This window comes from Macaca thibetana, chromosome 6, assembly GCF_024542745.1.
Source record: "Macaca thibetana thibetana isolate TM-01 chromosome 6, ASM2454274v1, whole genome shotgun sequence".
NCBI lineage: Eukaryota > Metazoa > Chordata > Mammalia > Primates > Cercopithecidae > Macaca > Macaca thibetana.
The window spans coordinates 130,050,320-130,122,408 of NC_065583.1; positions in this window are offsets into that span (position 1 = coordinate 130,050,320).

Consider the following 72,089-nt stretch of genomic DNA (forward strand, 5'->3'; position numbering starts at 1 on the left):
TGCACTCCAAAATATTCTAAGGCAGATTCCACGCAAAAGTGTTATCACACTGCTCAAAGGAAAGAATGGTGTAACTCTGTGAGATGAATTCACACATCACAAAGCAGTTTCTCAGAAAGGTTCTTTTTGGTTTTCCTATGAGGATATTTCCTTTTTTACTATATACCTCAATGTGTTCCCAAATATCCCTTTGCTGATTCCATGAGAAGTATGTTAGCAAACTCCCCCATGAAAAGAAAGGTGTAACTGTGTGAGATGAATTCACACACCACAAAGAACTTTCTCAGATACCTTATTTCTAGTTTTTATCTGAGGATATGTCCTTAGTCACCACAGGCTTCAATGTGATCCAAAATATCCCTTCTTAGATTCCCCAATAACAGTGTTACCAAACTGATCCATGAAAACAATCATGTAACTCTGCCAGATGAATTAACACAACACAAAGTCATTTCTCAGAAAGCTTCTTTCTAGTTTTTATGTGAGGGTATTTCAATTGTCACCATAAGCTTCAATGCTCTACAAAATATCCCATTGCAGATTGCAAGAAAACAGTGTTAGCAAACTGCTCAATGAAAAGAACAGTGTAATTCCATAACATAAATTCACACATGTCAAAACAGTTTCTCTGATAGTTTCTTTCTAGTTTTTGTCTAAGGATATTTCCTTTTTCACAATAAGCTTCAATGTGCTGTGAAATATGCCATTGTAGATTTCAAGAAAACAGTGTTAGAACACTGCTCCGTGAAAACAACAGTGAAACTCTGTGCATTGAATTCAAAGATCACAGAGCTCATTCTCAGAAAGCTTGTTTCTAGTTTTTCTATGAGAATATTTCATTATTTATTATAGGCTTCAATTTGCTCCCAAATGTCCATTTGCAGATTCTACAAAAACAGTGTTAGCAAACTTCCCCATGAAAAGAAAGCTGTAAAATGGTGAGATGAATTCAAACATCACAAAGAACTTTCTCAGAAAATTTCTTTATAGTTTTTATCTGAGGATATTGCTCCTGTCACCATAGGCTTCATTGCAATCCAAAATATCCCTTCTCAGATTCCCACAAAAGAGTGCTATCAAACTGATCCATCAGAAGAATTGTGTAACACTGTGTGATGAATTCAAAATAAGAAAGCCAATTCTCCGAATGTTTCTTTCTAGTTTTTGTCTGAGGATATTTACTTTTTCACCATAAGCATCAATGCGCTCCAAATTATCCCTTTGCCAATTCCAAGAAAACGGTTTTAGCAGACTTATAAATAAAAAGAACAGTGTAACTCTGTGAGATGAATTCACACACTTCAAAGCATTTTCTCAGAAAGCTTCGTTCTAGTTTGTATCTGAGGATATTTCTTTTTTCACTATAGACCTCAATATGATCCCAAGTATCACTTTGTAGTTTCCATGAAAAAAGTATTAGCAAACTGTTCAATGTAAACAATGGTGCAACTCTGTGAGATGAATTCACACATCACAAAATGGTATCACAGAAAGTTTCTTTGTAGTTTTTATCTGAGGATATTTCCTTATTTATTATATTCCACAATGTGATGCCAAATATAACTTTGCAGATTCCACAAAAACAGTGTTATCACACTGCTCAATGAAAAGAATGGCATATCTCTGTGAGACAAATTCTAACATCACAAAGCAGTTTCTTAGAAAGCTTCTCTCTAGTTTATATCTGAGGATTTTTCCTTTTTCACTATAGGCCTAAACGCACTCCCAAATATCCCATTGTAGGGCAAACGAAAACTGGGAAAGCCAACTGCTACATGAAAGAAAAGGTGTAACTCTGTTAGATGAATTCACACATCAGAAAGGCCTTTCTCAGAAAGCTTCTTTCTGGTTTTATCTGAGGATATTTCCTTTTTCAATATAGGCTTCAATGCACTCCCAAATATCCCTTTGCTGATTCCATGAAAACAGTGTTAGCAAACTACTCAATGAACAGAAAGGTGTAACTCTGTGAAATAAATTCATACATCACAAAGAAGTTTCTCAGAAAGCTTCTTTCTAGTTTTTATCTGAGGATATTTCCTTAGTCACCATAGGCTTCAATGAGATCCAAAATATCCCTTCTCAGATTCACCAAAAATAGTACTACCAAACTGATCCATGAAAAGAATCGTGTAACTCTGTGATAAGAATTAACATGTCACAGAGCAGTTTCTCAGAAAGATTCTTTCTGGTTTTATTATGAGGATATTTATTTGTAGCCATAAGCTTCAAAGCACTCTGAAATATCCCATTGCAGATTCCAGGAAAACAGTGTGAGCAAACTGCTCAATGAAAAGAACAGTGTAGCTCTGTGAGATGAATTCACACATCACAAAGCAGTTTCTCAGGAAGCTTCTTTCTAGTTTTTGTCTGAAAATGTTTCCTTTGTCAGCATAGGTTTCAAAGCGATCCAAAATATCCCTTCTCAGATTCACCAAAAATAGTACTACCAAACTGATCCATGAAAAGAATTGTGTAACTCGGTGAGATGAATTAGCACATCACAAAGCGGTTTCTCAGAAAGTTTCTTTCTACTTTTGATAGGAGGATATTTCCTTTGTCACCGTAAGCTTCAATGCGCTCCAAAATATCCCATTGCCAATTCCAAGAAAACACTGTAGGAAACTGGTAAATGAAAAAACATTGTAACACTCTGTGAGATGAATTGACACATCACAAAGCAGTTTCTCAGAAAGCTTCTTTTTAGTGTTTGTCTGAGGATATATCGTCTTTTACAATGGGCTTCAATGCACTCTCAAATATGCCAATGCAGATTCCAAGAAAACAGTGTTAGCAACTGCTCAATGAGAAGAACAATGTAAGTTTGTGACTTGATTTCACACATCATGAAGCAGTTTCCCGGGAATCTTTCTAGTTTTTCTATGAGGATATTTCCTTTGTCGCCATAGGCCTCAATGCTTGCCAAACATCCCTTTGCAGATTCCACAAAAACAGCATTAGCAAACTGCTCCATGAAAATCAAGTTGTATCTCTCTGAGATGAATTCACACATCACAAAGAAGTTTCTCTGAAAGCTTCTTTCTAGTTTTAATTTGAGGATATGTCCTTTGTCACTATAGGCTTCAATGCAATCCAAAATATCCCTTCTCAACTTTCCCAAAAACAGTACTATCAAACTAATCCATGAAAAGAATCCTGTAACTCTGTGAGATGAATTTACAAATCACCAAGCAGTTTCTCAGAAAGTTTCTTTCTGGGCTTTGTCTGAAGGTGCCTCCTTTTTCACAATAAGCTTCAATGCGCTCCGAAATACCCAATGTAGACTCCAAGAAAACAGTGTTAGTATTCTGCTCAATGAAAAGAACAGTGTAACCCCGTGAGTTGAATTCATGCATCAAATAGTAGTTTCTCAGAAAGCTTCTTTTTAGGTTTTCTATGAGGATATTTCCTTTTTCACTATAGGCCTCAATGCGCTCCCAAATATTCTGTTGCAGATTCCACAATAATTGTGTTTACAAAGTGCTCCATGAAAATAAAGTTGTAACTCTTTTTGATGAATTCACACATCACAACGAACTTTCTCAGATAGCTTCTTTCTAACATTTATCTGAGGATATTTCCTTATGCACAATAGGCTTCAATGTGATCCAAAATGTCCCCTTTCAGATTCCTCAAAAAGAGTGCTAAAAACTCATCCATGAAAAGAATTGTGTAACTCTGTGTGCTGAATTCACAAATCACAAAGCAGTTTCTCAGAAAGCTTCTTTCTAATTTATGTCTGAGGACATTTCCTTTGTCATCATAAGCTTCAATGTGCTCTGAAATATTCCATTGCAGTTTCCAAGAAAACAGTATAAGAAAACTGCTCAATGAAAAGAACAATGTAATTCTCTGTGTTGATTTCAAATATCACTAAGTAGTTTATCAGAAAACTTCTTTTTGGTTTTTCTATGAGGATATTTCCATTGTCACCCTAGAGCTCAATGCACTCCCAAATAGCCCTTTGATGATCCCACGAAAACAGTGTTATAAATCTACTCCATGAAAAGAAAGGTGTAACTCTGTGAGATAAATTCACACATCACAGCGAACTTTCTCAGAAAGCCTCGTTCTAGTTTTTATATGAGGTTGTTTCCTTAGTCAACATAGAAATCGATGTGATCCAAAATATCCCTTCTTAGATTCCCAAAAAACAGTGCTATCAAACTGATCCATGTAAATAATTGTGTAACGCTGTGAGATGAATTAACATATCACAAAGCAGTTTATCAGAAAGCATGTTTCTAGTTTTTATATTAATATATTTCCTTTGTCACCTTCAGTTTCAATCCGATCCAAAATATCCCTAGGGAGATTTCTCTAAAACTGTGCTACCAAACTGCTCCATGAAAAGAATTGTGTAACTCTGTGAGAAGAATTCATAAATTACAAAGAAGTTTCTCTGAAAGCTTCTTTTTAGTTTTTGTCTGAGGATATTTCCTTTGTCACCATAAGCTTCAATGTGTTCTGAAATATCCCACTGCAGATTACAAGAAAGCAGTGTTAGCAAACTTCTCAATGAAAAGAACAGTGTAACATTGTGAGGTGAATTCACTCGTCACAAAGTAGTTTCTCAGAAAGTTCTTTCTAGTTTTTATGTGAGGATATTTCTTTTTTCACAATAGGTCTCAATGCCCTCTCAAATATCCCTTTGCATGTTCCATGAAAAGAGTGATACTAAACTGCTCCATGAAAAGAATGGTGTAAATCTGTTAGGTGAATTCACACATCACAAAGAACTTTCTCAGAAAGCTTCTTTCCAGTTTTTATCTGAGGATAATTCCTTTGTCACCATAGGCTTCAATGCAATGCAAATTATCCCTTCTCAGATTCCCCAAAAACAGTGCTCCCAAACAGCTACATGAAAAAAATCGTGTAACTCAGAGATGAATTCACAAATCACAAAGCAGTTTATCAGAAAGATTCTTTCTTGTTTTTGTCTGAGGATATTTCCTTTGTCACTATAAGCTTCAATGCACTCCGAAATATACCATTGCAGATTCCAAGAAAACAGTGTTTGCAAACTGCTCAATGAAAAGAGCAGTGTAAATCTGTGAGATGAATTGACACAACACAAAACAGTTTCTCAATAGACTTCTTTTTGGTTTTCGTCGGATTATATTCCCTTTGTCACCGTAGTCTTCAAAGCACGCTGAAATATCCCATTACATATTCCAAGAAAACAGTGTGAACAAACTGCTCAATGAAAACAACTGTGTAACTCTAAGAGATGAATTCACACATCACAGGACAGTTTCTCAGAAAGCTTCTTTCTAGTTTTTAACTGAGAATATGCTGTTTTTCAACATAAGCCTCAATGCACTCCCAAATATCCCTTTGAAAATTCCACGAAAACAGTGTTAGCCAACTGCTCCATGAAAAGAAAGCTGTAAATCTGTGATATGATTTCTCACATCAGGAAGAACTTTCTCAGAAAGCTTCTTTTTAGTTTTAATCAGAGGATATTTCCCTGGACACCATAATTTTCAATGCGATCCAAAATATCCCTTCTCAGTTGACCCAAAACAAGTGCTACCAAACTGATCCACAAAAACAGTCGTGTAACGCCATGAGATGAATTAACGCATCACAAAGTGGTTTCTCAAAAAGTTTCTTTCTACTTTTCACATGAGGATATTTCCTTTGTCACCATAAGTTTCAATGCACTCCGAAATATCACATTGCACATTCCAAGAAAGCAGTATTAGCAATCTGTTCAATGAAAAAAAACAGTGTAACTCTCTGACATGATATTACACATCACAAAGAAGACTCAGACAGCTTCTTTCTAGGTTTGTCTGAGGATATTTCCTTTTTTACAATAAGCGTCAGTGTTCTCGGAAATATGCCAGTTCAGATTCCAAGAAAACAGTGTTAGCAAACTGCTCAATGAAAAGAACAGTGTAACTCTATGACTTGAATTCACACAACACAAAGCCGTTTCTCAGAAAGCTTCTGTTTGGTTTTTCGATGAGGATATTTCCTTTGTCAGCATAGGCTACAATGCGATTCTAAATATCCTGTTGTAGATTCCATGAAAACAGTGTTATCAACCTGCACAATGAAAAGAATGGTGCAACTCTGTGAGTGAATTCACGCATCACAAAGCAGTTTCTCAGAAAGCATCTTTATTGTTTTATCTGAGAATATTTCCTTTTTCACTGTAGGCCTCAAAGTGCTCACAAATATCCCTTTGCAGATTCCATGAAAACTCTGTTAGCAAACTTTCCCATGAAAGGAAAGGTTTAACTCTGTGAGATAATTTCACACATCACTAATGACTGTCTCAGAAAGATTCTTTGTAGTTTTTATCTGAGGATATTTCTTTAGTCACCATAGGCTTCAATGTGATCAAAAGTATCCCCTCTCAGATTGCCCAAAAACAGTACAACCAAGCTGATCCATGAAAAGAATCATGTAACTCTGTGAGAAGAATTAACACATCACAAAGTGGTTTGTCAAAACCTTCTTTGTAGTTTTTATATGAGGATATTTCCTTTGTCACCGTAAGCTTCAATGTGCTCTGAATTATCCCATTGAAGATTCCTAGAAAACAGTGTTAGCAAACTGCTCACTGAAAAGAACAGTGTAACTCTCTGATATGAATTCACACATCACAAAGTAGTTTCTCAGAAATCTTTGTTCCAATTTTTTGTCTGAGGATATTTTCTTTTTCACAATAGACTTCAATGTGGTCTAAATTATGCCATGTAGATTCTGAGAAAACAGCGTTAGCAAACTGGTCAATGAAAAGGAGAGTGTAACCAAGTGAGATGAATTCACACATCTCAAAGCAGTTTCTCAAAAAGCTTCTTTTTGGTTTTAATCTGAAGATAATTCCTTTGTCACCATAGGCTTCAATGTGCTCCAAAATATCCTTTTGCTTATTCTACGATAACAGTCTTATCAAACTGGTCAATGAACAGAATGGTGTAATTCTGTGGGATGAATTCACAAATCACAAAACAGTTTCACAGAAAGCTTTTTTCTTGTTTTTATCTGAGGATATTTCTTTTTTCACTGTAGGCCTCAATGTGCTCCCAAATATCCCTTTGCAGATTCCATGAAAATTCTGTTAGCAAACTGCCTCATGAAAAGAAAGGTGTAACTCTGTGAGATGAATTCATACAGCACACACAACTTTCTCAGAAAGCTTCTTTTTAATTTTTATCTGAGGATATTATCCTTTTCACCATGGACTTCTATACAATCCAAAATATTCTTTCTCAGATTCCATGAAAACAGTGCTAACACACTTATCCATGAAAAGTCTCATGTAACGCCGTGAGTTGAATTAACACATGTCAAAGCAGTTTCTCAGAAAGCTTCTTTCTCCTTTTTATATGAGGATATTTCATTTGTCATCGTAGGCTGCAATGCAGTCCCAAATATCCCTTCTCACATTCCCCAAAACAGTGCTATCAAATGGCTCCATGAAAAGAATCGTGTAACTCTGAAATGAATTCACAAATCACAAAGCAGTTTCTCAGAAACACTCTTTCTAGTTTTTGTCTGAGGATATTTCCTTTGTCACCATAAGCTTTGATGTGCTCCGAAGTATCCCATTGCAGATTCCAACAAAACATTGTTAGCAAACTGCTCAATGAAAAGAACAGTGTAACTCTGTGAGATGAATTGGCACAACACACAGCAGTTTCTCAGAAAGTTTCTTTTTGGTTTTCATCTGATGATATTTCTTTTGTCACCATAGGCTTCAATGCACTCCCAAATATCCTATTGCAGATTCTACGAAAAAAGTGTAACCAAATGGCTCAATGAAAAGAACAGCATAGCTCTGTGAGATGAATTCACACACCACAAAACAGTTTCTCAGAAAGCTTCTTTCTAATTTTTATATGAGGATATTGCCTTTTCCACTATCGTCCACAATGCACTCCCAAATATCACTTTGCAGATTCCATGAAAACAGTGTTAGCAAACAGATCTCTGAAAAAAAAAGTGGAATAATGTGAGATGAATTCCCATATCCAAGGAAGTCTCTCAGAAAGCTTATTTATAGTTATTACTTCAGCATATGTCCTTTGTCACCCTAGGCTTCAATGGGATTAAAAATATCCCTTCCCAGATTCCCCAAAAACAGTGCTGCCAAACTGATCCATGAAAATAATCGTGTAACGCTGTGAGCTGAATTAACACATGACAAAGCGGTTTCTCATAAGGCTTCCTTCTAGATTTTATATGAAGATATTTCCTTTGTCACCATAAGCTTCAATGCGCTCCAAAATATCCCATTGCAGATTCCACGAAAACAGTGTTAGCAAACTGCTACATTAAAACAAAGGTGTAACTCAGTGACATGAATAAACACATCACAAATCAGTTTCTCAGAAACCTTGTTTCCAGTTTTTATATGTGGATAATTTCTTTGTCACCATAGGCTTCAATGTGATCCAAAATATCCCTTCTCAGATTCCCCCAAAACAGTGCTACCAAACTGCACCATGAAAAGAATCATGTAACTCTGTGAGATGAATTCAGAAACCACAAAGCTGTTTCTCCAAAAGCTTCCTTCTAGTTTTTGTCTGAGGATATTTCCTTTGTCACTACAGACTTCTTGGTGATTCAAAATATCCCTTCTCAGATTCCCCAAAAACAGTGCTACCAAACTATTCCATGAAAAGCATCGTGTAACTCTGAGATGAAATCGCAAGTCACAAAGTAGTTTTTCAGATAACTTCTTTCTAGTTTTTGTCAGAGGTTATTTCCTTTTTCATCATAAGCTTCAATGCCCTCCAAAATGTTCCATTGCGAATTCCAAGAAAGTAGTGTTAGCAAACTGCTCAATGAAAAGAGCAGTGTAACTCTGTGAATTAAATTCACAGATCACAAAGCATTTTCTCTGAAAGCTTCTTTTTGGTTTTTCTCTGATGATATTTTCGTTGTCACCATATGCTTTAAGGAGCTCCCAAATATCCTATTGCAGATTCTGTGAAAACAGTGTTATCAAACTGCACAATAATAAGAATGGTGTAACTCTGTGAGATGAATTCAAACATCACAAAACAGTTTCTCAGAAAGATTATTTCTAGTTTTTGTCTGAAGATATTTCCTTTTTCACTATAAGCCTCAATGGACTCCCAAATATCCCTTTCCAGATTAAATGAAAACTGTGTTAGCAATCTGCTCCATGAAAAGAAAGGTGTAGCTCTGTTAGATGAACTCACACATCAAAAAGAACTTTCTCAGATAGCTTCTTTCTCGATTTTATCTGAGGGTATTTCCTTAGTCACCATAGGCTTCAATAGGATCCAAAATATCCCTTCTCAGATCCCCCATAAACGGTGCTACCAAACTGATCCATGAAAAGAATCGTGTAACCTTGTGAGATGAATTAACACCACACAAAGCAATTCCTCAGAAAACTTATCTGTAGTTTTTGTCTGAGGATATTTAATTTTTCAAAATACGCTCAATACACTGTGAAATATGCCATTGTAGATTCCAAGTAAACAGTGTTAGCAAACTGCTGAATGAAAAGAACAGTGTAACTCTGTGCGTTGAATTCACGTATCACAAAGCAGTTTCTCAGAAAGCTTCTTTCTAGTTTTTCTATGAGGATAGTTCAATTTTCACTACAGGAATCAATGCGCTCCCAAATATCCCTCTGCCAATTCCACAAAAACTGTGTTAGCAAACTTCTCCATGAAAAGAAAGGTGTAACTCTGTGAGATGAACTCCCACATCATGGAGAACTTTCTCACAAAGCTTCTTTCTAGTTTTTATCTGAGGATATTTCCGTCGTCAACGTAGGCTTCAATGCGATCCATGAAAAGATACGTATAACACAGTGAGATGAATTAGCACATCCCAAAGAAGTTTCTCAGAAAGCTTCTTTATGGTTTTCATCTGAGGATAATTCCTTTGTCACCATAGGCTTCAATTCATGCCCAAATATCCTATTGCAGATTCCACAAAAAAAGTTATCAAACTGATCATTGAAAGAATGGTGTAGCTCTGTGAGATGAGTTCACACATCACAAAGCAGTTTCTCAGAAAGCTTCTTTCTAGTTTTTATCTGAGCATATTTCCCTTTTCAACATAGGTCTCAATTCACTCCCAGATATCCTTTTGCAGACTCCACAAAAGCTGTGTTAGCAAACTGCTGCATGAAAAGAAAGGTGTAACTCTGTGAGATGAATTCCCACATCATAAGGAAGTTTCTCAGAAAGTTTTTTTATAGCTATTATTTCAGGATATTTCCTTTATCACCACACGCTTAAATGCCATCAAAAATATCCCTCCTCAGATTCTCCAAAACAGGACTACCAAACTGATCCATGAGAAGAATCATGTAACTCTGTGAGCTGAACTAATGCATCACAAAGCAGTTTCTCAGAAAGCTTCCTTCAAGTTTTTTTTATGAGGATATTTACTTTGTCACCATAAGCTTCAATGCACTCCATAATATCCCATTGCAGATTCCACAAAAACAGTGTTAGCAACTGCTCCATGAAAAGAAAGGTGTAACTCTGAGAGATGAATTCACACATCAAAAGCAGTTTCTCAGAAGGATTCTTCATACTTTTTATCTGAAGATATTTCCTTTGTCACCATAATCTTCAATGTGATCCTAAATATCCCTTCTCAGATTCCCCAAAAACAGTGATAAAAAACTGCTCCATGAAAAGAATCGTGCAATGCTGTGAGATAAATTAACACATCTCAAAGCTTTTTCTCAGAAAGATTCTTTCTAGTTTTTACATGAGGATACTTTCTTTGTCACCAAAGGCCAAAATGTGATCCAAAATATCTCTTCTCAGATTCCCCAATAACAGTGTTAACAAACTGCTACACGAAAAGGATCGTGTAACTCTGTGACATGAATTCACACATCACAAAGCAGTTTCTCCAAAAGCTTCTTTCTAGCTTTTGTCTGAGGATATTTCCTTTGTCACCATTAGCTCCAATGCATTCCAAAATATCCCATTGCAGATTCCAAGAGAACAGTGTTAGCAAACTGCTTAATGAAAAGAACAGTGTAACTCTGTGTGATGAATTCTCACATCTCCAAACAGTTTCTTAGAAGGTTTCAGTCTCCTTTTCATCTGAGGATATTTCTTTTTTCACTATAGGCCTCAATGTACTCCCAAATATGGCTTTGGAGATTCCATGAAAACTCTCAATGAAAAGAACAGTGTAAAGCTCTGATGTGAATTCACACATCATGAAGTAGTTTCTCAGAAATCTTCCTTCTAGTCTTTGTCTGAGGATATTTCTTTTTCACAATAGGCTTCAATGCGCTCTGAAATATGCCATTGTAGATTCCGACAAAACAGGGTTAGCAAAATGCTCAATGAAAAGGAGAGTGTAACTCAGTGAGATGAATTCACACATCTCAAAGCAGTTTCTCAAAAAGCTTCTTTTTGGTTTTAACCTGAGGATATTTCCTTCATCACCATAGGCTTCAATGTGCTCCCAAATATCCTTTTGCTTATTCTACGATAACAGTCTTATCAAACTGGTCAATGAAAAGAATGGTGTAACTCTGTGGGATGAATTCACAAATCACGAAGTAGTTTCTCAGAAGGCTTTTTTCTTGTTTTTATCTGAGGATATTTCTTTTTTCACTGTAGGCCTCAATGTGCTCCCAAATATCCCTTTGCAGATTCCACGAAAACACTGTTAGCAAACTTCTCTAGGAAAAGAAAGGTGTAACACTGTGAGATGAATTCACACATCAGTGCAATCCAAAATATCCCTTCTCACTTTACCCAAAACAGTGCTACAAAATTGATCCATGAAAAGAATCGTGTAATTCAGTGATATGAATTAACACATCTCAAAGCAGTTTCTCAGAATGCTTCTTACTAGTTTTTTATACGAAGATATTTTCTTTGTCACCATAGGCTTCAATGCACTCTAAAATATCCCATTGCAGATTCCAAGAAAACAGTGTTAGCAGGCTGCTAAATGAAAAGAACAGTGTAACTCTGTGAGATGAATTGACACATCACAAAGTAGTTTCTTAGAATGCTGGCTTCTAGTTATTATCTGAGGATATTTCCTTTTTCACCATAAGCCTCAATGAACTCCCAAATATACCTTTGCACATTCCACGAAAACAGCATTAGCAAACTGTTCCATGAAAAGAAAGGTGTAACTCTCTGAGATGAATTCAGCATCACAAAGATCTTTCTCAGAAAACTTTTCTTGTTTTTATATGAGGATATTTCCTTTGTGACCATAGGCTTCATTGGGATCCAAAATATCACTTCTCAGTTTCCACAGACACAAAGATATAAAACAGATCCATGAAAATAATTGTGTAACTCTGTGAGATGAATTCACAAATCCTGAATCAATTTCTCAGAAACTTTCTTTTTTTGTCTGAGGATATTTCCTTTTTTACCATAATAATTAATGCACTCTGAAATATCCCATTGCAGATTACAATAAAACAGTATTAGCAAACCTCTCAGTGAAAATAACAGTGGAACTCTGTGAGATGAATTCACATCACAAAACAGTTTCTCAGAAAGCTTCTTTCCAGTTTTTATCTGAGGATATTTTCTTTGTTACCATAGGCCTCAATGCGCTCCCAAATATCCCTTTGCAGATTCCACGAAAACAGGGTTAGCAAACTACTTCATGGAGAGAAAGGTGTAACTCTGTGAGATGAATTCACACATCACAAAGCAGTTTCTCAGAAAGCTTCTTTTTGGTTTTTCTATGAGGACATTTCTTTCATCATTGTAGGCTTCAATGTACTCCAAAATGTCCTATTGTAGACTACACGAAAACAGTGTTATCAAACAGCTCTATGAAAAGTACAGTTTAGCTCTGTGAGATGAATTACCCATCAACAAGCAGTTTCTTAGAAAGCTTCTTTCCAGTTTTTATCTAAGGATATTTCCTTTTTCACCATAGACTAAAATGTGATCCCAAATATCCCTTTGCAGATTCCACAAAAACAGTGTTAGCAAACTACTAAATGAAAAGAAAGGTGTAACTCTGTGAGATGGATTCACATATCACAAAGGACTTTCTCAGAAAATTTCTTTCTAGTTTTTATGTGAGGATAGTTCCTTTGTCACCACAGTCTTCAATGTGATTTATATCCCTTCTCAGATTCCACAAATACAGTATTAGCAAACTGCTCCTTGGAAGGTTAGTGTAACTTGTGACATGAATTCACAAATCACAAAGGAGTTTCTCAGAAAGTTTGTTTATACTTTTTCTCTGAGGATATTTAATTTTTAACAGTAGGCTTCAATACGCTCCAAAATATGCCATTGCAGATTCCAAGAAAACAGTGTTATCAAACTGCTCAATCAAAGGAACAGTGTAACTCTGTGAGTTGAATTCACACATCACTAAGAAGTTTCTCAGAAAACTTTTCTCGTTTTTCTAGGAGGTTATTTATTTCCTTTTTCACTATAGGACTCAATGTGCTCGCAAATATCCTTTGCAGATTTCACAAAAACTGTGTCAGCAATCTTGTCCATAAAAAGAAAGGTGTTTCTCTGTGAGATGAATTCACACATCACAAAGAACTTTCTCAAAAAGCTTCTTTCTACTTTTTATCTGAGGATATTTCAATAGTCACCATAGGTTTCAATGTGATCCATAATATCCCTTCTCAGATTCCCCAAAAGCAGTGCTACCAAACGACTTCATGAAAAGAATCATGTAACTCTGTGAGATGAATTCATCAATCTCAAAGCAGTTTCTCAGAAAGCTTCCTTCTAGCTTTTTTCTGTGGATATTTCCTTTGTCACCATAAGCTTAAATGCGCTACAAAATTTCCCATTGCAGATTAAAAGAAAACAGTGTTAGCAAACTGATCAATGAAAAGAACAATGTAACTCTGTGAGATGAAATACACAACACAAAGTAGTTTCTCAGAAACGTTCTTTTCGGTTTTCATCTGAGGATATTTCCTTTTTCACCATAGGCTTCAATGTGCTCCCAAATATACTGCTGCAGATTCCATGAGGAATATCCCTTCTAGGATTCCCCAAAAACAGTGCTATCAAACTGATCCATTGAAAGCATCAGGTTACTCTGTGAGATGAATTCACGAATCACAAAGAAGTTCTGCAGAAAGTCTCTTTCTAGTTTTTGTCTGAGGATATTTAGTTTTTAACAATAGGCTTCAATGCACTCTGAAAAATGCCATTGCAGATTCCAAGAAAACGGTGTAAGCAGAATACTCAATGAAAAGAATAGTGCATCTCTGTGGTTTGAATTCACCCATCACAAAGCAGTTTCTCAGAAAGCTTCTTTCTAGTTTTTATCTGAGGATATTTCCTTTTTCACCATAGCCATCAATGCACTCCCAAATATCCCTTTGCAGACTCCACGAAAATAACAGTGTTAGGAAACTGCCCTATGAAAGGAAAGGTGTAACTCTGTGAGATGAATTCACACATCACAAAACACTTTCTCAGAAACCTTCTTTATAATTTTTATCTGAGGATATCTCCTTTTTCACCATAGGCTTCATTGTGATTCAAAATATCCCTTCTTAGATTCCCCCAAAACAGAGCTGTCAAAGTGATCCATGAAAAGAATCATGTAACTCTACATGATGAATTCACAAATCACAAAAGAGTTTCTCAGAATGTTTCTTTATACTTTTTGTCTAAGGGTATTGACTTTTTCACAACAAGCTGTAATGCCCTCCGAAATATCCTATCATAGATTCCAATAATACAGTGTTAGCAAACAGCTCAATGAAAAGAAAAGGATAACTCTGTGAGTTGAATTCACACATCACAAAGCAGTTTCTCAGAAAGTTTCTTTTTGGTTTCTCAATGGGGATACTTCCTTTCTCACCACTGGCTTCAATGCACTCAGAAGTATCCTTTTGCAGACTCCACAAAAACAGTGTTGTCAAATGGCTCAAAGAAAAGAATGGTGTAGCACTGTGAGATGAATTCACCCATCAAAAAGAAGTTTCTTGGGAAACTTCTTTCTAGATTTAATCTGAGGATATTTCCTTTGTCACCATTGGCCTTAATGTGCTCCCAAATATCCCTTTGCAGATTCCATGAAAACAGTGTTAGCAAACTGCTCTATGAAAAGAAGAGTGCAACTCTGTGAGATGAATTCACACATCACAAAGCAGTTTCTCAAAAACCTTTCTAGTTCTTGTCAGAGGATATTTCATTTGTCACCATAAGCTTCAATGTGCTCTGAAATACTCCATCGCAGATTCCAAGAAAACAATGTTAGCAAACTGCTCAATGAAAACAACCGTGTAGCTCTGTGTGCTGAATTCACACATCACAAAGAAGTTTCACAGAAATCTTCTTTTTGGTTTATACCTGAGGATATTTCCTTTGTCAACATAGGCTTCAAAGCACCTCCAAATATCCTAGTGCAGATCCCATGAAAACAGTGTTATCAAACTGCTCAATGAAAAGGAAGGTTTAACTTTGTGAGATGAATTCATTCTTCATAAAGAACTTTCTCAGAAAACTTTTTCTAGTTTTTATCTGAGGATATTTACTTTTTCACCACACTCCTCAATGCACTCCTGAATATCCAATCGTGACTTGCAAAAAAAAAAAAAAAAAAAAAAGTTAGCAACTTCTCAATGAAAATAATGGTGTAACTTTGTGAGATGAATTAGCAAATCACAAAGCAGTTTGTCAGAAAGCTTCTTTCTAGTGTTCGTTTGAGGATAATTTCTTTTTCTGCATTTGCCTGAAGGTGCTCCTGAATATCCTTTTGAGATTCTATGAAAATAGTGCCAGCAAACTGCTCCTTGAAAAGAAAAGTGTAACTCTGTGAGATGAATTCACCCATCACAAACAGTTTCTCAAAAAGCTTCTATCTAGTTTTTATCTGAGGATATTTCCTTTTTCACCATAGACCTCAAAGCACTCACAAATATCCCTTTGTAAATTCCAAGAAAACAGAGTTATCCAACTGCTCAATGAAAAGAACAGTGAAATTCAATAAGATGAATTCACACTTCACAAAACTGTTTCTCAGAAGGCTTTGTTCTAGTTTTTATCTGAGGAGAATTCATTTTTCTCTATAGGCATCAATGTGCTCCAGAATATGTCATTGCAGATTCCATGAAAGCAGTGTTAGCAAACTGCTCCAGGTAAAGAAATGTTAATTCTGTGTGATGCATTCACACATCACAAAGAACCTTCTCAAAAAGCTTTTTTTCTGGTTCTTATCTGGGGATATTTCCTTTGTCACCATAGGCTTCAATGCGATCCAAAATATCCCTTCTCAGATTCCCCAAAAACAGTGCTACCAAACTGCTCCATGAACAGAATGCTGTAGCTCTGTGAGATGAATTCACACATCACAAAACTGTTTCTCAGAAAGCTTCTTTCTAGTTTTTATCTGAGGATATTTCCTATTTCACCTTATTCCTCAATGTGCTCCCAAATATCCCTATGCAGATTCAAAAAAAACATGTGTTAGAAAACTTCTCAATGAAAAGAACGGTGTAACTCTGTGAGATGAATTCACACATCACAAAGAAATTTCTCAGAAAGCTTCTTTCTATATTTTATCTGAGGATAATTTCTTTGTCACCATAAGTTTCAATGCAATCCAGAAAGTCCATTCTCAGATTCCCCCAAAAGGGTGCCACCAAACTTCTCCATGAAAAGAATTATGTAACTCTGTGAGATGAATTCACAAATCAAAAAGCAGTTTCTCAGAAAGCTCCTTTCAATTTCTTTTCTGAGGATAATTCCTTTTTCACCATTTGCTTGAAGGCACTGGTAAATATCCCTTTGCAGATTCTACAAAAATAGTGTTAGCAAACTGCTCCTTGAAAAGAAAAGTGATCTTCTGTGAGATGAATTCACCCATCACAAAGCAGTTGCTCACAAAGCTTCTTTCTAGATTTTATCTGAGGATATTTCCTTTTTCACCATAGGCTTCAATGTGCTCCCAAAAATCTCCTCTCAGACGCCACAAAAACAGTGATGCTAAACTGCTCAGTCAACAGAAAGGTTAAAGTCTATGAAATGAATACACACGTCACATAACTGTTTCTCTAAAGCTTCTCCCTAGTTTTTATCTGAAGCTAATTCCTTTTCAACCATAGGACTCTAGGAGCTTCTGAATATCCCTTTGCAGATTCCATAAAAACAGCACTACCAAACTGCTCAAAGAAAATCAAGGTTCAACTCTGTGTGATGAATTCACCCATCACAAAGAAATTTCTCAGACAGCTTCTTTCTAGTTTTTATCTCTGGATGTTTCCTTTTCCACCACCGGCTTCCATGCACTGCCAAATATCCCTTCTCAGACACCACAAAAACATTGGTGTCAAACTGCTCTCTCAACAGACAGCTTTACATCTATGAGATGAATGCACACATCACAAAGGAGTTATCAGAGACTTTCTCTCCAGTTTTTACCTGAAGATATTTCCTTTTTCAACATTGGCCTCTATTTGCTCCCGAATATCCCTTTGCATTTTCCACGAAACAGTGTTAACAAACTGTTCAATGAAAAGGAAATTATAACTCCATGAGATGAATACACCCATCACAAAATAGTCTCTCATGAAGCTTTTTTCTAGTTTTGATCTGTGCATATTTACTTTTCCACTGTCAGCCTCAATGCACTCTCAAATATCCCTTGAGACAACACAAAAACAGTGATACCAAACTGCTCAATCAACAAAATTGTTTATCTCTCTGAGATGAATACACACATCACAAACCGTTTCTCAAAATCCTTCTCTCCAGTTTTTATCTGCAGATATTTCCTTTTTCACCAAAGGCCTCTATGAGCTCCGGAATATCCCTTTGTAGATTTCCCAAAAACAGTGCTACCAAACTGCTCAATGAAAACAAAGGCGTAACTCTGTGAGGTGAATTCAACCATCACAAAGCAATTTCTCAGAAAGCTTCTTTAGAGTTTTTACTGGAGGATATTTCCTTTTTCACCATAGGCCTGAAGGCACTCCCAAATATCCCTTTGCAGATTACAGGAAAGCAGTATTAGCAAACTGCTCCATGAAAAGAGAGGCGTAACTCTGTGAAATGAATTCACACATCACAAAGAACTTTCTCAGAAAGCTTCTTTCTAGCTTTTATCTGAGGATATTTCCTTTCCCACCATAGGCTTTTATGCGATCCAAAATATCCCTTCTCAGATTACCCAAAAACAGAGCTGTCAAACTGATCCATGAAAAGAATCTGTAACTCTGTGCAATGAATTCACAAATCACAAAAGAGTTTCTCAGAATGTTTCTTTCTAGTTTTTGTCTGAGGATATTTACTTTTTCACAATAAGCTCCAAAGTTCTCTGAAATATCCCATCACAGATTCCAAGAAAACAATGTGAGCAAACAGTTCAATGAAAAGAACAGGGTATCTCTGTGACTTGAATGCAACATCAGAAAGCAGTTTCTCAGAAAACTTATTTTTGGTATTTCTATGGGGATATTTCCTTTGTCATCGTAGGTTTCAATGCACTCAGAAATATACTTTTGCAGACTCCACGAAAACGGTATGATCAAACGGCTCAGAGAAAAGAATGGTATAGCTCTGCGAGACGAATTCAACTATCACAAAGCAGTTTCTCAGAAATCTTCTTTCTAGATTTAATGTGAGGATATTTCTTTTTTCACCATAGGCCTCAATGCGCTACCAAATGTCTTTTGCAGATTCCATGAAAAGTGTTAGCAAACTGCTCCATGAAAAGAAAGGTATAACTCTGTGAGATGAATACACACATCACAAAGAACTTTCTCAGAAATCTTCCTTCTCATTTTTATCTAAGGATATTTCCATTGTCACCATAAGCTTCAATGTGTTCCAAAATATCCCATTGCAGATTAAAAGAAAATAGTGTTGCAAACTGCTCAATGAAAAGAACTGTGTAACTCTGTGAGATGAATTGACACAACACAGGGTAGTCTCTTAGAAACCTTCTTTTTGGTTTTTATCTGAGGATATTTCCTTGTCTCCATAGACATCAATGTGCTCCAAAATATCCTATTACAGATTCCACGAAAAAAGTGTTATAAAACTGCTTAATAGAAAGGACGGTGTAGCTCTGTGAGATGAATTCACAAATCACTATTCAGTTTCTCAGAAAGTTTCTGTCTAGTTTTTTTCTGAGGATATTTCCTTTGTCATCATAACCTTCATTGCAATCCAAAATATCCCTTCTCAAATGCCCCAAAAACAGTAATACAAAACTCATCCATCAAAAGAATCGTGTCGCACTGTGAGATGAATTAACACATCACAAAGCGGTTTCTCAGAAAACTTCCTTCTATTTTTTATATGAGGATATTTCCTTTTTCATCATAAGCTTCAATGTGCTCCGAAATACCCCACTGCAGAATACAAGAAAACAATGTTAGCAGACTGCTTAATGAAAATAAAGGTGTAACTCCCTGCAATGAATGCATACATAACAAAGCAGTTTCTCAGAATTCTTCTTTCTACTTTTTAGCTGAGGATATTTAACTTTTCGCTATTGGCCTCAAAGCACTCCCAAATGTCCCTTTTGCAGATTCTATGAAAACAATGTTTGCAAACTCCTCCATGAAAAGGAAGGTGTAATCTATGAGTTGAATTCAACATCACAAAGAACTTTCTCAAAAACCTTCTTTCTAGTTTTTATCTGAGAATATTTTCTTTGTCACCATAGGTTTAAATACTATCCAAAATATCCCTTTTCAGATTCCCCAAAAACGGTGCTACTAAACTGCTCCATGAAAAGAATCATGTAACTGCGTGAGATGAATTAAAACATCACCAAGCTATTTCTCAGAAAGCTTCTTTCTAGTTTTTATATGAGGATATTTTCGTTGTCACCATTAGCTTCAATGTGTTCTGAAATATCAGATTGCAGATTATAAGAACACAGTGTAAGCAAAGTGCTCAATGCAAAGAACAGTGTAACTCTGTGAGATGAATTCACACATCACAAAGAACTTTCTCAGAAAGATTCTTTCTAGATTTTATCTGAGGATATTCCCTTTTTCACTATGGGCATTAAAGTGCTCCAGATCGCAGATTCCATGTAAACAGTGTTAGCAAGCTACTCCAGGAAAAGAAAGCTGTGACTATGTGGTACGAATTCACACATCACAAAGAACTTTCTCAGAAAGATTCCTTCTTCTTTTTATCTGAGGATATTTACTTTGCCTCCATAGGCTTCAATGTGATCAAGCACATCCCTTCTCAGATATCCCAAAAGCAATGCTACCAAACTGCTCCATGAAAAGAATCTTGAAACTCTGTGAGATGAATTTACACATCAGAAATTATTTCCTCAAAAAGATTCTTTGTAGTTTTTATATGAGGGTATTTCCTTTGTCACCTTAAGCTTCAATGGGCTCAGAAATATTCCTTTGCCGATGCCATGGAAACATTGTTAGCAATCTGCTCAATGAAAAGAAAGGTGTAACTCTATGAGATGAATTCACAAATCACCAAGCAGTTTCTCAGAAAGCTTCTTTCTAGTTTTTCTCTAAAGATATTTCCATCATCACCATAAGCTTCAATGCACACTGAAATATGCCATTGCAGATTCCTCGAACACTGTGTTAGCAAACTGCTCCAAGAAAAGAATTGTGTAACTCTGTGAGCTGAATTCACACATCACAAAGTGGTTTCCTAGAAAGCTTCTTTCTAGTTTTCATCGGATTATGTTTTCTTTGTCACCGTAGGATTCAAGGCATTTCAAAATATCCATCTCAGATTCCCACAAAACACGGCTACCAAAAGTGCTCCATGAAAAGAATCGTGCAAATCTGTGTGATGAATTCACAAATAACAAAGCAGTTTCTCAGAAATTTTCTTTCTGATTTTTGTCTGAGGACATTTCCTTTTTCACCATAACCTTCCATGCACTCTGAAATATCATATGGCAGATTCCAGGAAAACAGTGTTAGCAAACTGCTCAGAGAAATGGACAGTGTAACTCTGTGAGATGACATCACACATCACAAAGCAATTCATCAGAAAGCTTCTTTTTGATTTTTATCTGAGGGTATTTACTTTTCCACTCTAGGACTCAATGCACTCACAAATATCCCTTTGCAGACTCCACAAAAACAGTGTTAACAAACTACTCAATGAAAAGTATGTGGCTTTTCAGAAAGCTTTTTTCTAGTTTTTATATGAAGACATTTACTTTGTCACCAAAAGCTTCAGTGCACTCAGAAATATCAGATTGCAGATTAAAACAAAACAGTGTAAGCAAACTCCTCAATGCAAAGAACAGTGTAACTCTGTGAGATGAATTCACACATCACGAAGTAGTGTCTCAGAAATCTTCTTTCTAGTTTTATCTGAGGATAGTTCCTTTTTCAGCATATAACTTAATGCGCTCCGGTACATCCCATTGCAGACTAAATGAAAAAAGTGTTTGCAATCTTCTCAATGAAAACAACAGTGTTACTCGGTGAGATCACAAACCAGTTTCACCAAAAGCTTCTTTTGGTTTTCATCTGAGGATATGCCTTTTGTCAAAATAGGCTTCAATGCACTCCTAAATACCCTATTGCAGATTCCACGAAAACAGTGCTATCAAACTGCTCAATGAAAAGAACAGTGTAATACTATAAGACGAATTCATACATCACAAAGAAGTTTCTCAGAAAACATCCCTCTAGTTTTTACATGAGGATATTTACTTTTTCACTATAGACTGCAATGCACTCCAGAATATCCCACTGTAGATTCCATGAAAACAGTTTTAGCAAACTGTGCAATGAAAAGAAAGCTGAAACTTTCTGAGATAAATTCACACATCACAAAGAATTTTCTTAGAAAGATTCTTTCTAGTTTTTACCTGAGGGTATTTCCTTTTTCACCATAGGCCCCAATGCACTCCAAAATATCCCCTTCCAGGTTCCACGAAAACAGTGTTAGCAAACTGCTCAATGAAAAGAGAAGTTTAACTGTGTAAGATGAATTCACACATCGCAAAGCAGTTTCTCAGAAAGCTTCTTTCTAGTTTTTATATGAGGATATTTCCTTTCTCACTACACGTTTCAAAGCAGTTCGAAATATCCCTTCTCAAATTCCCCAAAAAGAGTGCTACAAAACTGCTCCATGAAAAGAAAGGTGTAACACTGTGAGATTAATTCACATATCACAAAGAAGTTTCTCTGAAAACTTCTTTCTAGTTTTTATCTGACAATATTTCCTTAGTAAACGTAGGCTTCAATGTGATCCAAAACATCCCTTCATGATTCAAAAAAAAAACAGTGCTACCAAACTGCTCAATGAAAAGAATCATGAACTCTGTGAGATGAATTAACACACCACAAAACAGTTCCTCAGAATACTTCTTTCTTTTTTTATATGAGGATATTTCCTTTGTCACCATAAGCTTCAATGCACTCTGAAATATCCCATTGCAGATTTCAAGAAAACAGTGTTACCAAACTGCTCAATGAAAATTACTGTGTTACTCTGTGAGATGAATTCTTACAACACAAAACAGGTGCTCAGAAACTTTCTTCTAGTTTTTATCTGAGGATATTTTCCTTTTTGTTATACACCTCAATGTGCTCCAAAATATCCCTTTGCAGATTTCATGAAAACAGTGTTAGCAATCTGCTCCATGTAAAGAAAAGTGTAACTCTGTGAGATGAATTCACACATCACAAAGTACTTTCTCAGAAACCTTCTTTCTAGTTTTTATCTGATGATATTTCCTTTGTCACTGCATCCTTCAATGCAATCCAAAGTATCCCTTCTGAGATTACCCAAAAATAGTGAGACCAAATTGATCCATGAAAGAATCATGTAACACTGTGAGATGAATTAACCCATCATATAGTAGTTTCTCAGAAAATTTCTTTCTTTTTTTTTTCTGAGGATATTTCCTTTTTCACCATAGGCCTCAATGCACTCCCAAATATCCCTTTGCAGAGTACATGAAAAGATTGACAACAAACTGCTCCATGAATAGAAAGGCATAACCTTTTGAGTTGAATTCACACATCACAAAGAGGTTTCTCAGAAAGCTTCTTTCCAGTTTTTATCTGAGGATAATTCGTTTGTCATGATAGGCTTCAATACAATCCAAATTATCCCTTCTCAGATCCCCAAAAGCAGTGCTACCAAACTGCTCCATGAAAAGAATGGTGTAATTATGTGGGATGAATTCGTGCATCACAAAGCAGTTTCTCAGAAAGTTTCTCTCTAGTTTTTATCTGAGGATATTTTCTTCTTCACCATAGAGCTCAATGCGCTCCCAAATATCCCTCTGCAGATTCCATGAAAACAGTGATAGCAAAGTGCTCCAAGAAAAGAAAGGTGTAACTCTGTGACATGAATTAACACATCACAAAGCGGTTTCTTGGAAAGCTTCTTTCCAGTTTTTATATGAGCATATTCCATTGTCTCCATAGGCTTCAGTGCGATCCAAATTATCCCTTCTCAGACTCCCCAAAAACACTGCTAGTAAACTGATCCATGAAAATTATCATGTAACTCTGTGGGATGAATGAACACATCAAAAAGCAATTTCTCAGAAAGCTTCTTTCTAGTTTTTATATGATATTATTTAATTTGTCACCATAAGCATGAATGCACTCTGAAATATGCCATTGCAGACTCCAAGAAAACAGTGTTGGCAATCTGCTCAATGAAAAGAACAGTGTAACTCTGTGAGATGAATTCACACATCACAAAGGAGTCTCTCAGAAAGCTTCTTTCTAGTTTTTATCTCAGGTATTTCTATTTTCACCGTAAGCCTCAATGCACTCCCAAATATCCCTTCACAGATTCCATGAAAACAGTGTTAGGAAACTGCTCCATGAAAAGAATGGTATACCTCTGTGAGGTGAATTAACACATCACCAAAAACTTTCTCAGAAAACTTCTTTCTGTTTTTTAAAGGAGGATATTTCATTTGTCACCCTACTCTTTGATGTGATCCGAAATATCCCTTCTCAGATCCCCCAAAAACAGTGCTAGCAAACTGATCCATGAAAAGAATCGTGTAACTGTGTGAGATGAATTCACACATCAGAAAGCAGTTTCTCAGAAAGCTTCTTTCCAGTTTTAATTTGAGGATATTTAGTTTTTCACCATAGGCCTCAATGGGCTCCCAAATGTCCCTTGAAGATTCCATGAAAAGAGTGCTAGCAAACGGCTCCATGAAAAGAAACGTGTAACTCTGTGAGATGAATTCACACATCACAAAGAATTTTCTGAGAATGCTACTTTCTAGTTTTTATCTAAGGATATTTCCTTTGCCAACATAGGCTCCAATGTCATCTCAAATATCCCTTCTCAGATTCCTGAAAAAGAGTTTTACCAAACTGCTCCATGAAAAAAATCATGCAACTCTGTGAGATGAATTCACACATCAAATGCAGTTTCTCAGGAAGCTTCTTTCTAGTTTTTATCTGAGGATATTTCCTATTTCATCACAGGGTTCAATGCACTCCCAAATATCCCTTTGCAGATTCCATGAAAACTGTGTTAGCAAACTGCTCGGTGAAAACAGCAGTGTTACATTGTGGGGTGAATTCACACATCACAAAGCAATTTCTCAGAAAACTTCTTTCCAGTTTTTAACTGAGAATATTTAGTTTTTCACCATAGGCCTCAATGTGTTCCGAAATATCCCTTTGCAGATTCCACACAAACAGTGTTAGCAAACGGCTCCTTGAAAAGCAGGTGTAACTCTGTGGGATGAATTCACTCATCACCAAGAGCTTTCTCAGAATGCTTCTTTCTACTTTTCATCTGAGGGTATTTCCTTTGTCAACATAGACTTCACTGTGATCCGAAATATCCCTTCTCAGATTCCCAAAAAACAGTTTTACCAAGTTGCTCCATGAAAAGAATTGTGCAACTCTGTGAGATGAATTAACACATCACAAAGCAGTTTCTCAGAAAGCTTCCTTCTAATTTTTATCTGAGGATATTTCCTTTTTTACTATAGGCCTCAATGCTCTCCCAAATATCCCTTTGTAGATTCCATGAAAACGGTGTTAACAAACTGCTCAATGAAAATAACAGTGTAACTCTCTGAGATGAATTCACACATCACAAAGCAGTTTCTAAGAAAGCTTCTTTCTACTGTTTATCTGAGGATAATTAGTTTTTCATCATAGGCCTCAATGAAACCCCAAATATCCCCTTGCAGATTACACAAAAACAGTGTTAGCAAACTGCTCCATCAAAAGAAAGGTATAACTCTTTGAGATGAATTCACACATCACAAAGAACTTTCTCAGAAAGCTTCTTCCTAGTTTTTATCTGAGCTCTTTTCCTTTTTCACCATAGGCCTCAGTGCACTCCAAAATATCCCTTTGCAGGTTCCACAAAAACAGTGTTAGCAAATGGCTCCATGGAAAGTAAGGTGTAACTATATGAGATGAGTTCACATATCACAAAGAGCTTTCTCAGAAAGCTTCTTTCTAATTTTTCTCTGAGGATATTTCCTTTTCACCATAGGCTTCAAAGCTATCCCAAATATCCCTTCTCAGATTCCTCAAAAACTGTTCTAACAAAGTGATATATTAAAAGAATCCTATAACTCTGTGAGATGAATTCACAAATTGGAAAGCAATTTCTCAGAAAGCTTCTTTCTAGTTTTTGTCTGAGGATATTTCCTTTGTCACCATAAGATTCAATGCACTCCAGAATATCCCATTGCAGATTCCAAGAAAACAGCGTTAGCAAATTGTTCAATAAAAAGAACACTGTAATTCAGTGAGGTAAACTCACACATCATAAAGCAGTTTTTCAGAAAGCTTCATTCTAGTTTTTATCTGAGGGTATGCCTTTTTTCACTATAGGCCTCAATGTGCTCCCAAATATTCCTTTGCAGATTCCACGAAAACAGTGTTAGATAACTACTCCATGAAAAGAAAAGTGATCCTCTGGGAGATGAATTCACACGTCAGAAGGAACTTCCTCAGAAAGCTTCTTTCTAGTTTTTATCTGAGGATATTTCCTTTGTCACCATAGGCTTCAAAGCAATTCAAAATATCCCTTCTCAGATTGACAAAAACAGTGTTACCAAACTGCTCCATGAAAAGAATCCTGTAACTCTGTGACAAGAATTTACACATCAGAAAGTGTTTCCTCTGGAAGCATCTTTCTAGTTTTTATACGAGGGTATTTCCTTTGTCACCTTAAGCTTCAATGTATGCTAAACTATATCATTGCAGATTCCACGAAAATTATGTTAGCAAACTGCTCAAAGAAAAGAAATGTGTAATGCTGTGAGGTGAATTCACACATTACAAAGCAGTTTCTCAGAAAGCTTCTTTCTAGTTTTTATGTAAGGATATTACCTTTTTCACTATATGTCTCAATGTCCTCCCAGATATCCCTTTGCAGATTCCATGAAAACAGTGTTAGCAAACTACTCAGTGAAAAGAACAGTGTAACACGGTGAGATGAACTGACACACCACAGAGCAATTTCTCAGAAATTTTCTTTCTAGTTTTTATCTGAGGATATTTAGTTTTTCAAAATAGGCCTCAATGCGCTCCCCAATATACTTTTGCGAAAACAGTGTTAGCAAACGGCTCCATGAAGAGAAAGATTTAACTCTTTGAGAGGAATTCCACCATCAAAAAGGACTTTCTCAGAATGCTTCTTTCTAGTTTTTATCTGATTTTATTTCCATTGTCAAGATAGGCTTCAATGCGATCCAAAATATCCCTTCTCAGATTCCCGAAAAACAATGCTCTCAAACTGCTAAATGAAAAGAATCGTGTAAATCTGTGAGATGAATTAACACATCACAAAGTGGTTTCTCAGAAAGATTCTTTCTAGTTCTTATATGAGGACATTTCCTTTGTCACCTAAATTTTCAATGCACTCCACAATGTCCTTTTGCAGATTCCACGAAAACAGTGTTAGCAAACTTCTCAATGAAAAGAACAGTATAACACTGTGAGATGAATTCACACATCACAAAGCAATTTCTCAGAAAGCTTCTTCCTACTTATTATTTGAGGATATTTTCTTTTTCACCATAGGCATCAGTGCATTCCCATATATCCCTTTATAGATTCCACAAAAACAGTGTTAGCAAACTTCTCAATCAAAATAACAGTGCAACTGTGTTCAATGAATTCACACATCACAAAGCAGTTTTTCAGAAAGTTTCTAGTTTTTAACTGAGGACATTTCCTTTTTAACTGTATAAATTGACACATCACAGATTAACTACAAATTGACACATCACAAAGTGGTTTCACAGAACGATTCTTCTTGGTTTTAATCTGAGGATATTTAATTTTTCACCATAGGCTTCAATGCACTCCCAAACATCCTAGAGCAGATCCCATGAAAATAGTGTTAGCAAACTGCTCAATGAAAAGAACAGTGTAACTCTGTGAGACAAATTGACACATCACAAAGCAGATTCTCAGAAAGCTTCCTTTCCGTTTTTATCTGAGGATATTACCTTTGTCACCATAGGCTTCAATGTACTCTCAAATATCCTATTGCAGATTCCATGAAAACAGTGTTAGCAAACTGCTCAAAGAAAAGAACAGTGTAACTCTGTGAGATGAATTCACGCAACCCAAAGAAGTTTCTCGGAAAGCTTCTTTCTAGTTTTTGTCTGAGGATATTTCCTTTTTCAAAAAAGGCCTCAATGCACTTGTGAATATCCCATTGCAGATTCCATGAAAAGAGTGTTAGCAAACTGCTCTATGAAAAGAAAGGTGTAAATCTCTGAGATAATTTCACATATCACAAAGCAGTTTCTCAGAAAGTTTCCTTTTGGTTTTTGTCTAAGGATATTTCCTTTGTCACCATGGGCTCCAAAGTGCTCCCAAATATCCTATTGCAGATTCCCTAAAAGCAGTGCTAGCATACCGATCCATGAAAAGCATCATGTAACTCTGTGAGATGAATTAACACATCACAAAGCGATTTCTCAGAAAGGTTCTTTCTAGTTTTTATCTGAGGATATTTCCTTTGTCACCATAGGCTTCAATGCAATTCAAAATATCCCTTCTCAAATTCAAACAAAACAGTGCTACCAAACTACTTCATGAAAAGTGTGGTGTAACTCTGCAAGTTGAATTCTCACATCACAAAACTGTTTCTCAGAAAACTTCTTTCTAGTATTTACCTGAGGATATTTCCTTTTTCACATATTCCTCAATGTGCTGCCAAGTATTCCTTTGCAGATTTCCCAAAAACAGTTTCAGCACCCTGTTCCAAGAAAAGAATCATGCTACAATCTGAGATGAATACACACATCACAAAGCAGTTTCTCAGAAAGCTTCCATCTGGTTTTTATCTGAGAATATTCCCTTTGTCACCGTAGGCTTTAATGCGATCCAAAATAGCCCTTCTCAGATTCTCCAAAAACAGTGCTACCAAAATGCTCCATGAAAAGAATCATGTAAATCTGTGAGATGTATTCACAAATCAGAAAGCATTTTCATAGAAACCTTCTTTATAGTTTTTGTCTGATTATATTTCCTTTTTCAAAACAGGCCTCATTGCACTTTTGAATATCCCTTTGCAGATTTCATGAAATAGTGTTAGAAGACTGCTCCACAAAAAGAAAGGTATAAACCTGTGAGATGAGTTCACACATCATATAGCAGTTTCTCAGAAAGCTACTTTTTGTTTTTTTGTCTGAGGATATTTCATTGGTCATCATAGGTTTCTATGCACTCCCAAATATCCTAATGCAGATTCCACGAAAACAGTTTAAGCAGACTTCTCACTGAAAAGAACAGTGTAACTCTGTGAGATGAATTCACACATCACATAGACGTTTCTCAGAATGCTTCTTTCTAGTTTTTATCTGAGGATATTTCCTTTGTCACCATGGGCTTCATGGGCTTCAATGTGATTCAAAGTATCCCTGCTAATATTACACAAAAACAGTACTAACAATCTGTTCCATGGAAAAAAAATGGGTAACTCTGTGAGATGAATTAACACATCCCAAAAAATTTCTAAGAAAACTTTTTTCTAGTTTTTATATTAGGATATTTCCCTTTTTTTTTTTTTTTTGCTTTGTTCAGTACTATATACCCTGCACCTATTCCAGTGCTACAAGTAGTATTTTATTTATTAATTTTTTTATTTTTTTATACTTTAAGGTGTAGGGTACATGTGCACAACGTGGAGGTTTGTTACATATGTATACATGTGCCACGTTGGTGTGCCGCAACCATCAACTCGTCAGCACCCTTCAAGTTGTCATTTACATCAGGTTTAACTCCCAGTGTCATCCCTCCGCCCTCCTCCTCCCCACAATAGGCCCTGGTGTATGATGTTCCCCTTCCCATGTCCAAGTGATTTCAATGTTCATTTCCCACCTATGAGTGAGAACATGTGGTGTTTGTTTTACTCTTCTTGTGATAGTTTGCTGAGAATGATGGTTTCCAGCTGCATCCATGTCTCTACAAATGACATGAACTCATCCTTTTTTATGGCTGCATAGTATTCCATGGTATATATGTGCCACATTTTCTTAATCCAGTCTGTCACTGATGGACATTTGGGTTGATTCCAAATCTTTGTTATTGTAAATTGTGCTGCAATAAATATACTTGTGCGTGTGTCTTTACAGCAGCATGATTTATAATCCTTTGCATATATACCCAGTAATGGGATGGCTGGGTCATATGATATTTATAGTTCTAGATCCTTAAGCAATCGCCATACTGTTTTCCATAATGGTTAAAGTAGTTTACAGTTCCACCAACAGAGTAAAAGTGTTTCTATTTTTCTACATCTTCCCCAGCACCTGCTGTTTCCTGACTTTTTAATGATCGCCATTCTAACTGTTGTGAGATGGTATCTCGTTGCGGTTTTGATTTGCATTTCTCTGATGGCCAGTGATGATGAGCATTTTTTCATGTGTCTGTTGGCTGTATGAATGTCTTCTTTTGAGAAATGTCTGTTCATATCCTTTGCCCACTTTTTGATGGGGTTGTTTGTTTTTTTCTTGTAAATTTGTTTGAGTTCTTTGTAGGTTCTGGATATTAGCCCTTTGTCAGATAAGTAGATTGCAAAAACTTTCTCTCATTCTGTAGGTTGCCTATTCACTTTGATGGTAGTTTCTTTTGCTGTGTAGAAGCTATTTAGTTTAATTAGATCCCATTTGTCAATTTTGGCTTTTGTTGACATTGCTTTTGGTGTTTTAGACATGAAGTCTTTGCCCATGCATATGTCCTGAATGGTACTACCTAGGTTTTCCTCTAGGGTTTTTATGGTATTAGGTGTAACATTTAAGTCTCTAATCTATATTGAATTAATTTTTGTGTAAGGAGTAAGGAAAGTATCCAGTTTCAGCTTTCTGCTTATAGCTAGCCAATTTTCCCAGCACCATTTATTTAATAGGGAATCCTTTCCCCATTCCTTGTTTTTGTCAGGTTTGTCAAAGATCAGATGACTGTAGATGTGTGGTGTTGTTTCTGAGGGGTCTATTCCGTTCCATTGGTCTATATCTCTGTTTCAGTACCAGTACCATGCTGTTTTGGTTACTGTAGCCTTGTAGTATAGTTTGAAGTGAGGTAGTGTGATGCCTCCAGTTTTATTCTTTTGGCTTAGGATTGTTTTGGCAATAAGGGCTCTTTTTTGGTTCCACGTGAACTTTAAAGCAGTTTTTTCCAATTCTGTGAAGAAAGTCATTGGTAGCTTGAAGGGGATGGCATCGAATCTATAAATGATCTTGGGCAGTATGGCCATTTTCACAATATTGATTCTTCCTATCCATGAGCATGGTATGCTCTTCCATTTGTTTGTGTCCTCTTTTATTTCACTGAGCAGTCACCATAAGCTTCAATGCACTCTGAAATATCCTATTGCGGATTCCAAGAAAACAGTGCTAACCAACTTCTCCCTGAAAAAAATCATGTAACACTGTGAGATGAATTCACAAATCACAAAGGAGTTTCTCAGAAAGCTTCGTTCTAGTTTTTGTCTGTGATATATTCTTTGTCATCATAGGCTTCAATACGCTCCCATATATCCTTTTGCAGATTCCACTACAACAGTGTTATCAAACTATTGAAAGAAAACTATGGTGTAACACTGAGAAACGAATTCACATATCATGAAGGACTTCCTCAGAAAACTTCTTTCTAGTTTTTTATCTGAGGATATTCCCTTTGTCACCACAAGATTCAATGCACTCCGAAATATCCCATTGCAGATTGCAAGAAAACAGTGTAAACAAACTGCTGAAAGAAAACAACATTGTAACTCTCTGAGATGAATTCACACATCACAAATCAGTTTCTGAGAAAGCTTCTTTCTAGTTTTTATCTGAAGATATTTCCTTTTTCACCATAGGACCCAATGCACTCCCAAATATCCCTTTAGGGATTCCACGAAAGCAGTGTTAGCAAACTGCTCCATGAAAAGAAAGGTATAACTCTGTGAGATGAGTTCACACCTCACAAAGAACTTTCTCAGAAAGTTTCTTTCTAATTTTTATCTGAGGATATTTCCTTTCTCACAATAGGCTTCAAAGTGATTGAAAATATCCATTCTCTGATTAACAAAAAACAGTGCTACCAAACTGCTCCATGAAAAGAAAAGTGTAACTCTGTGAGATGAATTCAAAAACCACATAGCACATTCTCAGGAATTTTCTCTATATTTTTTGTCTGAGGATATTTCCTTTGTCACCATAAGCTTCAATGCACTCCAAAATATCCCATTGCAAATATCAAGAAAACAGTATTAGCAAACTGCTCTATGAACAGAACAGTGTAACTCGGTGAGATCAATTCACACATCATAAAGCAGTCTGTCAGAAATCTTCCTTTTGCCTTTTGTCTGAGGATATTTGCTTTGTCACCATAGGCTTCAAAGAGCTCCCAAATATCCTGTTGCAGTTTCCAGGAAGACAGTGTTATCAAACTGCTCAATGAAAAGAAACATGTACATCTGTGATATGAATTCACACATCGCAAAGAACTTTCTCAGAATGCTTCCTTCTAGTTTTTATCTGAGGATATTTCCTTGGTAACCATTGGCTTCCATTCCATCCCAAATATCCATTCTCAGATTCCCCAAAAACAGAGCTACTGAACTGATCCATGAAAACAATCCTGTAATTCTATGAGACGAATTCACAAATCACAAAGTGGTTTCTAAGAAAGGTTCTTTCCAGCTTTTATCTGAGGATATTTCCTTTGTCATCATAGGCTTCAATGTGCTCCCATATATCTTTTTGCAGATTCCACTACAATAGTGTTATCAAACTGTTCAATGAAAAGTACAGTGTAACACTGATAGATGAATTCACACATCATGAAGAACTTTCTCAGAAAACTTCTTTCTAGTTTTTATCCGAGGATATTCCCTTTGTCACCATAAGCTTCAATGCACTCTGAAATATCCTATTGCAAATTCTAAGAAAACAGTGTTAGCAAACTGCTGAATGAAAACAACATTGTAACTCTCTAAGATGAATTCACACATCACAAAGCAGTTTCTGAGAAAGCTTCTTTCTAGTTTTTATCTGAGGATATTTCCTTTTTCACCATAGGACCCAATGTGCTCCCAAATATCCCTTTAGAGATTCCAAGAAAGCAGTGTTAACAAACTACTCCATGAAAAGAAAGGTGTAATTCTGTGAGATGAATTCACACATCACAAAGAACTGTCTCAGAAAGTTTCTTTCTAATTTTTATCTGAGGATATTTTCTTTCTCACCATAGGCTTCAAAGCAATCAAAAATATCCCTTCTCTGATTCCCAAAAAAGAGTCTACCAAACTGAACCATGAAAATAATTCGGTAACTCTATGAGATGAATTAACAGATCATGAAGCAGTTTCTCAGAAAGAATTCTTCTAGTTTGTCTCTGAGTATATTTCCTTTGTCATCATAATCTCCATACACTCCAAAATATCCCATTGCAGATTCCATGAAAACTGTGTTAGCAAACTAATCCATGAAAGAAAGGTGTAGCTCTGTGAGACGAATTCTCATAACACAAAGATCTTTCTCAGAAAGCTTCTTTCTAGCTTTTATCTGAAGATATTTCCTTTGTCACCATAGGCTTTAATGCGATCCAAAATATCCCTTCTTAGATTTCCCAAAAACAGTGCTATCAATCTGCTCCATGAAAAGAATATTTTATCTCTGTGAGATGAATTACCACATCACAAAGCAGTTTCTCAGGAAGCTTCTTTCTCGTTTTTATCTGAGGGTATTCCCTTTTTCACTATAGGCCTCAATGCGCTCCGAAATATACCTTTGCAGATTCCACAAAAACAGTGTCAGCAAACTGCTCCATGAAAAGAAAGGTGCAAATTGGTGAGACGAATTCACACATCACAAAAAAATTTCTCAGAAAGCTTCTTTCTCGATTTTATCTGAGGATACTCCCTTTGTCACCATAGGCATCAAAGGGATCCAAAGTATCCCTTCTAAGATTCCCAAAAAAAGGTGCTACCAAACTGCTTCATGAAGAGAATCTTGTAAATCTGTGAGATGAATTCAAAGATCAAAAACCAGTTTCTCAGAAATCTTCTTTTTCCTCTGTCTGTGAGCATTTCATTGTCACCCTAAGCTTCAATCCGCTATGAAATAACCCACTGCAGATTCCACAACAAAAGAATTAGACAACTGCTCAATGAAAAGAACAGTGTAACTCTGTGAGATGAATTCAAACATCACAAAGCAGTTTATCAGAAAGCTCCTTTATAATTTTTATCTTATATTTCCTTTTTCACCATGGGCCTCATTGCACTCCCAAATGTCCTTTTGCAGATCCCATGAAAACAGTTATAGCAAATTGCTTCATGAAAAGAAAGATGCATCTCTGTGAGGTGAATTCACACATCACAAAGAACTTCCTCTGAACGTTTATTTCTAGTTTTTATCTAAGGATGTGTCCTTTGTCACCATTGGCTTCGTTGTAATCCAAAATATCCTTCCTCAGGTTCCCCAAAAACAGCACTAGCAAACTGATCCATGAAGAGAATCGTGTAACCCTGTGACATGGATTTATAAATCACAAAGTGGTTTCTCAGAAAACTTCTTTTTAATTATTTTCTGAGGATATTTTCTTTATCACTATAAGCTTCAAAGCACTCTGATATATCCCTTTGCAGATCCCAAGAAAACAGTGTTAGCAAACTGCTCCATGAAAATAAAGGTGCAACTCTGTGAGGTGAATTCGCACATCACAAACAACTCTCTCAGAAAGGTTCTTTCTAGTTTTTATCCAAGAATGTTTCCTTTGTCACCATTGGCTTCAATGCAATGTGATCCAAAATATCCTTCCTCAGATTCCCCAAAACCAGTACTAGCAAACTAATCCATGAAGGGCATTGTGTAACCCTGTGAGATGAATTCACACATCAGAAAGCAGTCTCTCAGAAAGCTTTTCTAGTTTTTATATTAGGATATTTCCTTTGTCTTGATAATCATCAATATGCTCTGAAATATCAGATTGCAGATTCCAAGAAAACAGTGTAAGAAACTTCTCCATGCAAAGAACAGTGTAACTCTGGGAGATGAATTCCCACATCACAAAGCTGTTTCTCAGAAAGTTTGTTTCTAGTTTTTATTTGAGGATATTTCCTTTTTACCATATTCTTCAATGGGCTCTGAAATATCCCATCACAGATTCCACGAAAAAAGCATTAGCAATCTTCTCAATGAAAATATGGGTGTAACTCTGTGAGAAGAATTCACACATTAAAAAGTGGTTTCTCTGAAAGCTTCTTTCTAGTTTTTATCTGAGGATATTTCCTTTGTCACCATAGGCTTCAATGCAAACCAAAATATCCCTTTTCAGAGTCCCCAAAAACAGTGCTGCCAAAGTGATCCATGAAAAGAATCGTGTAACTCTGTGAGATGAATTAACACATCACAAAGTGGCTTCTCAAAAAGCTTCTTTCTACTTTTTCTATGAGGACGTTTCCTTTGTCACCGTAATTTTCAATGTGCTCCAAAATATCCCTTTTAAGATTCCAAGAAAACAGTGTTAGCAAACTTCTCAATGAAAACAACAGTGTAACACCATGAGAGGAATTCACACAACACAAAACAGTTTCTCAGAAAGCTTCTTTTTCGTTCATCTATGAGGATATAGGCTTTGTCACCATAGGCTTCAACGCACCCCCAAATATCCTATAGCAGATTCCACGATAACAGTGTTATCAAACTGCAAAATGAAAAGAAACGGTGTAACTCTGTGAGATGAAACTCAGACATCACAAAAGTAGTTTCTCAGAAAGCTTCTTTTTGGTTTATCGATGAGTATATTTCCTTTGTCACCATAAATTTCAATGCACTATGTGCTCAATACAAAGTACAGTGTAACTCTGTGAGTTGAACTCACACATCACAAACTGGCAAAAAGCTTCCTTCTAGTTTTTATCTGAGGATATTTCAAAATTTTATAGGCCTGAAGGTACTCCCTAATATACCTTTGCGAATTCCACAAAAACAGTGTTAGCAAACTGCTCCAAAATTCACACATCACAAAGTAGTTTTCAGACAGCTTCTTTTTGGTGTTTGCCTGAGGATAATTCCTATGTCACCATAGGCTGTAGCAAACTCCGCTCCATGGAAATAAAGGTGTAACACACATAGAGAATGAGGATATTTCTCACCATAAGCTTCAATGCACTCCGAAGAATCCCATTGCAGATTCCAAGAAAACAGTGTTAACAAACTTTTCAATGAAAATAACAGTGTAACTCTATGAGTTGAATTTACACTTCAGAAAGCAGTTGTACTCTATCAGAATAAAAACAGTGTTATCAAACTGCTCAAGGAAAAGTATTAACTTGAGATGAAATTCACACATAACAAAGCTATAGGCTTTGTCACCATAGGCTTCAACGCACCCCCAAATATCCTATAGCAGATTCCACGATAACAGTGTTATCAAACTGCAAAATGAAAAGAACGGTGTAACTCTGTGAGATGAACTCAGACATCACAAAGTAGTTTCTCAGAAAGCTTCTTTTTGGTTTATCGATGAGTATATTTCCTTTGTCACCATAAATTTCAATGCACTATAAAATATCAGAGTTCAGATTCCAAGAAAATAGTGCAAACAAGCCTTTCTCAGAAAGCTTTCTTGCTAGTTTTTTTTTTTTTTTTTTTTTAACTGTTGTCATTTTTTGGCTTTTTGCTGCCATTGCTTTTGTTAAGTTTTAGACATGAAATCTTTGCTCAGGATTTTTATGGTATTAGGTCTAACATTTAAGTCTCTAATCCATCTTGAATTAATTTTCGTATACAAAGTACAGTGTAACTCTGTGAGTTGAACTCACACATCACAAGGCAGTTTCCCAGAAAGCTTCCTTCTAGTTTTTATCTGAGGATATTTCATTTCTCATTATAGGCCTGAAGGTACTCCCTAATATACCTTTGCGAATTCCACAAAAACAGTGTTAGCAAACTGCTCCATGAAAATAGAGGTGTATATCTGAGAGATAAATTCACACATCACAAAGTAGTTTCTCAGACAGCTTCTTTTTGGTGTTTGCCTGAGGATAATTCTTATGTCACCATAGGCTTCAATGAGCTCCCAAATGTCCTATTGAAGATTCCACGAAAACAGTATTAGCAAACTCCGCCATGGAAATAGAGGTGTAACTCTGTGAGATTAGTTCACGCATCACAAAGATCTTTCTCAGAAAGCTTCTTTCTTGAAGGAATGGTTTTTTACATCCCTTGTAGAATTCAGCTGTGAATCCATAGGTACTTTTTTTCTGTAGTTTTTATCAGGATACTCCCTATGTCACCATAGGCTTCACTGCGATCCAAAATATCCCTTCTCAGATATTCTAAAAACAGTGCTACCAAACTGATCCATGAAAAGCATCATGTAACTATATGAGATGAATTAACACATCACAAAGCAGTCTGTCAGAAAGCTTCTTTCTAGTTTACAAATGAGGATATTTCCTTTATCACCGTAAGTTTCAATGCTCTCCAAAATATCAAATTGCAGATTCCATGAAAATAATGTTAGCACACTGCTCAATGAAAAGAACAGAGTAACTCTGTGAGATGAATTCACGCATCAAAAATAGTGTCTTGGAAGAATTGTTTATAGTTTTTACCTCAGCATATTTCCTTTTTCACCACAGGCTTCAATGCACTCCCAAATATCCTATTGCAGATTAAATGAAAACAGTGATATCAAACTGCTCAGTGAAAAGAACCATGTAGTTCTCTGAGATGAATTCACACATCACAAAGCAGTTTCTTAGCTTCTTTCTAGTTTTTATCTGAGGATATTTCCTATTTCACCATAGGCCTCAAGGTGCTCCAAAATATCCCTTTGCAGATTCCACATAAACAGTGTTAGTAAACGGCTCCATGGAAAGAAAGGTGTAACACTGTGAGATGAATTCACAAATCACAAAGCAGTTTCTTAGAAAGCGTTTTTCTATTTTTCGTATGAGGATATTTCTTTTGTCACCATAAGCTTCAATGCACTCCGAAGAATCCCATTGCAGATTCCAAGAAAACAGTGTTAACAAACTTTTCAATGAAAATAACAGTGTAACTCTATGAGTTGAATTTACACTTCAGAAAGCAGTTTCTCAGAAAACTTCTTTTTGGTTTTTATCTGAGGATATTTCTTTTGTCACCATAGGCCTCAATGTACTCCGAAATATCCTTTTGCAGACTCCATAAAAACAGTGTTATCAAACTGCTCAAGGAAAAGTATGGTGTAACTATGTGAGATGAATTCACACATAACAAAGCAGTTTCTCAGAAAGCTTCTTGCTAGTTTTTATCTGAGGATATTTGCATTTACCTTATAGTCCTCAATGTGCTCCCAAATATCCCTCTGCAGATTCCATGAAAATAGTGTTAGCAAACGGCTCCATGAAAAGAAAGGAGTAACTCTGTGAGATGAATTGGGACATCACAAAAAACTTTCTCAGAAAGTTTCTTTCTAATTTTTACCTGAGGATATTTCCTTTCTCAATATATGCTTCAATGTGATTGATATTATCCTTTCTCAGACTCCCCCGAAACAGCACCACCAAACTGATCTATGAAAAGAGTCATGCAACTCTGAGATGAATTCACACATCACAAAGTAGTCTCTCAGAAAACTTCCTTCTAGTTTTTGTCTGAGGATATGTAGTTTTGCACCATAGGCCTCAATGTGCTCTCAAATATCCCTTTGCAGACTCCACGAAAACAGTGTTAGTAAACTGCTCCTTGAAAACAAAAGTGAAACTCTGTGAGATGAATTCACTCTTCACAAAGAAATTTCTCAGAATGCTCCTTTCTAGTTTTTATCTGAGAGTATTTCCTTTGTCACCATAGGCTTCAAGGTGATCCAAAATATCCCTTCTCAGATTCCCCAAAAACAGTGCTACTGAACTGCTGCATAAAAAGAATTATGTAACTCTGTTAGATGAATTAACACATAACAAAGCAATTTCTCAGAAAGCTTCTTTCTCGTTTTTATCTGAGGAAATTTAATTTTTCACTATAGGCCCCAATGTGCTCTCAAATATACCTTTGCCGATTCCATGACAATTGTGTTAGGAAACTGTTCCTTGAAAAGAAAGGTGTAACTCTGTGAGAAGAATTAATACAACACACGGAACTTTCTCAGAAAGCTTCTTTGTACTTTTTATCTGAGGATAATTGCTTTGTCACCATAGGTTTCAAAGCAATCCAAAATATCCCTTCTCAGATTCCCCAAAACGAGCTACCAAGTTGATCTATGAAAGTAATCATTTAACTCTGTGTGATGAATTAACATATCATAAAGCAGTTTCTCAGAAATCATCTTTCTACTTTTTATATGATTGTATTTCCTTTGTCAACTTAAGTTTAAATGCCCTCCGAAGTATCCCTTTGCAAATTCCACAAATACATTGTTAGCAAACTGCTCAATGAAAAGAACGGTGTAACTCTGTGAGATGAATTCCCACATCACAAAGCAGTTTCTCAGAAAGCTTCTTTCTAATTTTTACCTGAGGATATTTCCTTTTTCACCATAGGCCTCAATGCACACCCAAATTTCCCTTTTCAGATTGCTTGAAAACACGGTTTGCAAACTGCTCCATGAAAAGAATGGTGTACTCTGTGTGATTATTTCACCCATCACAAAGCAGTTTCTTGTAAAGCTTCTTTCTAGTTTTTGTCTGAAGATATTTCCTTTCTCAAAATAGGCTTCAATGAGATCTAAAATATACATTCTGAAATTCAACAAAAACAGTGCTACAAAACTGGTCCATGAAAGAATTGTGTAACTCTGTGAGATGAATTTACAAAACATAAAGCTGTTTCTCAGAAAGCTTCTTTCTAGATTTTGCTGAGCTTGTTTCCTTTGTCACCATAAGCTTCAATGCACTTCGAAATATACCATTGCAGATTCCATGAAAACAGTGTTAGCAAACTGCTGAATGCAAAGAACAGTATAACTCTGTGAGATGAATTCACACACCACAAAGCAGTTTCTTAGAAAGCTTTTTTCTAGTTCTTATAGGAGGGCATTTCCTTTGTCAACATAGGCTTCAATAAGTTCCAAAGTACCCCTTCTCAGATTCTCTAAAAGCAGTGCTACCAAACTTATCCATGAAAAGAATTGTGTAACCCTGTGAGATGAATTGACACATCACAAAGCAGTTTCTCAGAAATCTTTCACGTTTCTATCTGAGGATATTTTCTTTGTCACCATAGGCTTCAATGAGATAAAAAAATTCCTTTTCAGATTACCTAAAAACAGTGCTACCAAACTGATCCATGAAAAGAACAATGTCACTCGGTGAGATGAATTATCACATCACAAAGTGGTTTCTCAGAAAGCTTCTTTCTACTTTTTGTACGAGGATATTTCCTTTGTCACCATAAGCTTCAATGCACTACGAAATATCAATTAGCAGATTCTAAGAAAATAGTGTTAGTAAACTGCTCAATGAAAAGAAGAGTGTAACTCTGTGAGATGAATTCATGTATCAAAAGGAATTTCTCAGAAAGCCTGTTTCTAATTTCTACCTCAGGATATTTCTTTTTCACCATAAGCCTCAAAGTGCTTCCAAATATACCTTTGCAGATTTCATGAAAACAGTGTTAGAATACCGCTTCATGAAAGGAAAAGTCTAACTCTGTGAGATGAATTCACACATCACAAAGAAATTTCTCAGAAAACTTCCTTCTAGTTTTTACCTGAGGATATTTCCTTTGTCACCCTAGGCTTCAATGCACTGCCCAATATCCTACTGCATATTAAACGAAAACAGTGTAATCAAACTGCTCAATGAAAAGATCCTTGTAATTCTCTGAGATGAATTCACACATCATAAGCACTTTCTCAGAAATCTTCTTTCTAGTTTTTATCTGAGGATATTTCCTTTTTCACTATTGGCCTCAATGTGCTCCCAAATATCCCATGGCAGATTCCATGAAAACAGTATATGCAAACTGTTCCATGAAAAGAAATGTGTAACAATGTGAGATGAAATCACATATCACAAAGTCCTTTCTCAGAAAGCTTCATTCAAGTTTTTATGTGAGGATATTCTCTTTTTCACCATAGGCTTCAATGCGACCCAAAATATCTCTTCTCAGATTCCCCAAAAGCAGTGCTACCAAATTGCTCCATGAAAAGGATTGTGTAACTCTGTGATATGAATTCATAAATCAAAAGGCAGTTTCTCAGAAACTGTCTTTCTATTTATTGTCTGGGAATATTTCCTTTATCAACATAAACTTCAGTGTGCTCAGAAATATCCCATTGCAGATTTCAAGAAAACTCTGTTAGCAAACTGCTCCATGAAAAGAGCAGTATAACTATGTGAGATGAATTAACACATCACAAAGGAGTTTCTCAGAAAGCTTCCTGCAAGTTTTTGTCTGAGGATATTTCCTTTCTCACCATAGGCCTCAATACACTCCCAAATATACCTTTGCAGATTCCTCTAGAACAGTGTTAGCAAACTGCTACATGAAAATTGAGGTGTACCTCTTTGAGATGAATTCAAACAAAACAAAGTCCTTCTCAGAAAGCTTATTTCTACCTTTTGTCTGAGGATATTCCTTTGTCACCATATGCTTCAATGAGATTCAAAATATCCCTTCTCAGATTCCCCAAAAAGAGTGCTACCAATCTGCTCCATGAAAAGGATCATGTAACTCCGTGAGATGAACTGAGAAATCACAAAGGAGTTTTTCAGAAAGCTTCTTTCTAGTTGTTGTCTGAGAATATTTCCTTTGTCACCAAAATCTTCAATGCCCTCTGAAATATCCCATTGCAGATGCCCAGAAAGCAGTGTTAGCAAACAGCTCAATGAAAAGAAAATTGTAACTCTGTGAGATGAATTCACACATCAAAAGGCAATTTCTCAGAAAGCTTCTTTCTAGTTTTTATCTGAGGATATTTACTTTTTCACTAGAGGCCTCAGTGCACTGCAAAATATCCCTTTGCAGATTCCACAAAAACAATTTTAGCAAACTGTTCCATGAAAGGAAGGTGTAACTCTGGGAGATAAATTCACCCATCACAAAGAACTTTCTCAGAAATCTTGTTTCTTGTTTTATCTGAGGGTATTTCCTTTGTCACCATATGCTTCTAGGCAATTCAAAATATCCCTCCTCAGATTCCCCACAAACTGCTACGAAACTGCTCCATGAAAGCGGTGGTGTAACTCTGTGAGATGAATTCACCCATCAGAAAGCTGTTTCTCAGAAAGTTTCTTTCTATTTTTTATTTGAGGATAATTCCTTCTTCACCATATACCTCAATGCACTCCTGAATATACCATTTCCAATTAGGTGAAAAAATGGTTAGCAAACTTCTCAATGAAAAGAATGGTGTAAGTCTGTGAGATAAATTCACACATCACAAAGCAGTTTCTCAGAAAGCTTCTTTCTAGTTTTTATCTGAGGATAATTCCCTGTTCCCCATATTTCTCCATGTGCTCCCAAATATCTCATTGCCAATTCAACAAAAAAAAAGAGTTAGCAAACTTCTCAATGAAAAGAACGTTGTAGCTCTGTGAGATAAATTCACACATCACAAAGAAGATTCTCAGAATGTTTCTTTTTGGATTTTATCTGAGGATATTTCCTGTGTCACCATAATCTTCATTGTGCTCCAAAGTATCCAATACAGATTCCACTAAACCAGTGTTATCACATTGTTCAATGAAAAGAATGGTGTAACACCATGAAATGAATTCACACATCACCACGCAGTTTCTCAGAAAGCTTCTTTATAGTTTTTATCTGAGGATATTACATTTATCACTCTAGGCCTCAATGCACTCCCAAATGTCCCTTTTCAGATTCCACGAAAACAGTGTTTGCCAACAGCTCCGTGAAAGGAAAGGTGTAACTTTGTGAGAAAAATTCACACATCACAAAAAAATTCTCAGAAAGCTTCTTTCTAATGTTTATATGAGGATATTTCCTTTCTTACCATAGGCTTCAAGGTGATCCAAAATATCCCTTCTCAGATTCCCCCAACACGGTGCTATCAAACTGATCCATGAAAAGAATCAGGTACCTCTGTGAGATGAATTATCACATGACAAAGCAATTTCTCAGAAAGCTTCTTTCTAGTTTTTGTCTGAGGATATTTCCATTGTCACCATAAGGTTCAATGTGTTCCAAAATATCCCATGGCAGATTCCAAGAAAACAGTGTTAGCAAACTGCTCAATGAAAATAACAATGTAACTCTGTGAGATGAATTCACACATCACAAAGCATTTCTTAGAAAGCTTCTTTTGGTTTTTATCTGAGAATATTTCCTTTGTCACAATAGACTTCAAAGAGCTCCCAAATATCCTATTGCAGATTCCACAAAAACAGTGTTATGAAACTGCTGGATGATAAGAACATTGTAACTCTGTGAGAGAAATTCACAAATCACAAAGCAATTTCTCAGAAACTTTCTTTCTGGTTTTTATCTGAGGATATTTCCTTTTTAACCATAGGCCTCAATGCATGCCCAAATATCCCTTTGCAGATTCCATGAAAACAGTGTTACCAAATTGTTAAATGAAAAGAAATATTAAACACAGTGAGATGAATTCACACATCACAAAGCAGTTTCTCAGAAACTTCTTTCTAGTTTTTATCTGAGGATAATTCCTTTGTCACCATAGGCTTCAATGTGATCCAAAATATCCCTTCTCCGATTCCCAAAAAAGAGTGTGACCAAACTGCTCCATGAAAAGAATCGTGAAACTGTGTGAGATGAATTCAAATATCATGAAGCAGTTTCTCAGAAAGTTTCTTTCTAGTTTCTATCTGAGAGTATTTCCTTTGTCACCATAGGCTTCAATGGGATACAAAACATCCCTTCTCAGATTCCCAAAAACAGTACTACCAAACTCCTCCATGAAATGAATCATATAACTCAGTGAAATAAATTACCACATCACAAAGCAGTTTCTCAGAAAGCTTCTCTCTAGTTTTTATATGAGGATATTTCCTTTTTCACCATATTTCTCAATGCGCTCAAAGATATCCCTTTGCAGATTCCACAAAAACAGTGTAAGCACACTGTGCCATGCAAAAAACTTGTAACTCTGTGAGACGAATTCACACATCACAAAAGCCTTTCTCAGAAGGCTTCTTTCTAGTTGTTATCTGAGGATAATTTATTTGTTACCCTAGGCTTCAATGCTATCCAAAGTATCCCTAGTCAGATACCCCAAAAACCGTGCTACCAAACTTATCCATGAAAAGAATCGTGTAACTCTGTGAGAGGAATTAAGCACCATAAAGCCAGTTCTCAGAAATGTTCTATCTTTTATATGAGGATATTTCCTTTGTCACCATAAGCTTCAATGCACACCAAAATATCCATTTGCAGATTCCTAAAAAACAGTGCTAGCAAACTGCACAATGAAATTAACAGTGTAACTCTGTAAGATGAATTCATACATCACAAATCAGTTTCCCAGAAAGCTTCATTCTAGTTTTATCTGAGGATATTTACGTTTTCACTATAGGCCTCAATACGATGCAAAATATACCATTTCAGATTCCAAGAAAAAAGTGTTAGCAAGCTGCTCAATGAAAAGAACAAAGTAACTCTCTCAGATGAATTCACACATCAAAAAGCAGTTTCTCAGAAAGCTTGTTTCCAGTTTTTATCTGAGCATATTTCCTTTTTCACAATAGGCCTCAATGTGCTCCCAAACATCCTTTTGCAGATTCCACGAAAACAGTGTTAGCAAACTGCTTCATGAAAAGAAAGCTGTAATTCTGTGAGATGATTCACACATCACAAAGAACTTTTTCAGAAAGAGTCTTTCTAGTTTTTATCTGTGGATAATTGCTTTCTCACCATAAGCTTCAATGCACTCTGAAATATCCCATTGCAGATTCCAAGAACATACTGTTAGCATACTGCTCCATGAAAAGAAAGGTGTAAATATATGAGATGAATTCACACATCACAAAGCAGTTTTTCAGAAAGATTCTTTTTGGTTTTTATCTGAGAATATGTCCTTTGTCACCAAAAGCTTCAGTGCACTCCGAAATATCCCACTGCAGATTGCAAGAAAACAGTGTTAGGAAACTGCTCAATGAAAAGAGCAGTGTAATTCTGTGAGATGAATTCACATGTCACAAAGCAATTTCTCAGAAAGCTTCTATTTGGTTTTTATCTGAGTATATTTCCTTTGTCATCATAGGCTTCACTGCTCTCCCAAATATCCTATTGCAGAATCCACGAAAACTGGTTATCAAACTGCTCAATGAAAATAAGGGTGTATCTCTTTGAGATGAATTCACACATCACAAAGCAGTTTCTCAGAAAGCTTCTTTCTAGTTTAAATCTGAGGATATTTCCTTTTTCACCATAGGCTTCAATGCACTCCCATATATATTCTCTCAGATACCACAAAAACAGTGATGCCAAATTGCTCAATCTACAAAAAGGTTAAACTCTATGAGATGAATAAACACATCAAAAACCATTTCTCAAAAAGCTTCTCTGCAGTTTTTATCTGAAGTTATTTCTTTCTCACCACAGGCCTCTAGGAGTTCCAGAATATCCCTTTGAAGATTTCATAAAAACAGTGCTACCAAACTGCTCAAAGTAAAGAGTCATGTAAATCTGTGAGATGAATTCACACATCACAAAGCAGTTTCTCAAAAAGTTTCTAGTTTTCATCTAAGGATATTACCTTTGTCACTAGAGGCTTCAATGTGGTCCAAAATATGCCTTCTCAGATTCCCCCAAAACAGTGCTTCCAAACTGCTCCATGAAAAGAATCCTGTAACTCTGTGAAATGAATTCACAAATTACAAAGCAGTTTCTCAGAAATCTTCTTTCTAATTTTTGTCTGAGGATATTTCCTTTTTTGCCACAAGCCTCAATGCACTCGCGACTATCCCTTTGCAGATTCCATGAACCCACTGTTAGCAATCTGCTCTATGAAAAGAAAGGTGTAAATGTGTGAGATGAATTCACACATTACAAAGTAGATTCTCAGAAAGCTTCCTTTTTGTTTTTGTCTGAGGACACTTCCTTTGTCACCATAGGCTTCAATACACTCCCAAATATCCTATTGCAGATTCCACAAAAACGGTATTATCAAACTGCTCAATGAAAACACCTGTGTATCTCTGTGAGATGAATTCGCCCATCCAAAAATAGTTTCTTAGAAAGCTTCTTTCTAGTTTTTATCTGAGGATATTTCCTTTTCCACCATAGGCTTCAATGCACTCCCAAATATCCCTTCTCAGACACCACAATAACAGTGATGCCAAAGTGTTCCCTCAACAGAAATGAATAACCCTATGAGATGAATGCACACATCACTAAGGAGTTTCTCTGAAAGCTTCACTCCAGTTTTTACCTGAAGAATTTTCTTTTTCACCTTAGGCCTCTATGGACACCCAAATATCCCCTTGCAGTTTCCACAAAATCAGTGCTACCAAACTGGACAATGAAAAGAAAGGTGTAACTATGTGAGATGAATTCAACCATCACAAAGACATATCTCAGAAAGCTTCTTTCTAGTTTTTATCTGAGGATATTTCTGTCGGCACCATCGGCTTCAATCCGATCCAAAATATCCCTTCTCATATTTCCCAAAGAGTGTTCTACCAAACCGCTACATGTAAAGGTTCGTGTAACTCTGTGAGAAGAATTCACAAATCACAAAACGGTTTCTCAGAAAGCATCTTTCTAGTTTTTGTATGAGGATATTTCCTTTGTCACCACAAGCTTCTATGCTCTCTGAACTATCCCATTGCAGATTACAAGAAAATAGTGTTATCATCCGTCTCAATGAAAAGAACAGTGTAACTGTCTTAGATGAATTCACACATTACAAAGCAGTTTCTCAGAAAGCTTCTTTCTGGTTTTTATCTGAGGATATTTCCTTTTTCACCATAGACCTCAATGCACTCCCATGTATCCCTTTGCAGATTCTATGAAAACAGTGTTCACAAACTGCTCCATGAAAGGAAAGGTGTAAGTCTGTGAGGTGAATTCACATATCACAAAGAACTTTCTCAGAATGCTTCTTTCCAGTTTTCATCTGAGGATATTTCCTTTGTTACCATAGGCTTCATTGCAATCCAAAATATCCCTTCTCACATTCCCCAGAAACAGTGCTGACAAATTGATCCATGAAAACAATCTTGTAACTTGGTGAGAAGAATTAATGCATCTCAAAGCAGTTTCTCAGAAAGCTTCTTTCTAGTTTTTATATGCAGATATTTTCTTTTTCACCATAGGCTTCATTGTGATCCAAAATATACCTTCTCAGACTCCCCAAAAGCAGTGTTACCAAACTGCTCCATGAAAAGAATCGTGTAACTCTGAGATGAATTCACAAATCACAAAGCAGTTTTTCGGAAAGCTTGTTTCTAGTTTTTGTCTGAGGATATTTCCTTTGTCACCATAAGCTTCAATGCACTCCGAAATATCCCATTGCAGATTCAAAGAAAACAATCTTAGTAAACTGGTCGATGAAAAGAACAGTGTAACTCTGTGAGATGAATTGACACAACACAAAGAAGTTTTTCAGAAGGCTTCTTTTTGGTTTTCATCTGATTATATTTCCCTTGTCACCGTAGGCTTCAGTGCACTCCAAAATATCCCATTACATATTCCAAGAAAACAGTGTGACCCAGTTGTTCAATGAAAACAACAATGTAACTCTGTGAGATGAATTCACACATCACGAAGCAGTTTCTCAGAAGGATTGTTTCTAGCTTTTAACTAATAATATGCCCTTTTTCAATGTAGTCCTCAATGAGCTCCCAAATATCCCTTTGCAGATTCCACGAAAACAGTGCCAGCAAACTGCTCCATGAAAAGAAATTTGTAACTCTGTGAGTTGAATTTTTACATGATGAAGAACTTTCTCAGAAAGTTTCTTTCTGGTTTTTATCTGAGGATATTTCCTTAGTCAACATATACTTCAATGCAATCCAAAATATACGTTCTCAGGTTACCCAAAAACAGTGTTACTAAACTGATCCATGGAAACATTCATCCATAACTCTGTGAGATGAATTAACACATCACATAGCAGTTTCTCAGAAAGCTTCTTACTAATTTTTATATGAAGATACTTCCTTTGTCATCATAAGTTTCTATTCACTCTGAAATATTCCATTGCAGATTCCAAGAAAACACTATTAGCAAACTGCTTGATGAAAAGAATGGTGTAACTCCATGAGATGTATTCACACATCACAAAGCAGTTTCTCAGAAAGCTTCTTTCTAGTTTTTATCTGAGGATATTTCCTTTTTCACCATAGGCCTCAATGAGCTCCCAAATATCCCATTGCATATTCCATGAAAACAGTGTTAGTGAATTGCTCCTTGAAAAGAAAGGTGTACTCTTCTGATGTGAATTCACGCATCACAAAGAAGTTTCTCAGATAGCTTGTTTCTAGTTTTTATCTGAGGATAATTCCTTTGCTACCAAAGGCTTCAATGCAATCCAAAGTATCCCTTCCCAGATTCCTCAGAAACAATGCTACCAAACTGCTCCATGAAAAGAATAGTGTAACTCTGTGAGATGAATTCATACATCACAAAACAGTTTCTCAGAATGCTTCTTTCTAGTTTTTATCTGAGGATATTTCCTTTTTCACTATAGACCTCCATGTGCTCTCAAATATCCCTTTGCAGATTCCACAAAAGCAGTGATGGCAAAGTGCTCCAAGAAAAGAAAGGGTTATAACTTTGTGAGGTGAACTAACACATCACAAAGCGGTTTCTCAGAGAGATTCTTTCCAGTTTTTATATCAGAATATTTCCTTTGTCACCATAAGATGCAATGCGATCCAAAATATCGCTTGTCATATTCTGCAGAAACACTGCTGCTAAACTGATCCATTAAAAGAGTCTTGTAACTCTGTGAGATGAATTAACACATCACAAATTGGTCTCAGAAAGCTTCTTTCTAGTTTTTATATGATATTATTTATTTTGTCATCATAAGCATTAAAGTGCTCTGGAATATCCCATTGCAGATTCCCAGAAAACAGTGTTAGCAAACTGCTGAATGAAAAGAACAGTGTAACTCAGTGAGATGAATTCACACATCACAAAAGAGTTTCTCAGAAAGCTTCTTTCTGGTTTTCATATATGGATATTTCCTTTTAAACCATAGGTTTCAATGTGCTCCCAGGTATCTCTTCTCAGACACCACAAAAACAGTGATGCCAAAGTGCTCACTCAACAGAAACGTTTAGCGGTATGAGATGAATGCACAAATCACAAAGGACTTTCTCTGAAAGATTCTCTCCAGTTTTTATCTGGAGAATTTTCTTCTTTCACTTCAGGAATCTATGTGCTCCCAAATATCGCATTACAGGTTCCACAAAAGCAGTGTTACCAAACTACTCAATGAAAAGAAAGATTTAACACTGTGAGATGAATTCACCCATCACTAAACAGTCTCTCAGAAAGCTTCTTTCTAATTTTTATCTGAGAGTATTTTCTTTTTCAATATAGGCTTCTCTGTACTTCCTATATGCCTTTGCAGACTCCACAAAAACAGGGTTAATAAAATGCTCAATGTAAAGAATGGTTTACCTCTGGGAGATGAATTCACCCATAACAAAGAAATTTCTCAGAAGGCTCCTTTCTACCTTTCATCTCTGCAGTATATTTACTCTTCCACCATCAGCCTTAAAGTATTTCCAAATATCTCTTCTCAGACACCCCAAAAACGGTGATGCCAAACTCGTCAATCAAAAATATGGTTTATATCTATGAGGTGAATGAACACATCACAAAACAGTTTCTCAAAAACCTTTTCTCCAGTTTTTATTTGAAGATATTTCTTTTTCACCATCAGCCTCTATGAGCTCCCGAATATGCCTTTGCATATTCACCAAAAAATGTGCTACCAAACTGCTCAATGAAAAGAAAGGTGTAACTCTGTGAGATGAATTCAACTATCATAAAGCAGTTTCTCATAAAGCTTCTTTCTAGTTTTCATCAGAGGATGTTTCTTTTTTCACCATAGGCATCAAGGCACTCCCAAATATCCCTTTGCAAATTGCATGAAACCAGCTTTAGCAAACTGCTCCATGAAAAGAAAGGTGTAACTCAGGAAGATGTACTCACACATCACAAAGAACTTTCTCACAAAGTTTCTTTCTAGTTTTAATCTATTTCCGTAGTCACCAAAGGCTCCAATGTGATCCAAAATATTCCTTCTCATAGTCCACAAAAACAGAGCTACCACACTGATCCATGAAAAGTATCGTGTAACTCCATGAGATGAATTAACACATCACAATGTGGTTTCTCAGAGTGCTTTTATCTAGTTTTTCTATGAGGATATTTCCTTTATCACCATTACCTTCAATGCGTTCCTAAATATCCGATTGCAGATTCCAAGAAAACAGTGTTAGCAAACTGCTCAATGAAAAGAACAGTGTAACTCTGTGAGATGAATTTACACATCAGAAAGCAGTTTCTGAGAAAGCTTCTTTCTAGTTTTTATGTAAGGATATTTTCTTTTTCACCATAGGTCTCAAAGTGCTCACAAATATCCCTTTGCAGATTCCAAAAATAAAACAGTGTTAGCAAACTGCTACATGAAAAAAAAGGTGCAGCTCTGTTAAACAAATTCACACATTGCAAAGAACTTTATCAGAAAGCTTCCTTCTAGTTTTTATCTGAAGATATTTCATTTTTCACAATTTGCATCAAGTGCTCGTGAATATCCCCTTGCAGATTCCATGAAAATAGTGTTTGCACACTGCTCCATAAAAATAAAGGTGTAAATCTGTGAGATGAATTCACACATCACAAAGTAGTTTCTCAGAAAGCTTCTTTTTGGTTTTAGTCGGAGGTTATCTCCTGTGTCACCATAGGCTTCAATGCTCTCCCAAATATCCTATCACAGATTCCATAAAAGCTGTGTTATCAAACTGCTCAATGAAAACAACAGTGTAACTCTGTGAGATGAGTTCACACGTGATGAAGTAATTTCTCAGACATCGTCTTTCTAGATTTTAATTGAGGATATTCCCTTTGTCACCATAGGCTTCAATGTGACCCAAAATATCCCTTCTCAGATTTCCCAAAAGCAGTGCCACCAAACTGTTACATGAAAAGAATGGTGTAACTCTGTGAGATAAATTCACATATCACAAAGACGTTTCTCAGAAAACTTATTTCTAAGTTTTATCTGAGTATATTTCCTTTTTTACTGTATTAGTCAATGAGATTCCCAATATCCCACAGCAGATTAATCAAAAAAAGTGTTAGCAAACTTCTCAATGAAAAGAACAGTGTAACTCTGTGAGATGAGTTCACACATCACAAAAGAGTTTCACAGAAAGCTTCTTTTTGGACTTTTATCTGTGTATATTTGCTTTGTCACATTAGGCTTCAATGCAATCCAAATTATCCTATTGCAGATTGCACAAAAACTGTGTTATGAAACTGCCAGTGAGAAGAATGGTGAAACTCTGTAACATGAATTCACACATTACAAAGCTTTTTTCAGAAGGCTTCTTTCTAGGTGTGTTATCTGAAGAAAGTTCATTTTTCACTGTAGGCATCAAAGGGCTCTGGAATATCCCATTGTAGATTTCATGAAAACATTGTTGGCAAACTGCTCCAGGACAAAAAGATGTTACTCTGTGAGATTTATTCACACATCTCAAAGAGCTTTCTCAGAAAGCTTCTTTCAATTTTTTATATGAATATATTTAATTGGTCAACATAGGCTTCAAGGCCATCCATAATATCCCTTCTCAGATTCCCCAAAAACAGTGCTAAAAAACTGTTCCATGAAAAGAATCGTGAATCTCTGTGAGATGAATTAACATATCAGAAAGCGGTTTCTCAGAAAGCTTCTTTCTAGTTTTTACATGAGGATATTTCCTTTGTCACCATATGTCTCGAAGCACTCACAACTATCTCTTTGCAGATTCCAGGAAAATAGTGTTATCAAACTACTCAATGAAAAGAACAGTGTAACTCTGGGAGATGAATTCACACATCAAAAAGCAGTTTCTCAGGAGGTTTCTTTCTAGTTTATATCTGATTATATTTCCGTTGTCACCATAGGCTTCAATGCAATCCAAAATATCCCTTCTCAGATTCGCCAAAAACAGTGCTACACAGCAGCTCCATGAAAAGAATCATGTAACTCTGTGAAATGAATTCACAAATCACAAAGAAGTTTCTCAGAAAGTTTCTTTTTGGTTTTTATCTGAGAATATGTCCTTTGTCACCATAGGCTTCAATGCCCTCCCAAGTATCCTATAGCAGATTCCACAAAAACAGTGTTATCAAACTGCTCATTGAAAGGAATGGTGTAATTCTATGAGATGAATTCACACATCACAAAGCAGTTTCTCAGAATGCTTCTTTCTAGTTTTTATCTGAGGACATTTCTTTTGTCACTATAGACCTCAATGTGCTCTAAAATGCCCTATTGCATATTCCACAAAAACAGTTTTGGCACACTGGTCCATGAAAAGAATGGTGTACTTCTGTGAGATGAATTCAGACATCATGAAGACCTTTCTCAGAAAATTTCTTTATAATTTTTAACTGAGGATATTTCCTTTGTCACCAGAAGTTTCAATGCTATCCAAAATATCCCTCTCAGATTCCCCAAAGACAGTGTACCAAACTACTCCATGAAAATTATTCTGTAACTCTATGTGATGAATGATCGCATCACAAAGCAGTTTCTCATAAAGATTCTTTCTAGTTTTTATATCAGGATTTTCATTTGTCACCATAAGCTTCAATACACTGCCAAATATCCCATTGCAGTTTCCAAGAAAACTGTGTTAGCAAAGCGCTCATTGAAAAGAACAGTGTAACTCTGAAATGAATTCACACATCACAAGGACCTTTCCCGGAAAGCTTCTTTCTAGTTACTCTCTGAGGATAACCTTTGTCACCATAGGCTTCAAAGTGATCCAAAATATCCCTTCTCAGATTTACCAAAAATAGTGCTACCATATTGATCCATGAAAGAATCATGTAATTCTTGGTGATGAGTTAACACATCACAAAGTGGTTTCTCAGAAAGCTTTATTCTAGTTTTCTTCTGAGGATATTTCCTTTATCACCATTTGCCTCAATGCACTCCCAAATATCCCTTGGCAGATTCCAAAAAAACAGTGTTAGCAAACTGTTCCATGAAAAGAAAGATGTAACCCGGTGAGATGAATTCACACATCACAATGCAGTTTCTCAGAAAACTTCTGTTTGGTTTTTATCTGAGGATATTTCCTTTGTCACCATAGGTGTCAATGCAACCCACAGTATCCCTTTCAGATTCCCCAAAAACAGTGCTACGAATCTGCTCCTTGAAAAGAATCATGTTACTCTGTTAGATGAATTCACAGGCTTCAATGCACTCCCGAATACTCTATTGCAGATTCCACGAAGACAGTGTTATGAAACTGCTCAAGGAAAAGAGTGGTGTAACCCTGTGAGATGAAATCACACATCACAATGCAGTTTCTGAGAAAGCTTCCTTCTAGTTTTTAACTGAGGGTACTTCCTACTTCACCATGGTCCTCAATGCATTCGCAAATATCCCTTTACAGATTTGAGGAAAACAGTGTTAGCAAACTGCTCCATGAAAAGAAAGGTGTACCACTGTGAGATGAATTCACACATAACAAAGAACTTTCTCAGAAAGCTTCTTTCTACTTATAATCTGAGGATATTACCTTTATCACCATAAGTTTCAATGAGATGCAAATATACCTTCTCAGATTGACTAATAACAATGCTAACAAACTACACCATGAAAAGAATCTTGTAACTCTGTGAGATGAATTCACAAATCACAAGGCAGTTTCTCAGAATGCTTCTTTCTAGTTTTTGTCTGAGGATATTTCCTTTGTCACCATAGGCTTCAATGCACTCCCAAATATCCTATTGCAGTTTCCACGAAAACAGTGTTATCAAACTGCTCAATGAAAAGGATGGTGCAATTCGGTGAGATGAAATTACCCATCACAAAGCTGTTTCTCACAAAGGTTCTTTCTAGTTTTTATCTGAGGATACTTCCCTCTTCACCCTATGCCTTAGTGGTTTCCCAAATATTCCTTTGCAGATTCCAGGAAAACAGTGTTAGCAAACTGCACCCTGAAAATAAAGGGTTAAATCATTCCCATGAATTCACACAACAAAAGGAATTTTCCCAGAAAGCTTCTTTCTACTTTTTTTTCAGAGGATATTTCCTTTGTCACCATAGGCGTCAATGACTTCCAAAATATGCCTTCTCAGGTTCCCCAAAAACACTGCTAACAAACTGCTCCATGAAATGAACACTGTATCTCTCTGAGATGAATTCATACATCACAAAGCAGTTTTTCACAAAGCTTCTTTCTAGTTTTTATCTGCGGATATTTCCTTTTTCACCATAGACCTCAAAGCGCTACCAAATATCTCTCTGCAGATTCCACGAAAACAGTGTTAGAAAACTGTTCCATGAAAACAAAGGTGTAACTCTGTGAGATGAATTCACACATCATGAAAGCCATTTTGAGAAAGCTTCTTTTTAGTTTTTATCTCAGGATAATTTCTTGTCACCTAGGCTTCAATGCTATCCAAAATGTCCCTACTCAGATTCCCCAAAAACAGTGATAAAAAATTGATCCATGTGAAGAATTGTGTAACTCTGGGAGATGAATTAACACATCACAAAGCAGTTTCTCAGAAAGCTTCCTTCTAATTCATATGTGAATGTATTTTCTTTGTCAACATAAGCTTCAATGCGCTACAAAATATCAAAATGCAGATTCCTAGAAAACAGTGCTAGCAAACTACTCAATGAAAACAACAGTGTAACTCTTTGAGATGATTACACACATCACAAAGCAGTTTCTCATAAAGTTTCTTTCTAGTTTTAATCTGAGGATATTTCCTCTTTCACCATAGGCCTCGGTGTGCTCCAAAATATCCCTTTGCAGATTCCATGAAAACAGTGTTAGCAAACTGCTCCATGAAAAAAAAGTTGTAACTCTGTGAGAAGAATTCACACAACACCGTGAAGATTCTCTGAAAACTTCTATTTACTTTTAATCTGAGGATATTTTCTTCAACACCATAGGCTTCAATGTGATCCAAAATATCCCTTCTCAGATTCCCCCAAAACCGGGCTACCAAACTGCTCCTTGAAAAAAAAGGTGTAACTCTGTGAGATGATTTCAGAAATCAGAAAGCAGTTGGTCAGAAAGCTTCGTTCTAGTTTTTGTCTCAGGATATTTCCTTTGTCACCATAAACTTCAATACACTCTGAAATATCCTATTGAAGATTCCAAGAAAACAGTGTTAGCAAACTGATCAATGAATAGAAGAGTGTAACGCTGTGAGATGAATTCACACGTCCAAAAGCAGTTTCTCAGAAAGCTTCTTTCTAATTTTTTTCTGAGGATATTTCCTTTGTCACTGTAGGCTTCAATGCACTCAAAAATGTCCCATTGCAGACTCCACGAAGACAGTGTTATCAAATGGCTCAAGGAAAAGCACGTTGTAGACCTGTGAGATGAATTCACCCATCACAAAGCAGTTTCTCAGAAAGCTTCTTTCCAGTTTTTATCTGAGGATATTTCCTTTGTCACCACAGGTTTCAATGTGATCCAGAATATCCCTTTGAGTATTCCACAAAAACACTGTTAGCAAACTGTTCCTTGAAAAGAAAGGTGTAATTCTGTGAGATGAATTCTCATATCACAAAGAATTTTCTCAGAAAACGTCTTTCTAGTTTTTATCTGAGGATATTTCCTTAGTCACCATAGGCTTCAATGTGATCCAAAATATCCCTTCTGAGGCTCCCCAAAAGTAGTGCTACAAAACTGATCCATGAAAAGAATTGTGTAACTCTGTGAGATAAATTATCACATCACAAAGCGGTTTCTCAGAAAGACTCTTTTTGGTTTTTCTATGGCGATATTTCCTTTGTCACCATATTCTTTATTGCACTCCCAAATATCCTATTTCAGACTCCACGAAAGCAGAGTTATCATAAGGCTCAAAGAAAAGCATGCCTTAGCTCTGTGAGATGAATTCACCAATCACAAAGCAGTTTTTCAGAGGACTTCTTTCTAGTTTTTATATGAGGATATTTCCTTTGTCACCATAAGCTTCAAACTGCTCCATGAAAAGAACAGTGTACCTCCATACCTTGAATTCTAACATCACAAAACAGATTCTCAGAAAGCTTCTATCTTGCTATTCTATGAGGATATTTCCTGTTTCACTATAGGCCTCTATGTGCTCCCAAATATCCCTTTGCAAATTCCACGAAAACAGTGTTAGCAAACTGATCCATTAAAAGTAAGGTCTAACTCTGTGAGATGAATTCACAGATTACAAAGAACTTTCTCTGAAAGTTTATTTCTAGTTTTTATCTGAGGATAATCCCTTTTTCACGATAGGCCTCAATGCGCTCCAAAATATCCCTTTGCAGATTCCAAGAAAACAGTGTTAGCAAACTGCTCCATGAAAAGAAAGCTGTAACTCTGTGAAATGAATTCACACATCACAAAAAACTTTCTCAGAAAGCCTCTTTCTAGTTTTTATCTTATTATATTTCCTTAGTCACCATAGGTTTCAATGCGATCCAAAATATCCCTTCTCAGATTCCCCAGAAACAGTGCAATCAAACAAATCCAAGAAAAGAATCATGTAACTCTGTGAGATGAATTCACAAATCAGAAAGGAGTTTCTAAGAAAGTATCTTTCTAGTTTTTGTCTGAGGATTCTTCGTTATTCACAGTAAGTTTCAAAACGCTCTGAAATATCTCATTGCAGATTCCAAGAAAACAGTGTTAACAATCTGCTCAATGAAAAGAACAGTGTAACTCTGTGAACTGAATTCACACATCACAAAGCAGTGGCTCAGGAAGCTTCTTTTTGGTTTTTCTATGAGGATATATCCTTTGTCAACAAAGGCTTCATTGACCTCCCATATATCCTATTGCAGATTCCAAGACAAAAGTGTTAGCAAACTTCCCAATGAAAAGAATGGTGTAATGCTGTGAGATGAATTCACACATCAGAAAGCAGTTTCACTGAAAACTTCTTTTTGGTTTTAATCTGAGGATATTTCCTTTGTCAACATAGGCTTCAAGCACCCCCAAATATAATATTGCAGATTCCATGAAAACAGTCTTATCAAACTGCCCAATGAAAAGAACCGTGTAACTCTGTAAGATGAATTCACACATCACAAAGCAGTTTCTCAGAAAGCTTCTCTCTAGTTTTTATCTGAGGATATTTCCTTTGTCACTAGAGGACTCAATACACTCCCAAATATCCTACCGCAGATTCCACGAAAACAGTGTTATCAAACTGCTCAATGAAAAGAATGTTGTAACACTGTAAGATGAATTCACACATTGCAAAGCAGTTTCTCAGAAAGCTCCTTTCTAGTTTTAATCTAAGGATATTTCCTTTGTCACCATAGGGTTCAATGCAATCCAAATTATCCCCTTTCAGATTCCCCAAAAACAGTGCTACTAAACTGCCATATGAAAAGAATGGTGTAACTCTGTGAGATGAATTCCCACTTCAGAAAGCTATTTCTCAGAAAGCTTCTTTCTAGTTTTTATCTGAGGATATTTTCTCTCGGACCATATTTCTCAATGCGCTCCCAAATATTCCATTGCCGATTCCATGAAAAAAGTGTTAGCAAAGTTCTCAATGAGAAGAAAGCTGTAATTCTGTGAGATGAATTCACTCATCATGAAGACGTTTCTCAGAAAGCTTATTTCTAGTTTTAATCTAAGGATTATTCCTTTGTCACCATAGGCTTCAATGAGATCCAAAATATCCCCTCTCAGATTCCACATAAACTGTGCTACTAAATTTCTCCATGTAAAGAATGGTGTAACTCTGTGAGATGAATTCCCAAATTAGAATGCTGTTTCTCAGAATGCTTCTTTCTAGTTTTTATCTGAGGATATTTTCTTTTTCTCTGTATTCCTCAATATGCTATGGAATATCCCATTGCAGATTCCACGAAAAAAGGGTTAGGAAACTTCTCAATGAAAAGAACAGTGTAACTCTGTGAGATGAATTCACACATCACAAAGCAGTTTCACAGAAACTTTCTTATGGCTTTTTATCTGAGGATATTTCCTTTGTCACTATAGGCTTCAATGTGCTCCCAAATACCCTATTGCAGATTCCATGAAAACAGTGTAATCAAACTGCATAATTACAAGAATGGTGTAACTCTGTGAGATGAATTCACACATCACAAAGGAGATTCTCATAAAACTTCTATTTTTTATCTGAGGATATTTCCTTTTTCACAATAGGCCTCAATGTTCTCCCAAATACCCCTTTGCAGATTCCATGAAAACAGTGTTAGCAAACTGCTCCATGAAAAGAAAGGTGTAAATCTCTGACATGAATTTGCACATCACAAACAGTTTCTCAGGAAGATTCTTTTGAGTTTTTCTGAGGATATTTCCTCTGTCACCATAGGCTTCAATGTGATCCAAATATCCCTTCTCAGATTCCCCAAAAACAGTGCTACGAAACTGCTCCATGAAAAGAGTGGTATAACTCTCTGAGATGAATTCACACATCACACATCAGTTTCTCAGAAAGATTTTTCTAGTTCTTATCTGAGGATATTTCCGTTGACACCATATGCTTCAATGCGATCCAAACTATACCTACTCTGATTAAACAAAAACAGTGCTGCCAAACTGCTCCATGAAAAGAGTGGTGTAACTCTGTTAGTTGAATTCACACATCACAAAGCCGTTTCACAGAAAGCTTCAATGTAATTTTTACCTGAGGATATTTCCTTTTTCACCAGAAGCCTCAACTCGCTCCCAAATATCCCTTTACAGATTCCACGGAAAGGGTTAGCAAACTGCTCCATTAAAAGAAAGGTGTTACTCTGTGAGGTGAATACATGAATCACAAGGAAGTTTCTCAGAAAGCTTCTTTCTAGTTTTCATCTGAGGGTATTTCCTCTGTCACCATAGACTTCAATGCAATCCAAAATGTCCCTTCTCAAATTCGCCATAAACAGTGCCATCAAACTGATCCATGAAAAGGATCGTGTAACTCTGTGAGATGAATTAGCACATCACAAAGTGCTTTCTCAGAGAGCTTCTTTGTAGTTTTTATATGGAGATATTTCCTTTGTCAAATTAAACTTCAAAGCACTCCAAAATATCCCATTGCAGATTCCAGGAAAACAGAGTTAGTAAATGGCTCAATGAAAAGAACAGTGTAACTCTGTGAGATGAATTCACAGATTGCAATGCAGTTTCTCAAAAATACCCTTTCTATTTTGTTATCTGAGGATATTTCTTTTTTCACTATAGGCCTCAATGCGCTCGCAAATATACCTTTGCATATTCCATGAAAATAGTGTTAGCATGCTGCTCCATGAAATGAAAGGTGTAAATCTGTGAGATTAATTCACACACCACAAACCTGTATCTCAGAAAGCTTCTTTTTGGTTTTTGAGGATATTTCCTTTGTCACCATAGGCTTCAATGGGCTCCCAACTATCCTATTGCAGATTCCACAAAAACACTGTTAGTAAACTGCTCCAAGAAAAGAGTCTTGTAAGTGTGTGAGATGAATTCACATATCACAAAACAATTTCTGAGAAAGCTTATTTCTAGTTTCTATCTGAGGATATTTCCTTTTTCAACATAGGCTTCAATGCGATCCAAAATGTCCCTTCTCAGATTCCCCAAAACAGGCCTACCAAACTGCTCCATGAGACGAATGGTGTAACTCTGTGAGATGAATTCACACATCAAAATGCTGTTTCTCAGAAAACTTCTTTCTAGTTTTTATCTGAGGATATTTCCTGTTTCACTATATTCCTCAAAGCACTCTCAAATATCCCATTGCAGATTCCACGAAAAAAGTGTTAGCAAACGGATCCATGAATAAAAAGGTGTAAATCTGTGAGTTGAAATCAGGAATCACAAAGCTGTTTCTCAAAACTCTTCTTTTTGGTTTTTATCTAAGGATATTTCCTTTGTCACCATAGGCTTCAATGCAATCAAATTTATCCCTTCTCAGATTCTGAAAAGCAGTGTTACAAAACTGCTCCATGAAAAGTATGGTGTAACTCTGTGAGATGAATTCACACATCACAAAGCTGTTTCTCAGAAAGCTTCTTTCTGGCTTTTATCTGAGGACATTTCTATTTTCACCACATTCTTCAATGTGCTCCAGAATATCCCATTGCAAATTCGACGAAAAAAGTGTTAGCAAAGTGCTCAGTGAAAGGAAAAGTGTAACTATGTGAGAAGAATTCACAACTCACAAAGCAGTTTCTCAGAAAGTTTATTTCAAGTTTTTTTCTGAGGATATATAATTTTTCACCACAGGACTCAATGTGTTCACAAATATCTTTGTGGATTCCATGAAAATAGTGTCAGCAAAGTGCTCCATGAAAGGAAACGTGTAAACCTGTGAGATGAATTCACACATCACAAAGCAGTTTCTCAGAAAGCTTCTTTTTGGTTTTTGTCTGAGGATTTTTCCTTTATCACCATAGGCTTCAATGTGCTCCCAAATATCCTATTGCAGATTCCACGAAAACAGTGTTAGCAATCTGTTCCAGTGAAAAAATCGTGTAACTCTGTTATATGAGTTCACACATCACAAAGGAGTTTCTCAGAAAGCTTCCTTCTACTTTTTATCTGAGGAGATTTACTAAGTCAACATAGGCTTCAATGCAATCCAAAATATCACTTGTCAATTTCCCTAAAAACAGTGCTACCAAACTGATCCATCAAAAGAATCGTTTAACTCTGTGAGATGAATTAACATATTACAAAGTGGTTTCTCAGAAATCTTCTTTCTAGTTTTATATGTGGATATTTCCTTTGTCACCATAAGCTTCTGGGTGCTTTAAAATACGCCAATGAAGATTCGAAGAAAACAGTGTTATAAAACTCCTCAATGAAAAATGTGATGTAACTTTGTGAGATGAATTCCCACATCACAAAGCAGTTTATCAGAAAACTTCTTTCTAGTTTTAATCGGAGGATATTTCCTTTTTAACCATAGGACTCAATGTGCTCGCAATTATCCCTATGCAGATGCCAGGAAGGCAGTGTTAGCAAATTGCTCCATGAAAGGAAAGGTTTAACTCTGTGAGATGAATTCACTCATCACAAAGAATTTCCGCAGAGAGCTTCTTTCTGTTTTTTTTTTTTTTTCTGAGGATACTCCTTTTGTCACCATAGGCTTCAATGTGCTGCCAGATATCCTATTCCAGATTCCACAAAAATAGAGTTAGCAAACTGCTCCATGAAAAGATTCATATAACACTGTTAGATAAATGCACAAATCACAAAGAAGATTCTCAGAAAGCTTCTTTTTGTGTTTATCTGAGTATCTGTCCTGTGTCATCATAGGATTCAATGCACTCCCAGATTCCTCTTGAAGATTCCATGGAACCAGTGTTATCAAACAGCACAATGAAAAGAAAGGTTTAACTCTGTGAGATGAATTCACACAAAACAAAGCAGTTTCTCAGAAATCGTCTTTCTAGTTTTTATCTGAGGACATTTCACTTTTCACTGTAGGCCTCAATGGGCTCCCAAATATCCTTTCACAGATTCCACAAAAACAGTGTTATTAAACTTCTCAATGAAAAGAACAGTGTAACTCTGGGGGATGAATTCACAAATCACAAAGCATGTATTCAGAAAGCTTCTTTTTAGTTTTGTCTTAGGATATTTCCTTTGACACCATAGGGTTCAATGTGCTCCAAAATATCCCATCGCATATTCCAGGAAAACAGTGTTATCAAACTGCTCAATGAAAAGTATGGTGTAACTCTGTGAGATGAATTCACTCATCACAAAGCAATTTCTCAGAAAGCTTCTGCCTAGTTATTATTGGAGGATAATTCCTTTTTCACCATAGGCCTCAATGCGCTCCCAAATGTGGCTTTGCAGATTCCACGAAAACAGTGTTAGCAATCTGCTCAATGAAAAGAACAGTGTAACTCTGTGATATGAATTCATGCATCACAAAGCAGATTATCAGATAGCTTGTTTTTGGTTTTTATCTGAGGATATTTCCTTTGTCATCATTGGTTTCAATGCGCTCACAAATATCCTATTGCAGATTTCAAGAAAACAGTGTTAGCAAACTGCCCAATTGAAAGAATGGTGTAACTCTGTGAGATGAACTCACATATCAAAGAGAATTTTCTCAGAAAGCCTCTTTCCAGTTTTTATCTGAGGATATTTCCTTTGTCACCATAGGCTTCAATGCAACCCACAGTATCCCTTTCAGATTCCCCAAAACAGTGCTACGAATCTGCTCCTTGAAAAGAATCATGGTACTCTGTTAGATGAATTCACATCTGAAAAACCAGCTTCTCAGAAAGCTTCTTTCAAGTTTTTGTCTGAGTGTATATCCTTTTTCACCATAAGCTTCAATGCGTGCCAAACTATCCCATTGCAGATTCCAAGAAAACAGTGTTAGCAAACCGCTCATGGAAAAGAACAGTATAACTCTGGGACATGAATTCACACATCACAAAGCAGTTTCTCAGAAAGCTTCTCTCCAGTTTTTATCTGGCAATAATTAATTGTCACCATAGGCTTCAATGTGATACAAAATATCCCTTCTCTGATTACGCCAAAAAACTGCTACCAAACTGATCCATGAAAAGAATCATGTAACACTGTGAGAAAAATTAACACACCACAAAACGGTTTCTTAGAAAACTTCATTCTAGTTTTTCTATGAGGACATTTCCTTTGTCACTATGGGCTTCAATGCGATCCAAAATATCCCCTCTCAGATTCCCCAAAAACAGTGCTACCATACTGCCCCATGAAAAGAATCACGTAACTGTGTGAGATGAATTCCCGTATCACAAAGCAGTTTCTCAGAAAGCTTCTTTCTAGTTTTTGTCTGAGGATATTTCCTTTGTCATCCAAAGCATCAATGTGCTATGAAATATCCCATAGCATATTCCAAGAAAACAGTGTTAGCAAACTGCTCAATGAAAAGAACAGTGTAACTCTGTGATATGAATTCATGCATCACAAAGCAGATTATCAGACAGCCTGTTTTTGGTTTTTATCTGAGGATATTTCCTTTGTTGTCATTGGTTTCAATGCACTCACAAATATCCTATTGCAGATTCCAAGAAAACAGTGTTAGCAAACTACTCAATCGAAAGAATGGTGTAACTCTGTGAGATGAGTTCACATATCAAAGACAACTTTCTCAGAAAGCCTCTTTCTAGTTTTTATCTGAGGATATCTCCTATGTCACCATAAGCTTCAATGCACTCCAAAATATCCCATTCCAGATTCCAAGAAAACAGTTTTAGCAAAAGGCTTAATGAAAAGAACAGTGTAACACTGTGAGAGGAATTCACATATCAAAAAGTAGTTTCTCAAAAGCTTCTTTCTAGTTTTTATCTGAGCATATTTCCTTTCTCCTCGTAGGTCCCAACATGCTCCCATATATCCCTTGAAGATTCCATGAAAACGGTGTTAGCAAACTCCTCAACAAAAGGAACGTAGTAATTCTGTGAGATAAATTCACACATCACAAAGTAGCTTCTCAGAAACGTTCTTTTTGTTTTTTTTTTATCTGAGGCTATTTCTCTCAAATATACCTTTGCATATTCCATGATAACAATGTTAGCAAATGACTTCATGAAAAGAAAGGTGCAACTCTGTGAGATGAATTCACACATCACAAAGAACTTTCTCTGAAAGCTTCTTTCTTGTTTTCATCTGGGGATATTTCCTTTGTCACCATAGGCTTCAATGCGACCCAAAATATCTCTTCTCAGATTCCAAATAAGAAGGTCTACCAAACTGATCCATGAAAAGAATAGTGTATATCTGTGAGATGAATTCACACATCACAAAGAAGTTTCTCAAAAACTTTCTTTCTGGTTTTTATCTGAGATGTTTATTTTGTCACAATAGGCTTCAATGCCATCCAAAAAGTCCTTTCTCAGATTCCCCAAAAACAATGCTACCAAACTGCTCCATGAAAAGAATTGTGTAACTCTGTGAGATGAATTAACACATCAAAAAGCAGTTTCTCAGAAAGCTTCTTTCTACTTTTTCTATGAGGATATTTCCTATGTCATCATAAGCTTCAATTCGCTCCGAAATATCAAACTGCAGAATCAATGAAAACAGTGTTAGCAAACTGTTCAATGAAAAGGACAGTGTAAAAGAGTGAGATGAATTCACACATCACAAAGCAGTTTTCAGAGAGCTTCTTTCTAGTTTTTATCGGAGGATATTTCCTTTTTCACCAAAGGCCTCGATGCACGCCAATATATCCCTTTGCAGATTCCACTAAAACAGTGTTAGCAAACTGTTCAATGAAAAGGATGGTGTAACTCTCTGAAGTAAATTCACACATCACAAAGCAGTTTCTCAGAAAGCTTCCTTCTAGTTTTTATCTGAGGATATGTCCTTAGTCACCATAGGCTTCAATGTGATCCTGAATATCACTTCTCAGATTCCCCAAAAACAGTGCTACCAAGCTGATCCATGAAAATAATCTTGTAACTTTGTGAGATGAATTCACAAATCACAAAGCAGTTTATCAGAAAGCTTCTTTCTAGCTTTTGTCTGAGGATGTTTCCTTTGTCACCATAAGTTTCAATGGGCTCTGAAATATCACATTGCTGATTCCACGAAAACATTGTGAGCAAACTGCTCAATGAAATGAACAGTGTAACTGTGTGAGATGAATTCACACATCACAAAGCAGTTTCTCATAAAGTTTCTTTGTATTTTTAATTGAGAGTATTTAGTTTTGCACCAAAGTCCTCAATGCACTCCCAAATATCCCTTTGCAGATTACAGGAAAACAGTGTTAGCACACTGCTCCATCAAAAAAAAAGTGTAAATCTGTGAGACGAATTCACATATCACAAAAAATTTGTCAGAAAGCTTCTTTCCAGTTTTTATCTGAGGATATTTCCTTTTTCACCATAGGCTTCAAGGCAAACCAAAATAGACCTTCTCATATACCCTAAAAACAGTGCTGCCAAACTGACCCATGAAAAGATTCATGTAATTCTGTGAAATGAATTACCATATCACAAAGCAATTTCTCAGAAAGCTTCTTTCTACTTCTTCTATGAGGATATTTCCTCTGTTACCATGAGCTTCAATGCACTCTGAAATATCCCATTGCAGATTCCAAGAAAAGAGTGTAAGCAAACTGCTCACTGAGAAGGACAGTGAAACATTGTGAGATGAATTCACACATCACAAAGCAGTTTCTGAGAAAGTTTCTTTCTAGTTTTTATCTGAGCACATCTCGTTTTTCACCATACACTTCAATGCCATCCAAAATAGCCCTTCTCAGATTCCCCAAAGACAGTGCTACAAAACCGCTGCATGAAAAGAATTGTGTAGCTCTGTGAGATAAATTCACGAATCAGAAAGCCATTTCTCAGAAAGATTCTTTATCATTTTTATATGAGGATATTTCCTTTGTCACCATAAGCTTTAATGCGCTGTGAAATATCCCATTGCGGATTCTTAGAAAGCAGTGTTTGCAAACTGATCAATGAGAGGAACACTGTTACTCTGAGAGATGAATTCCGAATCACAAAGCAGTTTCTCAGAAAGCTTCTTTTTGACTTTTATCTGAGGATAATTCTTTTGTCACCAAAGGTTTCAATGGCCTACAAAATATCCTGTTGCAGATTTCATGAAAACAGTGTTAGCAAACTGCTCCACGAAAAGAAATGTGTTATTCTGTGAGATGAATACACACATCACAAAGAAGTTTCTCATAAAGCTTCTTTCTAGTTTTTATCTAAGGATATTTCCTTTGTCACCATGGGCTTCGTTTCAGTACAAAATATTCCTTCTCACATTCCCCAAACACAGTGCTATCAAACTGTGCCATGAAAAGAAAAGTCTAACTCTGTGACATGAATTCTCACGTCACAAAGGAGTTTCACAGAAAGCTTCTTTTTGTTTTCTCTCTGAGGATATTTCATTTCTCACCTTAGACTTCAATGCACTCTGAAATATCATATTGCAGATTCCATGAAAACAGAGTTAACAAACTGCTCCAAGAGAAGAGTGGTGTAACTCTGTGAGATGAATTCACACAGCACAAAGCAGTTTCTCAGAAAGCTACCTTCCATTTTTATCTGAGAATATTTTCTTTTTTACCTTTAGGTCTCAACCCCTTCCCAACCATCACTTTGTAGATTCCATCAAAACAGAGTTACCAAACTTCTCCACAAAAAAGGTGTTATAGTGTGAGATGAATACACCCATCACACATAAGTTTCTCAGAAAGCTTCTTTCTAGTTTTTATCTGATTTCATTTCCTTTGTCACCATAGTCTTCCATGAGATCCAAACTATCCCCTCTCACATTCCCCAAAAACACTGCTACCAAAATGCTCCATGAAAGGATCGTGTAACCCAGTGAGATGAATTCACAAATCACAAAGCAGATTCTCAGAAAGTTTCTTTCTAGATTTTGCCTGAGGATATTTTCGTTGTCAACCTAAGTTTCAATGCATTCCAAAATATCTCATTACACATTCCACGAAAAAAGTGTTAGTAAACTGCTCAATGAAAAGAACAGTGTAATTCTGTGAGATCAATTCACACATCCCAAAGCAGTCTCTCAGAAAGCTTCTTTTTGGTTTTTATTTGAGGATATTTCCTTTTTCACCATAGGCTTCAATGCACTCCAACTATCCCTTTGCAGGTTCCACGAAAACAGTGTTAGCAAACTGCTCCAAGGAAAGAATGGTGTAACTCTGTGAGATGAATTCACGCATCACAAAGAAATGTCTCAGCATCTTCCTTTCTAGTTTTTCTCTGAGGATACTTCCTTTATCACCATAGGCCTCAGCTTGCTCCCACATATCCCTATGCATGTTCCATGAAAACAGTGTTAGCAAACTGCTCCATGAAAAGAAAGGTGTTATTCTGTGAGATGAATACACACATCACAAAGCAGTTTCTCAGAAACCTTCTTTCTAGTTTTTATCTGAGGATATTTCCTTTGTCACCATATGCTTAAACGTGATCCAAAATATCCCTTCTCAAATACCCCCAAAAAAGTGCTACCAAACTGCTCCATGAAAAGAATGGTGTAACTCTGTGAAATGAATTCACACATCACAAAGCTGTTTCTCAGAAAGCTTCTTTCTAGTTTTTATCTGAGCATATTTCCTTTTTCACCATATTCCTCATTGCACTACCAAATATCCCATTGCAGATTCCAGAAAAAATGTCTTAGCAAACTTCTCAATGAAAAGAACAGAGTAACACCATGAGATGATTTCACACATCACAAAGCAGTTGCACAGAAACCTCCTTTTTGGTTTTTATCTGAGGATACATACTCTGCAACCATATGCTTCAATGCGCTCCCAAATATCCTATTGCAGATTCCAAGAAAACAGTGTTATCAAACTGCCCAATGAAAATAACAGTGTACCTTTGTGAGATGAATTCACACATTACAAAGCAGTTTCTCAGATATCTTCTTTCTCATTTTTATCTGAGGATATTTCCTATTTCACTATAAGCTTCAAAGCACTCACAAATATCCCTTTGCAGATTCCACCATAACAGTGTTAGGAAACTGCTAAATGAAAACAAAGGTATTACTCTGTGAGATGAATACATACATCACGAAGAAGCTTCTCAGAAAGCTGATTTATACTTTTTATGTGAAGATATTTTCCTTGTCACTGTAAGCCTCAATGTGCTCCAACATATCAGAATGCAGATTCCAAGAAAACAATGTTAGCAAACTGCTACATGAAAACAACAGTATAACCCTGTGAGATGAATTCACACATCACTAAGCAGTTTCTCGGAAAGCTTCTTTCTAGTTTTTGTCTGAGGATATTTCCTTTGTCACCATAGTCTTCAATGCAATCCAAAATATCCCTTCTCAGATTCCCCAAAAACAGTGGTACCAAACTGTGCCATGAAAACAAAGTGTAACTCTGTGAGGTGAATTCACACATCACTAAGCAGTTTCACAGAAAGCTTCTTTTTGGTTTTTGTCTGACGATATTTCGTTTGTCACCAAAGGCTTCAATGCACTCCAAAATATCCTATTGCGGATTCCATGAAAACAGTGTCAGCAAACTGCTCCATGAAAAGAGTGGTGTTACTCTGTGAGATGAATTCATACATCAAAAAGAAGTTTCTCAGAAATCTTCCTTCTAGTTTTTATCTGAGGATATTTTCCTTTTCACCATAGGTCTCAACTCGTTTCCAAAAATATTATTTTGCAGATTCCACAAAAACAGTGTTAGCAAACTGCTCCATGAAAAGAAATGTTACTCTGAGAGATGAATACACAGATCACAAAGAAGTTTCTCAGAAACTTTCTTCTAGTTTTTATCTGATTATATTTCCATATGTCACGCATAGGCTTCAATGCAATCCAAAATATCCCTTCTCAGATCCCCAAAAACAGTGCTACCAAATTGCTCCATGAAAAGAATGGTGTATCTCTGTGAGATAAATTCACACACCACAAAGCTGTTTCTCAGACTACTTCTTTCTAGATTTTATCTGAGGATATTTCCTTTTTCTCCATATTCCTCAATGCTCTCCAGGATATGCCATTGCACATTTCATGAAAAGAGTGTTAGCAAACTACTCAATGAAAAGAACAGGGTAACTCAGTGATATGAATTCATGCCTCACAAAGCAGTTTCACAGAAAGGTTATTTTTGATTTTAATCTGAGGATATTTTCTCTTTCACCATAGGCCTCAAAGTGCTCCCAAATATCCCTTTGCAGATTCCACAAAGAGAATGTTAGCAAACTACTCCATGAAAAGATAGGTGGAACTCTGTGAGATGAATTCACACATCACAAAGCAGTTTCTCAGAAAGGTTCTTTCTAGTTTTTAACTGAGGATATTTCTTTTTCACCATAGGCCTCAATGCACTCCCAAACATACCTTTGCAGATTCCACAAAAAGAGGGTTAGTAAACCGCTCCATTAACAGAAACGTTTTACTCTGTTAGTTGAATACACAAATCACAAGGAAGTTCCTCAGAAATCTTCTTTCTAGTTTTTATCTGAGGTTATTTTCTTTGTCACCATAGGCTGCAATGCAATCCAAAATATCCCTTCACAGATCCCCAAAAACAGTGCTACCAAACTGCCTCATGAAAAGAAAGGTGCAACACCGTGAGATGAATTCACACATCACAAAGCTATTTCTCAACAAGATTATTTCTAGTTTTCATCTGAGTATATTTCCTTTTTCAAAATATTCCTCCATGAACTCACAAATATCCCATTACAGATTATCAATGAAAAGAACAATGTAACTCTGAGGGATGAATTCACACATCACAAAGAGGTTTCTCAGAAGGATTATTTCTAGTTTTTATCTGAGGATATTTCCTCTGTCACCACAGAATTCAATGTGATTCAAATGATCCCTTTTCAGATTCCCCAAAAACAGGGTTACCAAACTGATCCACAAAAAAAGTCGTGTAACTCTGTGAGGTGAATTCACAAATCAAAAAGCAGTTTCTCGGAAAGCTTTTTGCTGGTTTTGTCTAAGGATATTTCCTTTGCCACCATAAGCTTCAATGCACTCCGAAATATTCCATTGCAGTTTTCAAGAAAACAGTGTTAGCACACTATGCAATGAAAAGAACAGTGTTACTCTGTGAGATGAATTCACACATCACAAATCACATTCTCATAAAGCTTCTGTTTGTCTTTTATCTGAGGATATTTCCTTTGTTGCCATAGGCTTCAATGAGTCATTAAATGTCCCTTTATAGAATCCATGAAAACAATGTTAGCAAACTGCTCCATGAAAAGAAAGGTGTAAATCTGTGAGATGAATTCACACAATACAAAGAACTTTCTTAGAAAGCTTCTTTCTAGTTTTTATCTGAGGATATTTCCTTCGTCAAAATATTCTTCAATGTGATCCAAAATATCCGTTCTCAGATTCCCCAAAAACAGTGTTGCCAAAATGGTCCATGAAAAGAATCGTATAACTCTGTGAGATGAATTCCCAAATCACAAAGCAGTTTCTCAGAAAGTTTCTTTCTAGTTTTGTCTGAGGCTATTTCTGTTTTCACCATAGGCCTCAATGCACTCAGGAATAGCCCTTTGCAGATTCCAGGAAATACTGTTAGCAAACTGCTCCATGAAAAGGAAGGTACATATTTGTGAGAGGAATTCACACATCACAAACTAGTTTCTCAGAAAGCTGTTTTTTTTTTTTTGTTTTTTGTCTGAGGATATTTCCTTTGTCACCATAGGCTTCAGTGCATGCCAAAATATCCTATTGCAGATTCCCCCAAAAAAGTGCTACAATACTGATCCATGGAAATAATGGTGTAATGCTGTGAATTGATTTCACACATCACATTGCTGTTTCTCAGAAATCTTCTTACTAGTTTTTATCTGAGGATATGTCATTTTACAACCTATTCCTCTATGCGCTCCCAAATGTTGCATTGCAGATTCCATGAAAAAAAGTATTAGCAAACTTCTCAATGAAAAGAATGGTGTAACTTTGTGAGATGAATTGACACATCACAAAGCAGTTTCACAGAATTATTCTTTTTGGTCTGTATCTGAAGATATTTCCTTTGTCTCCAGAGGCTTCATACACTCCCAAATATCCTATTGCAGATTACACAAAACAGTGCTATGGAACTGCTCCATGAAAAGAATCGTGTAACTCTGTGAGATGAATTCACAAATCACAAAGCAGTTTCTCAGAAAGCTTCCTTCTAGTATCTGTATGAGGTCATTTCCTTTTTAACTATAGGCCTCAATGTGCTCGTGAATATGCCTTTGCAGATTACATGAAAATAGTGTTAACAAACCACTCCACTAAAAGAAACGTGTAAATCTGTGAGATCAATTCAAACGTCACAAAGCAGCTTCTTAGAAAGTTTCATTTTGGATTTTGTGTGAGGATATTTCTTTTGTCAGCACAGGCCTTAATGCGCTCCCAAATATCCCTTTGCAGATTTCATGAAAACAGTGTTAGCAAACTGCTCAATGAAAAGAACGATATAACTCTGTAAGATGAATTCACATATCACAAAGCAGTTTCTCAGAAATCTTCCTTCTATTTTTTATCTGAGGATATTTCCTTTTTCACTATAGGCTTCAATGCAATCCCAAATATCCCTTCGCAGATTCAAAGGAAACAGTGTTAGCAAATGACTCCTTGAATAGAAAGGTGTAAATCTGTGACATTAATACAAACATCACAAAGAACTTTCTCAGAAAGCTTCTTTCTACTTTTTATCTGAGGATATCTCCTTTTTCACCATAGGCTTCAATGAGATTCAAAATATCCCTCCTCAGATTCCCCAAAAACAGTGCTACCAAACTAATCCATGAAAAGAATCATGGAACTCTCTGAGATGAATTAACACATCACAAAGTTGTTTCTAAGAAAACTTCTTTCTAGTTTTTATCTGAGGATATTTCCTTTGTCACCGTAAGCTTCAATGTGCTTCAAAATATCCCATTGAAAACTCCAGTAAAACAGTGTTAGTAAACTGCTCAATGAAAAGAACAGTGTAAATCTGTATGATGAGTGCACGCATCAAAAATGAGTTTCTCAGAAAGATTGTTTCTACTTTTTAACTCAGGATATTTCCTTTTTCACCATAGGCCTCAATGTGCTCCCAAATATCCCACAGAAGATTAAACGAAAACAGTGTTATCAAACTGCTCAATGAAAAGAACCATGTAATTCTCTGAGATGAATTCACACATCACAGCAGTTTCTCAGAATGCTACTTTGTAGTTTTTAACTGAGGATATTTCCTTTTCACTATAGGCCTCAATGCACTCCCAAATATCCCATTGCAGACTCAACGAAAACAATTTTAGCAAACTGCTCCATGTAAAGGTGTAATGCTGAGAGATGAATTCACACATCACAATGTCCTTTTTTGCAAAGCTTCCTTCTACTTTTTTTCTGAGGATATTTCCTTTGTCACCATAGTCTTCAATGCAACCCAAAATGTACCTTCTCAGATTCCCCAAAATAGTGCTACAAAACTGGTCCATGAAAGGAATCCTGTAATTCTGTGAGATGAATTCATACATCACAAAGCAGTTTCTCAGAAAGCTTCTCTCTAGCTTTTAATCTGAAGTTATTTCCTATTTCACCATAGGCCTCAAGTGATCCCAAATATCCCTTTGTAGATTCCAATAAATCAGTATTAGTAAAGTGCCTCAAGAAAATAAAAGTGTAATTCCATGAGATGAATTCACAAATCACAAAGCAGTTTCTCAGAAAGCTTCTTTCAAGTTTTTGTCTGAGGATATTTTCTTTGTCGCCATAAGCTTCAATGTACTCTGAAATATGCCATTGAATATTCAACGAAAACAGTGTTAGCAAACTGCTCAACTCAAGGAACAGTGTAGCTCTGTGAGATGAATTCACACACCACAAAGCAGTTTCTCAGAAAGCTTCTTTCTAATTTTTGTATGAAGATATTACCTTTGTCACCATAAGCTTCCATGCGCTCTCAAATATCACTTTGCAGATTCCATGAAAACAGTGTTAGCAAACTGCTCCATGAAAAGAAAGGTGTGATTCTGTCAAATGAATTCACACATCAAAAAGAACTTTCTCAGAAATTTTATTTCTATTTTTTATCTGATGATATTTCCTTTGTTACCATAGGCTTCATTGCTATCCAAAATATTCCTTCTCAGATTCCACAAAACCATGCTAAAAAACTGATGCATGAGAAGAATCATTTAACTCAGTAGGACG